The 71,688-nt window shown below is 39.8% G+C and overlaps 4 protein-coding genes, 1 long non-coding RNA gene and 1 other non-coding gene across 6 annotated transcripts in view; 1 reads left to right on the top strand and 5 right to left on the bottom strand.

The window, feature by feature from the left end:
- Position 1, bottom strand: part of LOC121979027 — a 122-nt gene extending 121 nt beyond the window's left edge. Inside the window, exon 1 of the small nucleolar RNA XR_006111309.1 lies at position 1. This exon is cut by the window's left edge and continues 121 nt beyond it. This is a non-coding gene — a small nucleolar RNA (small nucleolar RNA SNORD14).
- LOC121977387 overlaps positions 1 to 190 on the bottom strand; it is a 1,517-nt gene extending 1,327 nt beyond the window's left edge. Inside the window, exon 1 of the long non-coding RNA XR_006110798.1 lies at positions 28 to 190. This is a non-coding gene — a long non-coding RNA (uncharacterized LOC121977387). The remainder of the gene's footprint in view (positions 1 to 27) is intronic.
- Positions 191 to 26,995: 26,805 nt separating this feature from the next.
- LOC121978102 (zinc finger MYM-type protein 1-like) lies at positions 26,996 to 29,405 on the bottom strand. The gene is made up of 3 exons (XM_042530483.1): positions 29,102 to 29,405; positions 27,619 to 28,833; positions 26,996 to 27,510 (listed from the first exon to the last, which is right to left on the bottom strand). The coding sequence occupies exons 1-3, from the start codon at positions 29,403 to 29,405 to the stop codon at positions 26,996 to 26,998; spliced, it is 2,034 nt and encodes a 677-aa protein (XP_042386417.1).
- A 1,462-nt stretch (positions 29,406 to 30,867) lies between these two features.
- LOC121974701 (3-phosphoshikimate 1-carboxyvinyltransferase 2-like) lies at positions 30,868 to 35,180 on the top strand. The gene is made up of 8 exons (XM_042525874.1): positions 30,868 to 31,246; positions 31,569 to 31,813; positions 31,895 to 32,048; positions 33,859 to 34,073; positions 34,163 to 34,280; positions 34,376 to 34,586; positions 34,695 to 34,756; positions 34,833 to 35,180. Exons 1-8 carry the CDS (start codon positions 30,914 to 30,916, stop codon positions 35,049 to 35,051), a joined length of 1,557 nt encoding a protein of 518 aa, XP_042381808.1. The 5' UTR covers positions 30,868 to 30,913; the 3' UTR covers positions 35,052 to 35,180.
- Positions 35,181 to 35,283: 103 nt separating this feature from the next.
- On the bottom strand, positions 35,284 to 36,127 carry LOC121974702. The gene is made up of 2 exons (XM_042525875.1): positions 35,743 to 36,127; positions 35,284 to 35,656 (listed from the first exon to the last, which is right to left on the bottom strand). The coding sequence occupies exons 1-2, from the start codon at positions 35,779 to 35,781 to the stop codon at positions 35,357 to 35,359; spliced, it is 339 nt and encodes a 112-aa protein (XP_042381809.1). The 5' UTR covers positions 35,782 to 36,127; the 3' UTR covers positions 35,284 to 35,356.
- Positions 36,128 to 36,304: 177 nt separating this feature from the next.
- On the bottom strand, positions 36,305 to 38,580 carry LOC121974700 (ACT domain-containing protein ACR8-like). The gene is made up of 6 exons (XM_042525872.1): positions 38,204 to 38,580; positions 38,066 to 38,111; positions 37,787 to 37,969; positions 37,127 to 37,699; positions 36,930 to 37,034; positions 36,305 to 36,838 (listed from the first exon to the last, which is right to left on the bottom strand). Exons 1-6 carry the CDS (start codon positions 38,263 to 38,265, stop codon positions 36,473 to 36,475), a joined length of 1,335 nt encoding a protein of 444 aa, XP_042381806.1. The 5' UTR covers positions 38,266 to 38,580; the 3' UTR covers positions 36,305 to 36,472.
- Between the last annotated feature and the right edge of the window lie 33,108 nt (positions 38,581 to 71,688).

Genomic DNA, 71,688 nt, shown 5'->3' with positions numbered 1-71,688 from the left:
AACTAAAAAAGGGGAAACAAAACAAACATTAAGACATTGACGACAAGCAAAACTCCCGTCGATGGTGCAGCTTATCCAGCAAAGTACTAACAATGAATCCAGCACTACAAGAGAAGAAGGGCATCCAAAGAATGGCTTGCGAAGGTGTTTGTTGTGCCGGCGCACGAAGGAGGAAATTAGGGTTTCATGATTTGATGAAACGATGGAGGATATATCACGTATTTATAGAGAGAATTGGAAGTTTCTTGTACTTGCAGGACCTTTTCCTTGGGCCGTTGAGACAAAGCCCACCCTAAACGCTAAGTACCAATTTGAGACCAAATTATAATTTACTAGAAGATAAATCATGGATAGAGAATATTTCCACATTATCATTTTTTTAAAAAACGAAGTATTCATTAATAAACATTATCCCTTGTATATACATAATAAATAATATACAACTAATAAATAAATAATAAAAAATTAATATAAACAGTTTAATAATAATAATAATAATAATAATAATCCTAATTTTATAGGAATGTTTTCATCAATTATCAGGGTAAATCAGAAAGCGCATACGGCGGCCAGCTCAGAAGTCCAGCATTCTTTGGTTGCGCCTTCCATTTAGAGGAAAAATTTTTATAAATACGTCATACTTAGGATCGAACCACGGATATATAAATAATAATCTAAATATCATACCGCGACATTATATTACCAACAAATAAGGATGGACAACAAAAGGCTGGCCTAAGAACGTGTTGTGCGTAGACTAAAAATGGCATAATCAACTATTGATCATACTGAATTGCTTATGAACAAATCTGTTTATCGATCAGAAATCCATGCTTATAATTACATCACCACAATAATTGCAAGTGCTAAACTCTGCAGTTTGCTAATCAACCCTTCTTTGATGTCCATAAGAAACAAACCCTACATTAGTAATTATCGACTGCGTTTTTGATCACCGTCTCTACTTCGGTCATTGTTGTTGTCGTCGCTCTTGTGCAAAGCCCTCCAAGAAGATGATGTGGATGGGGATGCAGCATGCTATTATCTGAATCTGTTGAGTTTTTCGGGCCGCGAAAACCGCTTTTCGCGTCGCGGAAACCCCGAATCGCCCAAGCCACGGATCTCGTGCAAGGTAAAACCGAACGAAAATACGAGTACGAGTTTGAAAACTTTAATCTACAGTAGATCTACATAAGGATAAACCATTTATACCTTTGTAGCGAAGCCCTTCGCAATCCCGCTTGTCCTTGGTTCGCCGGATCTCAAAAGTGTCAAAGTAGACACTTCTCTATTTGTATCCACACAAGCAAGAGATGGAGAAGAAACCTTAGAGTGTGCTAGCACTCAAGCAAGGTCTCGGCAAGAAGGAGAAGAGGGAGAGAAGAATTGTGAGCAAGAGGAAGAAGATCAAATAAATTAGCCTTGAATGAAAAATAAAACATTCATCTTTACACTCAAAGTGGCCGGCCACATTAAACCTTGTAACCCCCATGGAATATCAAGAGTCACAACTCTTGGTAACTCCCATGAGGTGGCATTTGGTCAAGTCAAACTTGACCAAATGAAGAGGCCTTGATGATGTGGCATTGGTCAAGTCAAAAACATGACTCTTCATCTTCCTACTTAAGTCAAGTCAAACTTGACCACTTCTATCCCTTGGTTGATCTAATCTAACCATTGGTTCAAGCCAATTTTAATTTAATGAATCTCTATTCATTGAATTAAATTAATTAAATGAGTCTAAGTCCAAATTAGACTCACTTAACACATGAACCAACTTGAGTCCAACTCAATTATCCTACTTTGGATTACTCTTAATCCAATTTGGTTCATCATATGAACCTAATCATTTAGGTTCATCAAATGAACCTAGTCTCCATCTGTTTGCCCTTAGTGTGTGACCCTATAGGTTCTTGTAACGTTGGCAATGCCCCTAAACCCATTTAGGAGCATAAGTAATGAGCGGTATCTAGCAACACATCATTACTACCCAAGTTACAAGAATATCGAGATCCGACATCACCTTGTGACTACTAATTGTGACTCCTCACAATATGTGACATTGTCCTTCTATCCTAGACATCTAGATTGATCAATGTGAGGCATAGACCGTGCCATCCTCCAATCAATCTAAATCTTGAACTCCAAGTAGACTCACTCGATCAAATGAGCTCAACATCTAATGTTGACTCATTTGGGCATGGTCATGCGCTTAGTGGTCTCACTCTATCAAGAATAGCGATGTCGCTCCCGTCATATGGGAGGGATAGATTCCTTCTACATCACTCACATCCCTCTGCATAATTCGTTACATACCCAGTAATCGCCTTTATAGTCCACCCAGTTACGGGTGACGTTTGACGAAACTAAAGTACATAACTCCTTATGTAGGGATCCATGGTGACTTCAGGTCTAAGGACTAATAGTCATACTAATAGCCATATGAGAAAGTATATGACACTCATATAACGATCCATGATACTTTCTCATGGCGGGTCATTCAGTATACATTCTCTAATGCATACCCATGTGTCAGCTTGATATCTCTATATCCATGACTTGTGAGATCAAGTCATCGAGCTGACCTACATGCTAGTCTTATTGTATTAACATTGTCCCTGAATGTTAATACTCGACTATGAATGATTTAGAGTAGTGTTCCCTATATCATCTCACTATCGATTCAACTAATCGATTGATATAGGTATGAACGTTCTACTCAAGGACGTTACTATACTTATTGTTGGTGCGGGTAGCACTAACGGTCTAACCCAGGTTTTGATGAATGACAAATAGGTTAAGTTAGTTGTGTTGTTGTCTGACACTTTGATCGAGTGTGCAGGAGAAGTCCAGACAGGTCGACGGGCTGACCAGATGTCTGGCACGAAGTCCAGCTAGGTCGACGGGCTGACCGGATAGCTGGCGAGAAGTCCAAGCGGGTCGACGGACTGACCGGACGCTTGGCGAGAAGTCCAGCTAGGTCGACGGGCTGACCGGATAGCTGGCGAGAAGTCCAAGCGGGTCGACGGGCTGACCGGACGCTTGGCAAGAAGTCCAGACGGGTCGATGGGCTGACCGGACGTCTGGCAGGTAAGTAAGGTAAGTCACTGGAGGGGAGTGACTGCGAGGACGCGTTCCCGGGAAGGGAACATTAGGCGTCGATCCGGCTTAGATCCATTTCGGATATCTAAGTCGAGATCGTGACTAGATTCCGGTCTCGGAAAGACGGAATCTAAGTCATACTCTTGATGCTAATTTTTATTACTTAGCGTATCTGTAAAAATGTGCTAACAAACTGTGCTGCAGGGTTTATTTGCCTCGGACTAACACCGCTTTTGCGGTAGGAATGAGGTCCGGCGCCGAATGGCCCGGGCGCTGAGTCCGGCGCCTGAAGGGATCCAGCGCCCGGAGGCATTTATCCCCAGACGACGCTGACACTTGGAGCATGCCTGGTTGGGAGTGTTACGTCACATTCCAGCGCCGAAGGGATCCAGCGCCCGAAAGATATAAAAGAAGCCCTGTGCAGAGCTTCAAGACATCTTCGAGAACTCGAGTCCAATCACTGCTACTCGCACTCCATCGACGTTCACAAAGCTCCAACGACTCACTCCGGCTCTCTTTTAATTCATTGTTTGTCGGCTAGCTTTGTTTTCTTTCTTTTCATTAGCAATATTTGTACGTAAATTGTAATTATCCGAATTGCTAGTGAATTGCCCAACGAAAGTACTCAAGGAGTACGGGCCTTCGAGTAGGAGTCGTCATAGGCTCCAAACGAAGTAAAAATCAACAGTGTTCATCTCTTTACTTCTTTACTTTTCCGCTGCGTCTTAACTCGAGATTTTCGAATCGATATTCACCCCCCCTCTCTATCGAATCTAACGGTCTTACAAGTGTGGTACCTCGTGCTATTTGGTGCAACCACCAATCAGACAGGGGGTGAAATCATTTTTTTTAACAATTCCAAACTGATATTATTATCTTTTTGGAAGATTTTTTCTCGTTGCATTTAAAATCTAAATTGGTACAACACCAACTTAGAGTTTCTATTTCTCCCGCACTGCTAATCCAAGACGAAGTCTTGGGATTTTTTTCCAGTTAATTTAGTGTGTGCAGGATAAGATGTCTCAACAAGAAGGCTTCAGCACAGTACGTCCTCCCCTATTCAACGGGGATGACTTTTCGTACTGGAAGAGGAGAATGGAGGTCTACATGAAGACAGACTACGACCAATGGATGAGCGTCACAAGGGCTTACAAAATTCCAGTAGACAACTCCGGGAACATAGTAGACCCTGAAGACTGGACAAATGATATAAAGAAAAAGGCATCAATTGAAAACAAAGCCATCAATACTCTACACTGCGGACTAACACGAGAAGAACTGAACCGGGTCGGACCGCATCAAAACGCTAAGGAGCTTTGGGATAAACTAATCGAGCTGCACGAAGGAACAAGCGACGCGAAGGTAACAAAAAGAGATTTGCTGTTAAATAAAATTTTTAATATAAAAATGCAGGAAGGAGAAACGGCAAGCCAAAGTCACCTCGTGCTGATGGCTCGCGAAGCAGAGTCAGAGGAGGAATCGGAAGACGGGTCCGAACCCGAATCGAGCCACGAGTCCGCACTCGTTTCCAAGGTTCCGAAGAGGTATACCTAAACTTAAATCGTAAATTCTTTAGAATTATCTCGTGTTTAAATAAAAAATTAGTTAAATTGGAAAATAAAAATAAATCGCTTCTTGAGGAAAATCAAAACCTCAAGGAACAATTAAAAAATTCGAATCCAACTCAAGATCGAACACTTGAGGAGGAGAATTTATTATTAAAAAATGAAATTAATAAGTTAAAAGAATTGTTGGAAAAATTCACAACAAGATCTAAAAATTTAGATTTAATTCTAAATAACCAAAAGGCATGCTATAATAAAACCGGACTTGGATATAAGTCAAACTCAAACAAAACCTTTAAATCATTATTAACCCAACACAAAGCAACTAAACAAGCTTGGGTCCCGAAAGCATGCTTAACCACGCAAGTAGGACTTAATCAATTCTATATACCTAAAGATAAAATACATTATATAAACTTGAATAAATCAGATCAAAAACTAAAATATAAATCTAAATTAAAATCAAAATTCAAAACTCAACAAAATTTAGATTATCACCAAGTTGATTATAACTATAAAAAGAATCGACACAAACCCAAAATCTAAATTAATGGCCAATAGTTCAGGGGGAGGCTCCAGAATAGCCGGCACCTCCAAAACTAACCTACCCGACAGGGTAACCCTAACCAACCTACCCGAAAAGGGTAACCCCAACCAACCTACCCGACAGGGTAATTAGGACTAGTTAAAGAGGGTTCAAGTTTAACTTGAATCATGGTACTGGTGAAGTTTTTTGATGATAGTACGTTGGGGAAGCTTGGGCATCGCATGTCTAGAAAGATATGGCTTCAATCTGGTGCATTTGGCCAAGTGGAACCGACCGAAGCTACCTTTAAATGGATCATAACTAGTTATACCAAGGTTTAATACTAAGCTCCGTGGATAGGACTATTCGGAAAACCTCGAAAGGTTGGTTATTTCTAATGACGTCCAAGTGACTCACCAAGCTTAGAAGTTTATCCGAAGAATGCCTATTTGTTGAGACCAAAGCTAAACCTGAATCTAACACAAGTTAAACCAAACTCTGTAATTAAATCTTATTCATCTCACAAAATTATAAGATTCCCTGATTGATAATCTAGATCGGGTGAGATGAATAAGGATTAAATTAATTAATTTTCAAACGAATTTCAAATTAAATTAAAATTAAATTTTGAATTTCAAATTCAAATTAAATTAAAATTAAATTTCAAATTTCAAATTAAATTTCAAATTTCAAATTAATTAAAATTACACTAAATTAAAATTAAATTTTTTAAAATCTATTTTAAAAATTAAACTTATTTTTTTAAAAAAAAATTATTTTAAATTTTTTTTTAACTTAAAAATTTATTATTTTAACTTAGAAATTTATTTTAACCTAAAAATTATTTTAACTTAATTATTTTAAAGAAAAAAAAACTTTAAAAAAAAAAAATTCTTTTAAAAATTATTTTAAAACATTTTAAAAATTATTTTAAAAACTCTTTTAAAAAATCATTTTAAAAAACTTGAAAAAATTCTTTTAAAAATTATTTTAAAAACTCTTTTAAAAATCATTTTAAAAACATTAAAAAAAAATTCTTTTAAAAATTATTTTAAAACATTTTAAAAATTATTTTAAAAACTCTTTTAAAAATCATTTTAAAAACTTTAAAAAAAAAAAATTTTCTTTTAAAAATTATTTTAAAACATTTTAAACATTATTTTAAAAACTCTTTTAAAAATCATTTTAAAAAACTTAAAAAAAATTCTTTTAAAAATTATTTTAAAAACTCTTTTAAAAATCATTTTAAAAAACTTTAAAAAAAAAAAATTTCTTTTAAAAATTCTTTTAAAACATTTTAAAAATTATTTTAAAAACTCTTTTAAAAATCATTTTAAAAACTTAAAAAAAAAAAAAATTCTTTTGAAAATTATTTTAAAACATTTTAAAAATTATTTTAAAAACTCTTTTAAAAAATCATTTTAAAAAACTTGAAAAAATTCTTTTAAAAATTATTTTAAAAACTCTTTTAAAAATCATTTTAAAAACTTAAAAAAAAAAAAAAATAAAATAAAATTTCTTAAACCTATCTTTTTTAAAAACTAAGCCGTTTTACTTTTTGATTTGAAAGTTAACTTTTACAAAAATTAGTTTTAAAAATTGCTTTGTTATTGAAAATTGTGAAAATTAGATTTCTTACAAAAATTATTTTACAATCTAAGCTTCTCAAAATCATTTTCCTTGATTTTGAAAATTGAATCTTTTACAAACTTCGTGTTGAAAAATAAATTTCAATTAGTTTTGAAAAATAGATTTTTCAAACTTAGCTTTGAAATTTTGGTTTTGAAAACTTATGTTTGAAAAGCGTTTCAAAGTTGAAACTTGTTTCAAAGCGTTTCAAAGTTGAAATTTAATCTTGAAATTTAGACCTTATACACTTATGTTTGAAAATTAAACTTAAAAGTTTTCAAATCTTTATACTCCCCCCAGTCAACTTGATCTTTTCTTGGATTTAAAAATTGTACTTTTGTCGTTGAATCCTGAACCAAACTCAGTCATTTTTTCAAGATTAAGTGTTATTGTTTTAAGTAACTCTACACTATGATTGTTTACCCTTGTTTTTTTTTATGAATGCCAAAGGGGGAGAAGGGTTAGGTGGTTAAGTTAGCTAAACCAATCTGAAAACACAAACTAACTTTAAAACCACACAAATGCATGTTGTTTCGTACATATGCTTTCACTAACTTAACCAGGTTGTCATTCCATCAAAAAGGGGGAGATTGTTGGTGCGGGTAGCACTAACGGTCTAACCCAGGTTTTGATGAATGACAAATAGGTTAAGTTAGTTGTGTTGTTGTCTGACACTTTGATCGAGTGTGCAGGAGAAGTCCAGACAGGTCGACGGGCTGACCAGATGTCTGGCACGAAGTCCAGCTAGGTCGACGGGCTGACCGGATAGCTGGCGAGAAGTCCAAGCGGGTCGACGGGCTGACCGGACGCTTGGCAAGAAGTCCAGACGGGTCGACGGGCTGACCGGACGTCTGGCAGGTAAGTAAGGTAAGTCACTGGAGGGGAGTGACTGCGAGGACGCGTTCCCGGGAAGGGAACATTAGGCGTCGATCCGGCTTAGATCCATTTCGGATATCTAAGTCGAGATCGTGACTAGATTCCGGTCTCGGAAAGACGGAATCTAAGTCATACTCTTGATGCTAATTTTTATTACTTAGCGTATCTGTAAAAATGTGCTAACAAACTGTGCTGCAGGGTTTATTTGCCTCGGACTAACACTGTTTTGCAGGTAGGGAACAGTGAGGGTCCGGGCGCCCGGAATGGCTCCGGGCGCCCGGAAGTCCGGGCGCCTGGAAGGGATCCAGGCGCCCGGAAGGTATCCCAGGACGACGTTGACACTTGGAGCATGCTGGTTGGGAGTGTTACGTCACATTCTAGGCGCCCAGAAGGGATCCAGGCGCCCGGAGCAGCATATAAAAGAAGCCCCAGGCAGGAGCTTCAAGACATCAGTCTTCTGAGAACTCTGAGTCCAATCACTCTGCTGCTCTGCACTCCAACGACGTTCACAAAGCTCCGACGACTCACTCTGGCTCTCTTTTTAATTCATTGTTTGTCGGTTAGCTTTGTTTTCTTTCTTTTCATTAGCAATATTTGTACGTAAATTGTAATTATCCGAATTGCTAGTGAATTGCCCAACGAAAGTACTCAAGGAGTACGGGCCTTCGAGTAGGAGTCGTCACAGGCTCCGAACGAAGTAAAAATCAACAGTGTTCATCTCTTTACTTCTTTACTTTTCCGCTGCGTCTTAACTCGAGATTTTCGAATCGATATTCACCCCCCCTCTATCGAATCTAACGGTCTTACACTTATTTTATCTGACACTAATACAAATAAGCATAATAACCAAAAACCAATGCCTTTATTAAGAATATGATATACATGAGTCCATACAATCATCAAATGATTGGCTCTAGGGCTCTAACTAACAATCTCCCACTAGCACTAGTGCCAATCAGTATAGGCTCTAAGGCCTAAAGACCTAGTGTGACCATCATGCTTCCTCTGTGCCAAAGCCTTGGTCAAGGGATCTGCGATGTTAGCCTCTGTAGGTACTCTGCAAATCTTCACATCTCCTCTATCGATAATCTCTCGAATGAGATGGAAGCGCCGTAGTATATGCTTGGTCCGCTAGTGTGAGCGAGGTTCCTTCGCCTGTGCTATAGCTCCATTGTTGTCACAATAGAGCTCAATGGGGTCAGCAATGCTGGGAACCACCCCAAGTTCAGTGATGAACTTGCGGATCCAAACTGCCTCCTTTGCTGCCTCTGATGCAGCAATGTACTCGGCTTCTGTTGTAGAATCAGCTACTGTATCCTGCTTCGAACTCTTCCAGCTGACAGCCATTAATGTAAAATACGAACCCCGACTGCGATCTATAGTCATCCTGGTCGGTCTGAAAGCTAGCATCACTGTAACCCTTTACAGCTAGCTCATCATTGCCTCCATATATCAAGAAATATTCTTTAGTCCTTCTTAAGTACTTAAGAATATTCTTGACCGCTATCCAGTGACTTTCACCTGGATCTGACTGGTATCTGCTCGTCATGCTCAAAGCATACGAGACATCAGGTCGAGTACATAGCATGGCATACATGATCGATCCTATGGCTGAGGCATAAGGGATCTGATCCATGCGGTCTCTCTCCTCTCTAGAAGAGGGACCTTGAGTCTTCGAAAGACTCACGCCATGTGACATCGGCAGAAATCCCTTCTTGGAGTTCTGCATGGCAAACCAAAGGAGTACCTTGTCAATATATGTACTCTAACTTAGGCCAAGCAATCTCTTAGATCTATCTCTATAGATCTGTATCCCTAGAATACGAGATGCCTCACCTAAGTCCTTCATTGAGAAGCAACTCCCTAGCCAGGTCTTGATAGACTGAAGCATAGGGATGTCCTTCCCAATGAGCAGTATGTCATCCACATACAATATGAGGAAGACAACTGTGTTTTCTACAACCTTCTTGTAGACACAAGGCTCATCTTCGTTCTTGATGAAACCAAACTGTTTGATCGCATCATCGAATTGAAGATTCCAGCTCCGAGAAGCTTGCTTTAGTCCATAAATGGACCTATGCAGCTTGCATACTCTGCTAGTATGCTGTGGATCTACAAAACCCTCAGGTTGTGTCATGTACACATCCTCGAGTAGGTTTCCATTCAGAAACGCAGTTTTGACATCCATCTGCCATATCTCATAGTCATGGTAGGCTGCAATAGCAAGCATGATCCGAATGGACTTAAACATCGCTACTGGAGAAAAGGTTTCATCATAGTCAATACCATGAATCTGCTTGAAACCTTTAGCTACCAAGCGACCCTTATAGATAAGTCCATCCATGTCAGTCTTTCTCTTAAAGACTCACTTGCACCCAATGGGTTTTACCCCTTCAGGTGGATCAACCAAAGTCCATACTTGGTTGGTGTACATGGATTCCATCTCGGATCTCATGGCTTCTAGCCATTTCTCGGAATCTGGTCTCATCACAGCTTCTTGATAGGTGGTAGGCTCATCCTCTATGAGCACAATGTCATCATGGTCAGACAAGAGAAATGAGTATCTCTCAGGCTGACGACGTACCAGACCTGTGAAGAGGTATGTCTACATGAACCGGTTGTTGTTCCTCAACTCCTTGTGGAACAACATCATCCACAACACTTTGTGGTTCCAGTTCAATTTCCATCGTGGCATTAGTGCTATTGTTCGCATCTTGAATTTCTTCAAGATCGAACGCGCTCCCACTAGTCTTTCTAGAAACAAAGTCCCTTTGCTACAACTACCTTGTGCTGACTGGGAATGTAGAAGTAATATCCCTTAGTTTCCTTGGGATATCCGATGAAATAGCACTTGTCGGATTTGGGTCCTAATTTGTCTGAGACTTGACGTCGTACGTAAGCCTCACAGCCCCAAATCCTCATGAAAGACACCTGGGCATCTCTCCCAGTCCATATCCTATATGGTGTCTTTATCACGGCCTTTGATGGAACTCGGTTGAGTATGAAAGTTGCCGTGTCTAGAGCATATCCCCATAGATATGTCGGAAGATCTGTGTGACTCATCATAGATCATACCATATCTAATAAGGTACGATTCCTCCTTTCGGATACACCATTCCACTGTGGTGTTCCAGGAGGAGTGAGTTGAGATAAAATCCCACACTCAGCTAAGTAGTCACGAAACTCATGGCTTAAGTATTCACCACCTCGATCTGATCGAAGTACCTTAATACTCTTGCCAAGCTGGTTCTGTACTTCATTCTTGAATTCTTTGAACTTTTCAAAGGATTCAGACTTATGTGTCATCAAGTACACATAACCGTATCTACTGAAATCATCAGTAAATGTGATGAAGTACCTATAACCGCCTCTAGCAGCAACATTGAAAGGGCCACATACATCACTATGTATGAGTCCTAACAAATCAGTTGCTCTCTCACTATGCCCACTAAAGGGCGTCTTGGTCATCTTGCCTCGTAGGCATGACTCGCATATCTCATATGATTCTAAATTAAATGAGTCCAGCAAACCATCCTTATGGAGCTGGGATAAGCGTTTGTCATTTATATGACCTAAGCGACAGTGCCAGAGGTATGTTTGGTTCATGTCATTTGACTTGAATTTCTTGGTACTAATGTTATAGATAGGGCTCTCAAGGTCTAGAATATAGAGTCCGTTTATTAGTGGTGCACTACAATAGAACATATCTTTTAAATAAACAGAACAACATTTGTCTTTTATTATAAAAGAGTATCCTTTCTTGTCTAAACAAGAAACTGAAACTATGTTCTTAGTAAGAGCAGGCACATAACAACAATTATCTAAATCTAGTACAAGCCCAGAGGGCAGAGATAGCTGATAAGTTCCTACAGCAACAGCAGCAACCCGTGCTCCATTGCCTACTCGTTTGCCAATGCTCTGCTATTTCTCAGCGCCTGCACATCAGTACAAATGTGAGAAGCACATCCAGTATCTAATACCCATGATGTAGAAATAGATAGATTGACTTCTATAACATATATACCTGAAGTGGAAGTCTCACTTCGCTTCTTCTTCAGATCCTCCAAGTATACCTTGCAGTTCCTCTTCCAGTGCCCGGTCTGACCGCAGTGGAAGCAGGTAGCATCCTTGGCGACCCCTCCTTTAGGCTTCAGTGCCTTGCCTTTGCCCTTGGTTTGGGACTTTCCCTTACCTTTGGGCTTGCCCTTGCCCTTGTGCTTCTGGACCATCAGAATGGGCTTAACCTTCTTAAGGTTAATCTCAGCAGTTCGTAACATACTAAGTAGCTCGGGCAGTGGCTTGTCAATCTCGTTCATGTTATAGTTGAGAACGAATTGACTATAGCTATCTGGCAAGGACTGCAAGATCAAGTCAGTGGCCAGCTCTTGGCCAAGTGGGAACCCCAGTCTTTGTAGGTTCTCTATGTACCCAATCATCTTGAGTACATAAGGACCTACAGGAGACCCGTCTGACATCTTGCACTGAAACAGTGCATTCGAGATCTCAAATCTCTCATGCCTCGCTTGTCCCTGATATAGTTGGCGAAGATGCTCAACCATATCAAAAGCGCCCATCAACTCATGTTGCTTCTGAAGCTCTGAGTTCATGGTCGCGAGCATTAGACAAGACACATCTAATGCGTCGTCTTGATGCTTCTTGTAAGTATCTTTGTCGGCTCGCGGGGCATTGGCAGGAGGAGCCTCCGGAATGGGCTGCTCCAGAACGTACAGCTTACGCTCCTGGGTGAGAACTATTCTCAGGTTCCTGTACCAGTCCAGGAAATTCGCTCCGTTGAGCTTGTCCTTCTCAAGGACAGATCGCAGGGAGAAAGAATTCGTGTTCGACGTCATGGTTATCTACAACAAAAAAATTTGCAGAAATAAATATCATATTCTTTTTAAAAATCATTTAATTAGGCCTTTTAATTAAATGATGCTCCCACTGAATTCTATAATTCTCGTGGGACAAGATCCACATCATATTAACCCTTGAGTTAGCTTTGGCTAATACGCCCAAGGCTTAGTATGATCGGTAGGTAACGATTACCAATTACATCTCTATGCAACTCTTGTTTATAGAATCAATATCCGCATTTATATTAAAACTCGAGTTAGCTTTAGCTAATACGCCCGAGAGTTAATATAGATGTGATATTGACCTATCTTTCCAACTATTGGAAGAATGCCTATAGTTGACTCGATCCAACCGAGTAACTGTGAATACTCAATCTAATTGAGTTTGTATTCACCCATGCGTTGATAGACGGGACCAAGATTGTCCCTCCGTATCCTACCAAGATAATATGTATTTCTCTGCTTTGGCAGATTCAACAATACATGTGATCGAGGTAGTGATAGGTATCACGGCACGGTTAGGCATTAGAGTTGAGTCGATTGAGATCTAATCTAATCGAGAAGGGATGCATCTTGTGCACGACTTAGATCTAATCTAATCGCAAGGGTGCATCATGTGCACGACTTAGATCTAATCTAATCGTTAGGCACTAATTAATTAACTACTTATTAAATATGCATCACATACACAAGCAATTAATTAATCTATTTGTGATTTAGTCATGGCCCTACTACGATCTTCTCAAGCCAATGAGAAGATCGATTGGTCAACCTAGGGTCAACAGCTTCTTCAAGCTACTCCCTTTGACCACCTTGTGTTGCTCGTGCCCGCCTCGGAACTCCGTCTCGTGTGGACCCTCCACCGCTCCAATTTGTACATTACAATTTGAAACTCGAGTTACATTCGAGTCTAAATCTAATTTACAACAAGAAAATAAGAGAAGGCACGACGCGCAGGTCGTGAATATAATACAACACTCGCAAACACATAACGGCACGCAGGCCGTATTAAAAATTACAACACAATCCAATCATATTGGGTTTTTGGGCCATAACTATCACAAAATTAATATATAATTCAAAATTATATATTTTCATAATTTTCTATAATTTTTAAAATAATTTTTACGAGTAAAATTTCCCGGCGGTCCCGTTTAGCGGTTTCGGGCGCAATCGCGGAACGGATCCCCTTGCGGGGCCCAGGGGCAGCGCCCCTACCCGCGATCTAACCATCGCGAGGGTTCGTTTGCGATCCAACAGCGCCTAAACCCGCTGTCCCAAAATGATTTGGGCCGAGACATTGCCGTTTCGGAAAAATCTTCCCGGCGGGTTCGTTTTTAGCGATTTCAGGTGCGATCGTGGAGCAAATCCCCTTGCGGGGTTAGGGACAGTACCCCTACCCACGATCTAACCATCGTGAGTTGATCCTTTGCAATCTAATGGCACCCAAGCCCGCTGTCCCAAACGGATTTGGGGCAAAACGAAGCCGGTTTTGAAAGATCTTTCCGGTAGCCGAAGCCTACAAGTGCCGAGACACTTGTGCTTCGCTTCTACGGAAAAATTACACATAAAATCATAAAAAACTAATTTTTACAGAAAATCACAGAAGGTTTTTATTTTTCATAAAAATAAAAACAAACTCGTACAAGCCTTGCACGTGGCTCTGATACCACTGTTGGGTTTTTCGGGCCGCGAAAACCGCTTTTCGCATCGCGGAAACCCCGAATCGCCCAAGCCACGGATCTCGTGCAAGGTAAAACCGAACGAAAATACGAGTACGAGTTTGAAAACTTTAATCTACAGTAGATCTACATAAGGATAAACCATTTATACCTTTGTAGCGAAGCCCTTCGCAATCCCGCTTGTCCTTGGTTCGCCGGATCTCAAAAGTGTCAAAGTAGACACTTCTCTATTTGTATCCACACAAGCAAGAGATGGAGAAGAAACCTTAGAGTGTGCTAGCACTCAAGCAAGGTCTCGGCAAGAAGGAGAAGAGGGAGAGAAGAATTGTGAGCAAGAGGAAGAAGATCAAATCAATTAGCCTTGAATGAAAAATAAAACATTCATCTTTACACTCAAAGTGGCCGGCCACATTAAACCTTGTAACCCCCATGGAATATCAAGAGTCACAACTCTTGGTAACTCCCATGAGGTGGCATTTGGTCAAGTCAAACTTGACCAAATGAAGAGGCCTTGATGATGTGGCATTGGTCAAGTCAAAAACATGACTCTTCATCTTCCTACTTAAGTCAAGTCAAACTTGACCACTTCTATCCCTTGGTTGATCTAATCTAACCATTAGTTCAAGCCAATTTTAATTTAATGAATCTCTATTCATTGAATTAAATTAATTAAATGAGTCTAAGTCCAAATTAGACTCACTTAACACATGAACCAACTTGAGTCCAACTCAATTATCCTACTTTGGATTACTCTTAATCCAATTTGGTTCATCATATGAACCTAATCATTTAGGTTCATCAAATGAACCTAGTCTCCATCTGTTTGCCCTTAGTGTGTGACCCTATAGGTTCTTGTAACGTTGGCAATGCCCCTAAACCCATTTAGGAGCATAAGTAATGAGCGGTATCTAGCAACACATCATTACTACCCAAGTTACAAGAATATCGAGATCCGACATCACCTTGTGACTACTAATTGTGACTCCTCACAATATGTGACATTGTCCTTCTATCCTAGACATCTAGATTGATCAATGTGAGGCATAGACCGTGTCATCCTCCAATCAATCTAAATCTTGAACTCCAAGTAGACTCACTCGATCAAATGAGCTCAACATCTAATGTTGACTCATTTGGGCATGGCCATGCGCTTAGTGGTCTCACTCTATCAAGAATAGCGATGTCGCTCCCGTCATATGGGAGGGATAGATCCCATCTACATCACTCACATCCCTCTGCATAATTCGTTACATACCCAGTAATCGCCTTTATAGTCCACCCAGTTACGGGTGGCGTTTGACGAAACTAAAGTACATAACTCCTTATGTAGGGATCCATGGTGACTTCAGGTCTAAGGACTAATAGTCATACTAATAGCCACATGAGAAAGTATATGACACTCATATAACGATCCATGATACTTTCTCATGGCGGGTCATTCAGTATACATTCTCTAATGCATACCCATGTGTCAGCTTGATATCTCTATATCCATGACTTGTGAGATCAAGTCATCGAGCTGACCTACATGCTAGTCTTATTGTATTAACATTGTCCCTGAATGTTAATACTCGACTATGAATGATTTAGAGTAGTGTTCCCTATATCATCTCACTATCGATTCAACTAATCGATTGATATAGGTATGAACGTTCTACTCAAGGACGTTACTATACTTATTTTATCTGACACTAATACAAATAAGCATAATAACCAAAAACCAATGCCTTTATTAAGAATATGATATACATGAGTCCATACAATCATCAAATGATTGGCTCTAGGGCTCTAACTAACAGAACCATCAGCAGTGGTTAGAGTAAGTATGAGACCAAATGGTGATTTGATTGTGGCAAAAGGCAAATGAATCTTACATGTAGCCAATGCTGCCATTAGGAAGCACTACTGACACCATTGTCATCCCTCCACCATGTGCTTTTGGATGAAGAAACATTCATAGATTTAATCATTTAAGCTGGTAAAGGGAAAACATTTTAGTGATTGAGATAAGGAACCATTTTAGTCCTTTGTTCCGGTCAAATATTATGGATGATTAAACCATCAGTCAATGAATTCCTGACGCAATTTTTTCTTGAGACCACCAATGACTGGGATCGATGAAAGAGCATGAAATGTACTCCAAAAGAGAGTTAGAGTGGTCGTTTAATGGATCCCGAGGTTACTCGAGCGTTCAAGTTAGAGTTTGTTTACAATGATATGCGAGAAGAAGGAGATGGAGAAGAATGGTAAAACCTAATCTAGGGTTTTGAGAAGTTGGGAATCATTTTTCATTACCTTTATGAGTTCTTATATGGTTCTCCGGAAAGCATCTCCATGTCAGCCAAAATATCATCATTGTGGAAGTCAGTGAGGGGATTAGATTCGATAGCCGTTAATTGTCATCCACTCATCTAACACCATGTGTTCATGGGGGGCATCTAGGAGACTTGATTTGCCAACCTCGTAACCACTCTCCATTTTCAGATGACACATCTAAGAATATTTGTAGTTATTGTCAGTGAACTTGTATAGGGCTTATGCCTATCTTGAGGAGGAAAAAGATGAGATCAATGTGTAGTGACCTTGAGAATAGACAAATTTAGGATTTGAGACTGAGATGCTGCTGGGATTCAATGTAGAGAGAGGGAGTCAGTGAATGAGGCTGAGATAGGGATGATGTCATTGATGACAGCGAGGACTAAGAGAGAGATCGTTGTCGAGACTGAGTAGGAGTCTGTCACCAAGACTGAGAGAGTCAGTTGTTAAGATTGAGAGGGAGTATGTTGCCTAAACTGAAGGAGTTTATTACTGAGACTAAGGGAGTATATCACCGGGACTGAGAGGGAGTCTATTGCTGAGACTAATAGTAACTGACTTGACCTTGTTTTAGTTTTACATCTCTAGAATGGGTGTATTGGGCTTACCAGACTCAACTTGAGTTCCTTCTATAATGAGTTTGATCCTTCATAAGTAGCATTTGTCGCATCTTGACTTTCACTGATTGCTCCACATGACTTTCTGTTGTACAAGACACATAGGATTGTAGAGCTTCACCATATTACAAGTTTTCCCTTCAAGCCTTGTCGAAGGAGTCATCGTTTGACTGACTAGACTATAATGAGTTATCATTTGCCTTCTGTGGTTATCTTTTCATAGCATTGAGCCAAAGCAACTGCATTTTATTGGGTAGCTACCCGAATATTGGTCATTGGAAGAGCAAATCCTCACATTCAATGGACATGATACGCAAGATTGCATATAACGTTAATGAGTGAAGTGAGATATCCATCTCATGTCATAGGAGCATCTGATCGTATTAAATGCAACGACATGTGATGATGTTACTACTAATGCAACACTGATCTGAAAGTGGGGATGCATTGCCGCTTATCTAATTTTTGCATCCGACGGCAACACTTGAACTGTCTTGGAGATTGATGCGCCGCTTCGTAACCTATCACTATTACGCTTTGATGCTGCAAACTGGATCGTGACCCTTCAGCTGAGCGATCTAATGGTGGAGAAGAAATATCGCTATTCAACAGTTAGGTAAATCGATGCGACAACTCAATTGTGTCGTCACCAAGGTATATTAGGTTACTCAAAAAACAATGCCATGTTCATTCGTCTCCTTTTGCCTTCAACATCTCTTTCTTTGGTTCATTCCCCATGTTCAACAATACAGTAAGTTCATCATTCTTCCTCCTTTTGCTTATTGATCATTTATGCCTTCCTTTCATCTTCTTCCTTGCACTCTAATGGCTATTGATGTCCCTTTAGATAAATGGTGCGAGTTCTAGTAAACCATGTATACCAAGGGTGCAGACCAACAACTCTGTTCGAGTCATTATATAATTTTTAAAAAAATTGTTGGTTAGTCCTAGGAAAACATACCGGTTCCACTGTACAAAAATTTTTGTACAAGTGTCGAACCTTTCCTTAAATAACATATTGTGTTCTTTAGAAGTTAAATTAGGAATCGCAGATGGAACTTAACATCATTGATTCCAAATTTAACTTATCTGTTCTTAATGGTTTAGATTTGAATCACAAGCGGAACTTAACACTATTGATTCAAATCTACCTAAGTTATTAATTCCATAAATATTAATTTTCAAAATTAGCTTCCAGGACTGCATGGCGAGGCACATGGCCTTCTTGGATATGGGAGCAACCACCACTGCCTAGGCAAAGCCTTTTAAGGAAAGCTAATATTTATTTCCTTAAATAACTCTAGGTTAACCAAAAAGAACAATCGAATCACAAATTCGAAAAAGAAGAAAACACAAAATCAAAAAATAAATTCGATAAACTAGATCTAATTGCCTCTTGTATTTAGAATTCTTACAAAGAGAAAAACTAACATGATGCGGAAAACAATTGCTAATTATTTATACCTTCTCTTTGTATATTAATGACCTCAAGATCTTCTGCCGTATTCCTCGCCTCGCCTTAGACGTCGTATGGGCGACGATCTTCCAAGATCAACACCACCCAAAAGCCTCCTTCCTCTTCTTGTAAAATCCGGCCACCACCACCACCACAAGGAGAAGAGAGCAAAAGGGAAAAGAGAGAAGAAAGGGAGAGGGTCGGCCACACCAAGGTCTCCAAACAAGAGAATAAGAATTGTTATCACATAAGGTCTCCTCACCCCCTTCTTTTATATTACTTGCCCAAGGCAAATAAGGGAAGAATTTTTACAAAAATTAAAATCTTCTTCTAATTTTTTCTTTTCCCTTTTATTTTTTCTTTTCTTTCCTCTTGATTGAATCAACCACCAAAATTAATTGGATAATGATTTTATTATTTTATTATGGCCGGCCACCTTGCTTGGGCACCAAGCAAGGTTGGTCGACCCCTACAAGAGAAAGAAATAAATAATTTTTATATAAAATTTTACAAGAAAAATTCTTATAAAATTTTACAAGCTCTCTTTCCTAATGTAAGAGTTAAAAAAGGAAAGTTCTAAAAATTAAAACCATGTTTTAAAATTTAAAACTTCTCTTATAAAATTTCCTTTTTTAACATGGTGATAGAAAATTTAAATTTTAAAACTTCTTTTCCTTTTTTTTTCCTTAAACCATGAGGATGGTTAAAAAAGGAAAGTTTTAAAATCTTTTAAACTCTCTATTTAAACATATGACCTAATTCAAATAAGGAAAGTTTTAAAAATTAAAATCTCTCTTTTAAAACTTATAGTTTTCTACAAAGAGAAGATTTTAAAAATTCAAAACAACCCTCCCTTTTTAAATTATTGTGGTCGACCCCTTCATGCTTGGTCACCAAGCAAAGGGACGGCCCCTATAGGAGAGGATGTGGCCGACCCCTTCATGCTTGGTCACCAAGCAAAGGGACGACCCCTATAGGAGAGGATGTGGCCGGCCCTTGCTTGGTCACCAAGCATTATTGGAGAGGCCCACTTCTTGGACACCAAGAAGAGCCTTACATTTGGATGGACTTGAAGCTATAATGAGGCTACGACAAGGACCTAGAGGAGAAATTTGTTTTGGCCTTCCGATGAGCTTGAGTATCCCGTGTTCACCTTGAACACACAACTCAAGTTCATCGATAATAACTCATTCCACTAGAGAGTTATTACCGCACTACCGCACCAATCCCAAATTACATTATAGGCTACTTCTTATCATGAGTGTGTTAGTCTCCCTGTGTTTAAGATTACGAATGTCCACTAATTAAGTAAGTTACTGACAACTCACTTAATTAATATCTAGCTCCAAGAGTAGTATCACTCAACTTTATTGTCATGTCGGACTAGGTCCACCTGCAGGATTTAACATGACAATCCTTATGAGCTCCTCTTGGGGACATTCTCAACCTAGATAACTAGGACACAGATTCTTTCTATAATCAACAACACACACTATAGGTAATATCATTTCCCAACTTATCGGGCATATTGATTTATCGAGTTAAACCTCACCCTTTGATAAATCAAAGAAATAAATATTAAATATATGTGCTTGTTATTATATTAGGATTAAGAGCACACACTTCCATAATAACTAAGGTTTAGTTCTTTTACTAAGTCAGTACAAAAAGAACTTACCTAAATGATCCTACTCAATACACTTAAAGTGTATCAGTGTAATTTATTAGTCAAGATAAACTAATACTTAATTACACTACGACTATTCTGATGGTTTGTTCCTTTCCATCTTAGTCGCGAGCAACTGTTTATAATTTATAGAGAACCGACAACATGATCTTCTGAGTGTGACACTACACTCCATGTTGTCTACTATATAAATTAATTGAACAATTACATTTAATAAATAAATGCAGATATTGACTAATGTGATTCTTTTATTTTAACAAATAAATGTTTACAAAAGCTAGGCTTTTAGTATACACTCTAACAGTCTGCACCCTTGGTATCCTTTTGGATCATAAGATTAGGATTCTGCTACTAGAATATTAATCACATGAGACACCTACAAGATATATTGCTTGTTTCTTTCCAGTTAGCTCGTGGCTTTAGGTTTTCCCTCCATCCCTTTCTTCAAGAATTGGTCAATTATTTCCAACTTTTTTTGTCCCAACTAGTCCTCAATTCCTACCATGTGATATGTAGTGTCATTATCTTTTATATGTATCAGATTCTGCTTAACCCTACCCTCTTTCATTATAATTTTTACCTCAAGTAGATGGACCTTGGGTTTTTTTTTTTTTTTTCATTTCTAGGCTAGTGTAGTTGTGGCGGGAGTGAGTGAATAATGCTCGTGACTTTTTCACATTTTTTTGTAAAATATAATAGAAAACACAGCTGAAATAAGAAAGAGAATAAAGAACAACAACGCTAAGTTTTTAACTTAGTTCGGAGTCTGTAGTGATTGCTACTCCAAGACTTGCACTTGAGAGTGTTTTCGTTAAGAAATCCACTAATTAATTTGAATAAGTACAAGTACAAAATTATAATATTTTAAGAGAAGTAAATTAAAGTATACTGACAACTATAGATTTGAAGATTCGTGCTTTAGGTTGTCGAAACATCGTTATAGCGTCGTTGAGAGGTTTTCGGAATAGCATGCAAGAGTGAAAGTCATTGGAATTAAGGTCCTCAAGGTGTTGGTCAAACCTTCCTTTTATAACCTAGTTCAGATGCCTAGACGGGTCCTTGGGCGCCCCCATCAAGCTGATGTGGTTGCACCTTGATGGAACTCAATCCATTGAACTTTATCCATCTCTGAGTGCCCTGACTTGTCCGGCCGCTTGGAATGTGACATGTGTTAGCGAATCAGTGAGGTCCACCTTAACTGTACCCGAGTGCATGGCTTTGTCCTAGTCCGGGAGCCTGAACCTAGTTCGGGCACCTGGACCCAGTCCGAGCCCCTGGATGTTCAGGCGACTGGACCCAATCCGAGCATCTGGCCTGCCTTTTTCCAGCCTTTGATTTTCTATAACACAAGATTAGCACAACCAACAATAATATGAAAATAAGAGTAATAAAATATTTGAGAGTCTCAGGACTGTCCAATTCCGACTTTCATATTTTTACGAAATCCTAGGTCGAACCGATGCATACTGTTCCCTCGACGGGGAATGCGTTCTCACTTACTCCTCTCAGGAGAGTTTTCCTTTTGCCAGACTGGTCGTCCAGATAGTTTGGACTTTTGCACAACATTCGAGACTTCAAGACTTTCTTCTAGACGTCTGATCCTTAACTCGTCTAGTCTTTCGCCTAATGTTCGTGACTCCTAGGACTTTGACCTAGTGTCCTCGACCTTAGGATTTTTGTTTGACGTCCTCAACCTACCAAGACTTTGGCCAACTCCATGGACCAGGACTTGCTTGCCTAGTCGTAACTAGGACTTTCCACCTGCTTAGTGTCCACTAGGACTTCTTTGCCTGACTTCAACTAGGACTTTTTGTAAGTAGCTCGTGGTAGTTTTGATATAATCAACTAAGTCAAGTTAGGTCCTTTTATGGTTTGATCCTTGTATCTAAGTGTGCAGGAACTTAGAAGCACAAATAATCTAGCAAAAGACAGCTAACGAGAATGATGACACGGGAGAGAGTCAATGGGCTCGGTGCATCCGAGGGATGAGGTGTTCCTGAAGATTACGCTAGCAAATGAGAAGGAAACATACTACGTTTCTGAGGGACAAGAAGCTGAAGCGAAAGATCGCTCGAGAAGGCCGAAAAATGGATTCAGGGTGAGCCCTATTCTGGATGGTAGAAATCACCCAAGCGAATGAAGTCGAAACGAGGAGAAACATGATAGTCAACAAGATGTTGACTATTCGGGGCGCCTGGACCAAGTCCAGGAGTTCAGACGATTCGGGCGCTTAGATCCCCTGAGCGCCCCGGGGGTGCCTCGTCCAGGGGGTCGTATCGACACAATCCGGAAACCTAGACCAGTAAACTTATTTTCAATGAGCTGTTGTAGTCGTGGATAAAGTTTTATCCACACCTAAGCGGCTGGACCCATTCCAAGCACCCGGAACTAACTGACCAGCAGATTATAAATAGAGCTTTGGTCTTCTCTTTTCACAACAACACTTGTAAAGGAATTCTCTTTCTGTTCTACTACTTTATTTGTAAGCTGTCAACGTTGTAAAAGGCTACTATGCCCAAAGGAAATTTTAGTGAGCTTCATTTACTTTGGATTAACACTACTCTTATTACAAACCAAGAAAAAAGATTTGCCTCTTCCTTTATTGTTAATTAGTTTATTATTAAATAAGTGTATTATCTTAATTTGGGTTGAAAAGTGGAGGAAGGTTCATTTTTAATTTCAGGAAAGCCACCCCCTTTTTGTCGGCCGCAAAGGACTAACAAGTGGTATCAGAGCCCAACCGTTTCAAAAGGACTAACCGCCGACTAAAACATAGAAGATGATGGTCGGACCGAGCATCTACCCGCCTAAGTTTTAGAGGGAGTTCACGAACTAGAAAAAGAAGATGGAGGTATTCTTCAAAACTAACTTTGAATTATTATTAATAATGAAGTATGATTTTATAACATCGAAGGATCATCAAAGGAACAACAAAGAAGAACATTAATGGACGAATAAAGAGCAAGGCGACTTCGTGGCAAATGGTAAGGCAGAATTCCATTTGCTGAGCATTTTACCGTCATAAGAAGTCAACCAGATCAGCGCATACGAGTTAGCCAAAGTCTCTAGGAAAAATTCATGGAACTACATGAAGGAACCTTGGAGGTAAAACTCGTGAGACGAGACCTGATTTGGAAGTAGATCAGCAACCTCCAGTTAGAAGAAGGTGAAATCGTCACACACTGATAACTAGAATTTTGATGCATTATTCCTGCCCTTAATTTTCACGTTTTAATCCTTTCAAATGATTAATTGTTGATTCTTATCATGTTTATTGAGTTAGATTCATATTATGAGTTTTGTTATAATTCTTCATATTTTTATAGATTTCTATTTATAATTGTGCACTTTTATTTTCTAGGGATTGAGCTCAAATTGAACCAAATTGAATCTCAAGGCTTGAGTCAAGGAGAAATCCAATCTAAAGAAATTTGAACCATTGGATCAAATATGAAGCAAATTAAATAAAAGATTTAGATCTAATTAATTCTAGTCATTCATCAAGATCTGGTTGATCTGTGTAGATCTTGGATGATCTGAGCCGCTCATCTTGATCTAGCCATCCTGACCAATCAACCAGCTCCAGTTGATCTCAACCGTTCACTCATATTTGATCTCAGCTGCTCCATCAGATCTGGATTGATTAGGAAGCACATTGGATATCTCTTCTCTCGGCTTCTGACGCTGAAAAGGAGGGGGGCACGCCACTTCTTCCTCCTCGGCCATCCACTCCACCAAAGCCGCCGACAGTCCACCTCCACACCACCGCGGGCCAGCCACCTCCTCTCAATCTCAATCTATGTTGCCATCCCTTCTTGGTTCTGATCTCATGCCCACGCACGCCATCCGCCGACGCCATCGATTCACACGGGCGTACATCAACCCCATCTGTATCCCGTCGCCTCATCGTCTTACCGACACGGAAGCTTCCCGACGACGACACCACCATCCACGCCACCTCTCTTGCAGCAGCTCCATCCTATCTCCATCGACAGTTCTGACTTCTTCACACAGATCTGGATGCTTCTTCAAAGGTTGATATGTTGATTTGCGTGGTTGATTGGTTGATCTATTCTCCCATGTTTTAGAGCACATATATGTTATTTTGATTCATGCTCATAAGGTGTTCGACAAAATGCTTCTTCCAATTGTTAGGTTTAAATTTGTGCATTTTATTTTGCTTAATTCTTGCTTGTCTTGTCTCTTTGAATTGCTATATGTTCTGTTCTTTGTTTGGATGTAATTACGTTAGATTAGATTTCTTTAATGCTCTAGATTTCATTCAATGTTTATTTTATGTTACTTTAATTTCCTTGCAATCATAGTTTAAGTTAGACTAGATTTTCATATTTGCATTGTTCTTTTGTTCCTCAGGTTTAATTTCATACTTATTTTGTTATTTCATATCGTAGTTTATAACTCAAACCCAACCCCTCCATTTTCATGTTCAAAATTCAAAGCAATAATCACCTTAACATATCATCCTATCATTACATTCCTTGTAAGACGACCCGAGTCATCCCTATACTACTTTAGTGTAGAGAGGATTCGGTAACTTTAATTATAATTTGATAACCTCCCGTAGTATGACACACGAGAGTCCGTATCACACACCTCCACTCAAGAATCAAAGAACTCATCACTAGACTCATGAATCTTGGAGAAAAGGTAACCAACCGAGATTCGTCAATGTATGCGCTTAATGCTTTTTCTAGGACTCCTGAATGGGCAATTCTAGTAGATACATATTTCATCCCGTGGTACTTGGCATTAAGCTTTTTGTTTGTGAATTTTCCTACAAGTAACATGATGTCTTTCTCGATCAGAGTAGCATTAAATTGTTCATGAAGTTCAAATTTAGAAAATAATTTGTCTAATCTAATTAAATTAGTATATTAAAAATTACAAGGGTCAAATTATAAAAATAGCTATAAATTATATTCCTAGAAAATACTTGATATATTTAATAGGAAGAAAATTATTTTGGATACCAAAATTTGTACTAGATTATTAAATTAATTTCTTATGTATGCTAGAAATTTAAATTGTTTTAATTTATTAACATTCTTAGCAAAATTTAATTCATAGACGTGTTCATATTTTTTTTGTCAAATTTTTTCTATGAAAAATAAAAATATTATCTGTTAATAGAAAAAAATAAATTTTTTTACTGTTATATTATTTTTTTATAAGTTTATTAATGAAAATTAGATTTTTAAAATTAAAATTATTTCAAAAATTAAATTTTCTGTGGATAAAAATTATATTTCATATGCTCAGAAAAATTGACATGATATTTCGAGGTCTAAAAATATTTTTAAATCTTAGATTTTAAAAAATATATATCTCTACTTCAAAATATTTATTTTTATTTTAATAATAAAAGAAAATAATATGTTCATGAAAAATTTTATACTGATCACAAATTTATCTAGACAAAATTTTTTAATATTTTTCAATAACTTAAAATTATTTTTAAATTATTTTTTAGCAATTTGTAGACTTAATTCTTAAAAAGTAATTTCTTTTCAAATTAATTTGGGTAAAAATACACAACTTTGGGATGATTGTGTATGACTCCTAGACAAATTTTCAAAACTTTTTTGTTATTTGTCTTATTTTTCATTATTATGTTTTTTTATACGATGAAAGGGAAAAATAACTAGATGTTAAGTGTTGAGAGAGATTTTAGTACATTTTATTTTATTACACTTAAATGTCATATTTAAGTCTGATGCATATCAAAGAAGTAATTATAAGTACATCAACTTTTGATATGATCAATCGATCTAAGTTAGGTCATGTATTATTTTGATATCTTATATTTAAGTTTGTAAGAATTTAGAAATACAAGAAGTCGAACAGAAGATGCGATGGACAAGAAGGGTGGCATGAGAAATAAGTTGACAGGTTCCGTGCATCCAAGGGATGAAAAACGTAACTGTGAAAAAGTATACTAGTGGGTGAGAAAAAACACGCGTGACGCATCCAAAGGACGAGAAGTCGAGAAGAAAACCTGCTAGAGGAGAAAGATAAAATTAAGTTCGGATAAACTCAACTCTGATCGATCGGAGCATCATCCAAAATAGCACAAGGAAAAGTTAACCTCAAAATAGCACAAGGAAAAGTTAACCATTTAGAGGTTAAATGAGCTCCAAGCCGATTGAAGGCCTCTCTAAGATGATAAAATCGACTAAAAAATTGACTCGACTAAGAATAATATATGGAAAAAATAAAAATAAATACCTAATTTGATAATTTATAAATTAATATATGTAATTTGATAATTTTAAAATCTGACCTCTATATAAAAACGGTTGATTTATTACAGGAGGATTGATTAAAAAGAGATTTAATATTATTTTTAAAAAATTGAAAAAATCCTTTTTTTAGTTAATTGTTAACTGTAGTCTATCTTTCCTAACAGGATATTTCATTAGTTATTTAATTCTTTATGTAATTTATATCCCGCCGGACTAACGCACCGCTTTGATGCGCAGGGCCGTACCTGAGTTTTCGTAGGACTGAGTCGAAGTTTCAAAATTAGGCCCTGCAATCAATTTTTCTTAATCAAAAGTATTCTTTATTAAGACCTACAAAATACAAAGCAAAATATTAATTTGAAATTGTATATACAATATATGTAATTTAGTTAAACAATAATAAATTATAGATATTACCAATACTCACTTAAATATAACACGTCTTGTCGTTTTTGATGCAAAAATATCAATTAAGCATGAGTAATCAAGATATTCCACAATTTTCTTCTCAATTGATAGCATGGCCATCCCGTTCAATCTTTCTTCTGACATAGTTGATCGAAGATAATTTTTGATCAATTTCAACTTCGAGAAACTTCTTTCGGCAGTTACAACTGTAACTAGTATAGTCAACAAAATTCTGTAAGCAATATAAGCATTCGGATAACAGTCATCCACATCTTTGAGATGATTCAACACGTCTATTGCTCTTTTTGCTTCTGTTGGTAAAGAATGCTTCAAAAGAGTTAACTCCATGAATAACGCATGTCCATCAATATCAGAATTGTCATTATGCTTTAAACATTGTTCAAGATTTTCACAAGATCTTAACAAATTATCATCATCAACACACTTTAATTTCTCCAAACTGAATAAAAATCCAAAAGTTTCTTCATATTTTTTAAATTGTTCAAACCGGCTTTGTAGAGAAGAATACCCTTGATTAATCAAAAAGAGAAAGTAGTTAACTCTGAAAGATTCCTCCGCTGATTGTGTTACCTCATTTGTAACAATTTCATCAAACTATTTTTTTCTTCTAATAATACGTTTTTCCTTGAATGAAGCTTCAATTTCCAATTCATTTGCCATTTGTTTAGCTTCATTAACAACCTTTTCAAATCCATGTGCTCTATATTCTTCAAAATTCAACATAAGACCCTTTATATGTTTAATAGCAACATCAATATCTACATCTTCAGCTTGAAGAATCTTGCTTACAATATTTACTGAATGCAACAACTTATACCAAATTACCAAACCAACCAAGAATTCAAAATTTTCAAGATCATGTGTTGCTAAAGACTCAGCCTCACTCTTTCCTGTTGGATCATCACCTATGTCTGCTAAGTCAAGTAAAGCATCCCTTATCTTTGAAATTTGTTCTTTTATCGGTCTCACACTTTCAACGTGACTTTCCCAACGGGTTTGTGACAATGGCTTAAGTGTTAAACCTTCCACGTGATGTTTGAAAATTTTCCATCGCTTGGTAGAAGATGAGAACAATTTATATATCCGTTGTATTACTCCAAAAAATAACATAGCTTGAGGACAACAATTTGCAATATCACATAATGCCAAATTTAGGCTGTGACATCCACAAGGAGTATAGAAAGCTCTAGGGTTAATATCTAATAATCTTCTCTGCACTCCATTATGTTTTCCTTTCATATTTGATCCATTGTCATATCCTTGGCCTCTTATATCATCAAGATTAAGTCCAAGATTTTTCAACACAATTTTTAACTCAGTAAAAAGTCCATATCCTGATGTATCATCTACCTTCAAAAATTCAACCCAATATTCTTCTATAACTGCAGAGCTTGCTGAATCATCCACACAACGTATTACAAGGGACATTTGTTTCTCATGACCTGCATCTGGAGTACAATCTAGTATAACTGCATAATATTTGGCCTTTTTAACTTTTGCAATGATTGATTTTTTCACTTCATGTGCTAGCATCTGTATCAACTCATTTTGGATTTTAGGACCAAGATATGTATAATGAGCTTCCCTTGATTGTATCCGACAAATGTGTTCTTTCATTATTGGATCAAACTCCGCTATCATTTCAATCATTTGCAAAAAGTTGCCATTGTTTTCAGCATAAATTTTCTCATAATCTCCTCGAAATGCCAAGTTGTTTTTTGCCAATCTATGCACAATAGCAATTATCCTCTTTAATAGTTGTCTCCAATGCTCCTTCTCTTTGTTGATTTCTACTTGTATGCTATCATCAATTGTCTTATTTTTTTTCCAACCTTTTCTCCAATTCAATCCAATTAATCATACAATTAATATGTTCCTTACTTGCTTCATGATTTTTCAGACTATGACTCAAGTTATGTCAATCTTTGTACCCTTCATTAGCCAATTGACCAATTTTGTACATGGTACTTTGAGTTTTGAATAATTTGCAACAGAAGCAAAATACTTTGTCGGAAGAAATTGAATACACAAGCCACTTTCTATCTTTTTTTTCGCCATTAGGTAGTAATCTCTTGTAATGTGATGCATCAAAATGCTTACCATTATTGTCTTTAGGAAACAAAACACCATCAACTCTACTTGAACCCCTTTCAACTAAAAAATCCCGAATATTTTGATCAATCTTATCCCAATTTTCTGGATCATCAATATTAAGTGGAAACAAAGTCTCTTGATTTTCAGATTGATTATTAACCACATTCACATCATCTTCATCATTCGATTCATTTACATTGAGGGTTTGAATCAATTCTATATCCAAAGATTGATCAAGTTCTTCAACATGAATGTTGTTTTCATTCTCTTGTTCCACATTCGTTGGATTATCAATTGTTTCTTCTACCATCATTCTCTTGTTACTAGAAAAATATTTATCAATATCTCCTGCTTGACTTTGAATTAATGCTTCTTCCTTTTGCTTTCTCTTTCTTTTCTGATAGTCAGATAGATGTTTGGGATTGGGAGCCATTAATTATATATTTTACCTAAAAAATGTGTAAGAATTATCAAAATATTAAAACTCTTATAGTCTTATGTTGTCCAAATTTTTCTAAGGAATTACATTAACTACAAGAAAAACCCATCTCAAGGGAAGAATTTCCAATTTGATATTTTTGCCTATATTATGCTCCCCTTAGTTAACTGTAACCAAATATACAAGATATAAACAAGATTCCAATTCTTACTAATGATCTTAATTATCAAGACAAAATAAAAAAAAAATCCAGCGGCATTGAAAGATACAAATGGAAGCTTTAATCTTGTGTCTCATACCTTATCGAACCTTAGGTAAAGAGAAATGGAAGCTTTAATCTTTAATCTTGTGCCAGATAAATGGAAGGCTTCAGCAAAATCTGTAAAGAGAAATGGAAGCTCTAGTCCATCATTGGCGAAATCTGATTTATTGTCTTGGCTGAAGCAAAATCCCAGATAGCAAAATCCAAACACAACAAATTCAGCGACAAATTCTAATTTCTGCAATAAGTAAAGAGAAATAGGGTTATAACATTAAAACCCCAGATTGAAACATCATCAAATTCAAACCCACTAGAGAAGATGTGGAGGAGAAGACAGAAGAGACCGCAATAATAAGGGGAGGAGAAGCATCACAGGTGGCTTCGTGGAACAACGGCGAGTCGACGACGCGGAACGACAGCAGCAGTGCGGACCGACGGCGACGACGGGGAAGTGAAAAATCGAGAACATGTGGAAGAAAAAGGGAAAATAGGGTTCAACTTATTATTTTATACTTTTATATAAAGTTTTTAAAATTATAATTAAGTCCTTGTAGCTCGATTATTACAAAGACCCATTATTGTGCTCCAACTATTGTGCCCCCTAAGATGATGGGCCCTGAGACAATTGACTCTTGGGACTGTGCTCAGGTCCGGCCCTGTTGATGCGGTAGGTTGCAAAATGGTGGAACCGCCATGCGGCTCCCTAAGTCTGACCCCACATATATTTAGAAGGGATAAATTATGATTAAATTGGACAGGAGGGATGACTAAGGTCGAATAGAATTTAAAATACAGTAGATTGAGATTTTACGTCTATGTGTAATTGATTATCCTTGATATCTGAATATCCGTTGCAAATGTCTGACACCCTTCCAGGTGATAGCCCGTGGGAGCCGCTTTGATGCGGTAGGTGACTAGATAGATGGAGGTTGGTAATAGGAGGACACGACTATTACACGATTTAGTATACGAATTAGATCCATCGGTGTACAATAGTTCAGGACGAGTTAAGGTAATGAGTCACGAATAGCGGCATCACTTACGCCGCGGCCCGCTGCGTTTATTTCACCACTTGTTCATCTTCTTTCGCCCAAATCTTTGGGCGGAGAGAGAGATCATGGCGCAGGCAACAATGGCGAAGGTATTGGTGGTGAACCCTACGCTGTCGTTGTATCATTCAGGCGGATCTCGCAAGCCGTTGCCCGTTCCTTCTTCCATTTGTGCCAGAGCAATAGCCATGCACGAGCCTCTCCCTTGTTTGAGGGCGGTGAATAGCAGTACTAAGTGGACTCCTCTTCGAGTATCGGCCTCCGTCGCAGTGGCCGCTGAAAAACCGTCGGCAGCATCGGAGATCGTGCTTCAACCGATTAAGGATATTTCTGGAACTGTTAAACTCCCTGGATCGAAGTCTTTGTCGAATCGAATTCTTCTTCTTGCTGCCCTCTCCGAGGTGAGTTGATTGGTTTAGAGGTTGAATCTTCTGTTCGGCTTGGGCACTGCTTCGGCGAGTTTTGGGGAAAAGATAAAATTTTGTTCGTCATCTTAATTGAAATTTATTTTAGTCCGAGTGATTTCTTTTTAGAATTAATTGATTCGTTGCTTCTCTGAATTTCAGCAATGGATAAAATGAGGAAATAGAATTGGATACGAACAATTTCAAGTATTATTTCGTGAATACCAAAATTTGGTCCGTCCGTCGGTCGACTCAATCATTTTTTGCGCGCTCTGCTTTTATCTAACTTGTTTTCTGATCCACTGTCATTTTCAATCAGGGAACAACTGTGGTGGACAACTTGTTGAACAGTGATGACGTTCGTTATATGCTTGCTGCACTGAAAACCCTTGGCGTTTCTGTGGAGGATGATACTGAAACTAAGCGATCAATTGTTGTTGGGTGCGGCGGGCAGTTCCCGGTGAGCGAAGCTTCTAACGAGGAAGTCCAACTCTTCCTGGGAAATGCTGGCACAGCAATGCGGCCATTAACTGCAGCTGTGGCAGCTGTTGGTGGAAATGCAAGGTTTCTAATGCTTTGCTCTAGTTTAAAAGGAAAAAAAAATCTTCATTTTGCTTTATTGTAACACTGCCTCTCTTTGTTTAGTTATGTACTTGATGGGGTTCCTAGAATGAGGGAAAGACCGATAGGAGACTTGGTTGATGGCTTGAAGCAGCTTGGTGCAGATGCTGATTGTTTCATGGGCACCAATTGTCCTCCTGTCCGTGTGAACGCAAAGGGAGGCCTTCCTGGGGGCAAGGTTTGTCGTTCTTTATCACAAACCTTTTTTCCTGCTTCTAGTTTACACTGCCCATTGCATTTTCTCTTATTTGTTTCGCACATTCAGCTACTGGCTGACTAGAATAATTGGGATTTTTTTGACACGATACATGATTTCTCCATGAACCAACAGACATATATTAGTTATTTACCATTTAATTGAGTAAATATTTTGCCTATACTCAATGTTCACAGTGCACTAATGAAATAATGCTATTATGTGATATATAGGAATCCTAAATAGAGCCAGTATATCTAATCTAATCACGGTTTCTGCACATCAAAGTGTTCTTAATTGTTAAGTTAAACTATTACACTAGTTTCTATCTTCAAAAATTTAGTGGGTATGTAGATTTTACTTCCCTAAGTATCTCTTTTTTTGAAATGACAAGAATTTGTGCTTGCCTATGGAAAAGTGGAGAGAAGGGTGAAAGGAAAGCATACGGCATATCTTCTTTCAAAAGGCAATCAATTAAAGAAACAATTCACATATGTACATAAAAAAAATTCTATCTTAGGAGTTTGTCTGAATTAAACACTAGACACCTTTTATGGCTTTTATATCTCAGCATTTTGCTTTGGATTTTTATGTTGTTTACATAGAATTACAATTGTTGATGTGTGGTATATTCTTACAGTAATTCTCTCCAAATTAGTACAGTAACTTTGATATGCTCAATTGCATTGGAATTAAGGTTGATCAATTGGCCTAACCATTGGTTATATACTCTTAACATCTGTTGAAATTGGGCGAAATAATCTTAACACCATGATAACATGCCAGAACTATGCATCACATTGTCTGATGGAGACTGATATACAATATGCATGACATTTCATCTGCAGTCCAACTAAATCATAATCTCTCCTATATTGAACCTCATTTATCTATTGCACAGAACAAAAAGACATGAAATCCAACTAGTTCTCATGCAATGTCATTAATCAACAATATTTTGCTCCATGAATTCTGTAACAATGTAAGATATCAAGGTAAGAATGTGTTATACTTATCTTCCTGTTTGTGAGACTCTTCAGCTTTATGTGTTAACTACAGATATCTTTTCTGCTTTTTAATCATGTAGTATATTTTAATTAGAATGCTATACAAACTACATGAGCATGTGGGTCAGTGGAACAATAAGAAATACTTCTTTTCAATCTGGTGACTGGGTCAGTGAAACAATAAGATTTCTTGATGCGTAAGCTCTTACAATGATTTTTTCTTTATGGAACAATGTGCTGATCAAGTCAATCCTATTTCTTATCATAAACTTCAATCTGATATTTTTTTATTAACTAATCTGTAATAGGGTGAATTTAGTGGACAAAGCTGTTTCCAGGTCCCATTATCACCACATAATTTTTGTCAGTTTGTTCTCATGCTTGACTATATTATTATGACAGTATATTTACAGTGCATAGAGTTCCGTGGAGAGTTAAGATTCATGCAGCTGATCCCATGTAGTGAGGATTAATACAATTTGATGATGATTGGGAAGACATAATTACATTGTGTGACAATGGATCAATTTAGGAAACTGACTTAACAGCTGCAGTGCGTAAATCATTGTGTAATCCATCACTTATTATTGTGACATCCATGAAAAAGAATGCATATACTAAACCAATATCTGGACAATTAATTGGGTTGTATATGTTTTCGGTTCTTCAACAATGAACATGCAAGCTAAGCTATATGCTTCTACATTTCACATTTCGTTTTCTGTTGTCTTTTTCTGATACTGATTTATTTATGGTGCCTTCTATTCCTTCATCATTTTCTTTAGGTGAAACTCTCCGGATCCATTAGCAGTCAGTATTTGTCTGCTTTGCTCATGGCAGCTCCCTTAGCACGAGGAGATGTTGAGATCGAGATCATTGATAAGCTCATTTCCATTCCGTATGTAGAAATGACTTTGAAATTGATGGAACGCTTTGGAGTGAAGGTGGTGCATTCTGATAATTGGGAGAGATTCTTCATCAAGGGTGCTCAGAAGTACAAGTAAGTTTGAAATTTTTATATCAATTACATTGACTTCACTAAACTAATTGATGAAAATGTTACCGTCATTTGGGTCTTGCCTATGGTAGGTCTCCTGGAAACGCATATGTAGAAGGTGATGCATCAAGTGCTAGTTATTTCTTAGCAGGTGCCGCGGTCACAGGTGGCACCGTCACTGTAGAAGGTTGTGGAACATCCAGTTTACAGGTGCCTTAAGGTTCAGAGTATATTTATATCCTCTAGCATCTAGAAGCCATGTTGTTTCTCTTTTCACTTAGCTTTCATTTTTTCCTTAAACGTAGGGCGATGTTAAGTTTGCCGAAGTTCTTGAAAAAATGGGAGCAAAAGTTTCATGGACAGATAATAGTGTAACCGTTACTGGTCCACCACGGGATTCTTCGAAGAAGAAACATTTGCATGGCATTGATGTCGACATGAACAAGATGCCTGATGTAGCAATGACCCTTGCTGTTGTTGCCCTATTTGCGGATGGACCTACATCCATAAGAGATGGTTAGTCTCAGATATTGCGCTACTCAGCTGATACACAATGGAGGCTTGCTTAAATTTGTTGTTATTATCTAATCTCACTGAACTAAATTTTTCCTTCTAAATTATCAGTGGCTTCATGGAGAGTAAAGGAAACTGAGAGGATGATAGCCATCTGTACAGAACTTCGAAAGGTTTATTGATGTTAGTTTTTCTTCTTGCTCAGATACCTTGTGTCTTTTCTAAAAAATCATTCTTTACATGTATCAGCTGGGAGCAACAGTGAAAGAAGGTCCTGATTACTGCATCATTACTCCCCCAGAAAAGTTGAATGTCACTTCTGTCGATACTTACGACGACCACAGGATGGCGATGGCGTTCTCTATAGCAGCCTGCGGTGATGTTCCTGTAACTATCAATGACCCAGGTTGCACGCGCAAGACCTTCCCTGACTTTTTCGATGTCCTGCAAAGATTTACAAAGCACTAAGCTGAACCTCCTGGACAGAGGTGAGGATTTTCAGTATCTGCCGATGAACCAATAGTTCTGGCTAAGAATAATTGAATGAACATATGTTCGAATGATTGTTCGTAGAAAATGCGTTGGTATTTCTGCTCACGACCTGATATCTGTTATCATGATTGGTTTTATGAGAACTCAGGAATTTACTGATCAGAATCAATAGCATCGATATGATGTAACCACAGCCCTTATCTTTTTCCATTGAACCAACTTCCCCTTCCCAACCCATCCAGCCCTGCCGCGCGATTGAGGGTTGAAAACAGAGGTTTAATTTACAGAGCATGAAAGAACAGAACATGAACAAAGGCTGCCTGCAACCCTGCGGCCATGACGTGGAACAAATAAAGAAACCATCTTCCACTCCCACTTGCACAGTGGATGAGGTTGATACAGGCAGCAAATTGAGCAGCACGCAGCGGTGCCCTAGCATTTCTTGAGACACAAGTTATACAAGCTTCACTTTTCCCACTGTAACGCTCTGCTTTGGCTGCTACCGAGACCCATGTTAAGGCATCTCCGCCACTGTAGATTCCTAATTCCTCCCGAGAAAGATCGCTGATAAGATATGGTTCCTGGAAAGTCATCTGCATTAACAATTAGATCATAACAAGCAAAAAAGAATAAATTAATCAAAAGTATACAGAGTTTGGGAGGCCACCAGCTCAGCTGAGACTGGAAGCGACGTGCCGGCGTGCATCGCGGCGGGTCGAGCGCTGTCTTTTTCGTCGGTCGTCTGTCAAATGCAGACGTCGCGTTTCATGCGTTGGGAGCAGCAGAGGAACCAGCAACGTGGTGACAAATGGAAGAGAAGAAAGAAGAAGAGCTTGTCCCTTCTGCATGCTTTTAGTCGGCGATCGATCAGTGGGCACCGGCGGATAGCAAAGTTCATCGAGCATTGTGACGGTCAATTCCATTCACATGCTCCACCATAGATCTAATGAACAAAGGAGGGTAGATCTGATGTCAAGAAGTCCCAACCACATTGTTCTTTTCCAACTTGAGTTTGTTGATTCCGTCTCTTTTGAATATTAATTTAAATGCGCAATTAGGCAGGCAACCTACTTCCTTGATGTGATCTCCACTATTAACAGGAATATTTAGGTGAGCAGAAAGAATCATAATGTCAAATTTCGGGTGAGAGATTCTCCACAAGATGTGAGAACAACAAATTTAGGAACAAGTTCTTTAAGTCAAATGCCAATATGCTAAATACCAATTACTTATGTACAAAGAATGTCAAATCCTCGGTTAAACAATAAACTCGCAGAAAACCAATCACAATCCACCACCCTCAGCTCTGCTTTACCTACTATGTGCAGATCAATTCAAGTAATGGATTCAATATACAGAGTAGACACGCACACACAAAAAAATGGCCAGCAATAGAGCTACGAAAAGGATTTGATCAATCCTAAATTATACAAATTCCTCCAGAATAGATTGCCCAAGTAGAACAGCCCGATGCCGACGCCACCCAAACCCTGCGCCCCCTCACGTTCCTCTTGGCGGTGGAACTGCGGCCGTTGCTCCTCGACTATGAGGCAATCGGGTATTAACCTTTGCCGCACGTCGTCGATGACCCCTGGTCCCGCAGGTTGCCCGGCGGCGTCCGTCACGTAGATCACGCACGAAATCATATCTCCCTTGGATGACACATCCGCTCTTGTGACCAGCAAACCGTTCTCTCGAAGTGTTCGAGTTACTTCAGAGAGGAGCCCTGGGCGATCCTCCATGTAGAGTTCTAGCCTTTGCCCCTGTTCAGTTCCCTCTAGCTTTAGTTAATGAACAAGGAAGGAATCAAATTAAAGTTTTTTTATGTAGTTTTTTCCCCCCCTTTTTGGTCACCTTTATTGATCTCCTCTCGATGGCTGCTTGCAAGCATTGAACCATTCTTTGCCTCTCTGCTTCGGAGCTGATTGGGCTACCATCTTTGTGCCGTATGTAGAATTCCTGAATTGATTCCACGAATATAATTAGATGAAGTAGCGAGAAAGATGAAAACTTTTTTTGGTCGATTAATGATAATTTGGTAAAGTTGAGACCTGATGAGCAATGTGGCCATCTATGTCGATGGTGCCATGGAACACGACGTATTCCATATCTGTGAGAGTGCACACCACGTCGAAAAGGAGCTTCGGGCGATCGAGACACTGCACGGTAACGACGGAGTACCCTTTTTCGATCCAGTTTTGGACAGAGATGGATGGTGATGAAGAAGACAGTGTGGTGCGCTCGTAGTCACGGTCAGCGAACATCATTTGGTGAAGGCGGCGATCGGGATGGGCGATGGTAGCAGCCGAGATGACAATCCTGGCGCCGTAGACGCCGCCGTCTCCCTTCAGGACATGGAGGAGGCGGGATTCCATATGACGGATTCTGGGGGAGTCGTAGTCGATACAGTCGCCGGAGAGCTCATCGTGGATGGAAATAAGGCACGCGATCCGACCGTTGTGGGTCCACACCTTCGCGTCGACTACGCCGCATCCAAGGTCGGTGAGCACCGCGAATACCTCTGAGAGGAGGCCCGGCCGGTCGGCGCCGGTGAGCTCGAGGGCGGTAAAGCCCTCGCCGCTGGCAATGGGTCGCAAGTGGTGGTCCTCCTCCGTCTCCAAAGACTGCATTTTTAACAGCAGATTAGGAAATGCCAACACAATGGCCAAGTTTTAGGCCGGAGCGGTAGAAGAAACAAGGAGGATCAAGACCTGCTCGAGGTAAGAGATGACGCTGTCGTCGGTGAGCTTGCGGCCGAACTGGTCGGTGACGTGGAAGACGTCCATGAACCAGCGGCCGTCAGAGGAGATGTAGGCCTTCTCGATGGAGAGGTTGAGGTCGGTAAGGACCTGCACGGCTTCGAGGAGGATGCCATGCTTCCTAGCGCTGTCAACCTACGATTCCATGCCCGGCGGCCGGCGTGAGACCAAGAAGAGATCTAGGAGAGAGGAACCTACCAATTGTTTTTTTTTTAAATCTTTTTCACTTACCTTCACGAGAGTCGCGGTGGGGCAAACGGCATTGTCGATCGCAACCCTGCAACACAGAGCGCGGAAGAAGAGGAGTCAATACAGGGCAAGGAAAGAAACACATTTTTGCAGAAGAAAGCAGAGATCCATTTGAATCACCTGGGAGTGTCCATCCGGATAAGGAGCTTCTCGTACTCATTCAAACACGCCGGCCAAGCCATATGTTCTTCTTCCTCTCCGGTATACCTCTGCTCAGTTCAAGGAAGCAGAACCCAAGATCCTCTGCTCCTTTCCTCAGCCTTTGCGCTTTAAATCTCCCCTGCGTTCCTATCTGCGCAGCTGCTTCGAAATCCCCGCGGCGATGGCGACAACGACAACGAATATAGCGGCGGAAACGACTCCGAGGATCTTGCTCTCGTCTCCTCTCAAACAATGAGATATTTTTTGTTGCGGTATCACTTAGGAAGGATCGCCCGTAACCTCTGCGTCGGAACAAAACAAAGACACGGCGGTGGAGGCACGGCCAGCCGCAGCGGTGCGGCATTTTTAAAGAGGGACGCGGGCAGCTGGAGGTACGGTGTCACGCGCCGTGGGGCCCGCGACGACGGGCGCCAGCTACTGGCCTGGAGGGAAGGGGCAGCTCCTACCCGCCGCCCGAGCCGAGTCAAAACCCGCCTGACCGAAGCGTGCCGGGCAGTGGGTCCCGCTGGGACACGTCGGCGAGATCTTTGCTTCGCTTTTGGTCGAAGACTACATGGGTCGTGGTCGGAGGTGGCGCTCGTCTGCCGATGCCGGAAGGAATGTGTACGGCCTGCAACGTGCTTCCATGTCCACTCTGGCCCCTTTCACGTGGGGACCCATTTACGGCTCCACTTATATGTTCATACACATTATATGGGACTGAATGGATTACCTCTTGCGATAAAAAGGCGAAATTATTCGTTCTCAGCGTCCTTGTCACATCAGATTTAAGGTCATCATGAGAGAGCTAAATCACAATATCCTGAACAAATATGTGACAGGTGGATGAGTTACACAAAGACTGAGGATTTACACCCCATTACCCTGAGTTTTGATCCCGCGACCTCATGTGACAAACATCCCATCATATACCAACTCGGATGACATGTGGGGTCAAGAGTGGATTACCTCGTGATCGATGTTTAGGACGATGGTTCGATTATTTATCATGTGGATTGTCTCAGAGTCGTTAAGATGACGGTTAAGAGTTTCAATTTTTTTTTTTTTTCTAATAGAGTGAGAAACTAATTAATTTTTTTTAATAATGTCACTATATGAATTTGATTTTTTTTAATGTGTTTATCAATTTTCCTATAAAGTTATTAATTATTTTAAATATTTATATACTTTTCTAAGTCCGGTTATTAATGGAATATCTTTACGTAATTTTGTACCGGTGTTTACGCAAATCTTATTTTCAGTGATGAAGCAGAGGAGTCATCCTAAATTGTTGGTCCATGCCTGCTTCTTAAATTGAATTTTCATTGTTAACGATGGCACTCTAATTCGTTATTTCTAATAATTTGACTTTTCATTGTTAACGATGGCACTATAAATAAATTATTTTTTAAAAAATGTTGATAGATAAATTAATACCCAAATCATACTAAATTTGTTAGGACATGTAGATAGTTAAAAGGGCGGTAAATAACTTCATTCATTTTTTTCGATGATGATTTATAGTGGATACTGGAAGTGAATATTTTCACAATACTAACACTTTTGATTTTATTTGGTATCCACTTTTTTGAGGTGGCTAATCTAATGGTTCATTCATCAGTCACAAATACGTTATGAAAACCTCTTTCCATGAGACGGAGAAGTCTCATATAAGCTTAAGCACAGAAAAAAATATAAACAAGAAATGCAAACTAAGTTACGAAGAAATCGAAAACGACTTTACAACATAAACCTCGATTTGCTTGTTCTTTTCTTACTTTGATTAGTCTCTTAATGTTTGGAAAGTACAACAACACTTATTACCCAAAACTCAAGAACTGGTGTAAACTTTTATTGTTCAAAATACCTACAAAAATCCTTTTCTAAGATTCTTTAACGCCTCTTAATCGATTAGGTTTACCCTAATCGTTTGTCATGTAGGATATGCCCATTCAAACATACAAAATAGTTCTTTTTAAAACATTGATCTAATCGATTGGTGAGTCATACCAATCAATTCGACAGCTTCTAATCGATTGTCCCAATCGATTTAGAAGTTTTCTAATCATGAGAGAAAGTAGTTTAATCGATTGCTTAATTGATTCTCAAATTCTCTTCTCTCTCGTGAAAAAGACTCCAATTGATTAGTTTAATCAATTAGAGAAAACTTAATCGATTGCCTTAATTGATTCATAGCATTGTTGTGCTTTCATGAAAATAGGCTGATCGATTAACTCAATCGACTGAACTTCAGCCTAATTGATTGACTAATTGATTCTCAACCTCACTACAACCTTGCGAAAATCTCCTAATTGATTGCTCTAATCCAATTGATTATGTGATTACCCTAATTGATTGTCCAACTCTAGCTCACTTGATCTGAGTCTAGGATTTCTTTATCCAACATTTGGTCTACGACCAGTTGGGACTTCTCATTGCCTACCATTCGATCAACCTTGACTTTTTAGGACTTCTTCACCAATTGTCCGGTTCTCTATGACCTACTTGGAATTTCCCTTGCCAACTCCCATTAGACTTTCAATCACCAAATGTCCAGTCAACCTTTGACCTACTTGGACTTTCTCTTTGCCAACTTCCTGTTGAACTTCCGATCACAAGTGTGGTTCTCCTTGATCCACTTGAGTTTTCCTCTTTCCTAACCTTCAATTAGGACTAGTCACTCAGTAGACTTCCATCCTGCCTAACTTCATTTAGGACTTTTCCTTGTCTAATCGTAATCAGGGCTTTCCTTTTCCAACGTGCGATCCTCTTTGATCCACTTAGAATTTCTTTTGCTTAATCTCAGTTAAGACTAATCATTCGGTAGATTTCCACCTTGCTTAACTTCAGTTAGGTTTTCCCTTGCCTAACTTCAGTTAGACTTTCCCTTGCTTAACCATAGTTAAGACTTTCTTTTGCCAACTTGCGATCCTCCTTGACCAACTTGGACTTTCCTTTACTTAACTCCAATTAGGACTAGTTACTCAATATACTTTCACCTTACTTAATCTCAATTAGAACTTTTCATTACCTAACCTCCAGTTAGAACTTTCTTGAATAAGTAGTTAGTTCTTCCTTAACCTACTTGATTTTTCTTTCGTATATTATGAAATTTAAGTTTTCAGTCTACACGAGCTTTGTCAATTTGATCACACCAACAAAATTCGCATGACCTATACAAAATGTTAAAATGGTAAAGAGAGACAATCATATCTAAGGAAATTGTTTTGATTCAAAACAATAAAGAAATTGAAAACTAAAATTCAGAAAGTAGGAGGATTAAGAGGATGGAGGGAAGCTCGTGAATTTCTCTCCTCTTCAACAATTTTGTGAACTTTTAATTTCTCACTGATAGAAAATAATATAATACCGGTTAACATATAGTGTTTTTTAAAAATAAATAAACAAATTCAAAAAATATAAATACAAGGGCTTTAGAGGATGAGTCAGATAAGTTTGGATCAGGTCAAACAAGAATATTAAAAAAAATCTCAATTCAAATCAGATCTAATCCGAATTCAATCTACAATTTTTAAATATGAATTTAGATAATCCAATCAATCTGAATAATCATTTTATAATTTTTTACTTTATCTTAATATTTTATTATTATTATTATATTAAAATTTTATTTTAGAAATTAAGATTATATATATATATATATAATCTTAATTTCTAAAATAAAATTTTAATTTAATTCTAAAATGTTGGTTGCTACTCGGAAAATCTAATGGTTCCACTATACAAAAATTTTGTACAAAGGTCTGAACCTTTTCCTAGCTACCATGTGTTCTTTTAAATTAAACTCGGATCGCCTGCGGAACTTAACACGTTTGATCACAAGTTTAATTTATTTGTTCTTTTAGGTTTAGACTCGGATCTCCTGCGGAACTTAACACGTTCGATCCAAATCACCTAGGTTATTAATTTCATTAAATATTAGTTTCCAAAATTGGCTTCCAGTATTGACGTGGCGAGGCACATGACCTTTTTGGATATAGGAACAACCACCACCGACTAGACAAAGTCTTTTAAGGAAAGTTAATATTTAATTTCCTTAAATAACTTTAGGTCAACCTAAAAGAACAATCAAATCACAAGGAAAAGAAAAAACAAAAGAACACAACATCGAAAACAAATTCGAAATACTAAAATCGTATGCCTCTTGTATTTGGTATTTTTACAAAGAAATAAAACTAGCATGATGCGGAAATTAAATACTAGTATACCTTTTCTTTTGCAAGCAAAAACATCTAGGTCTTCTACCGTATTCCTCTTCTAACTTCGGACGTTATGTGGGCAACGATCTTCCGAGATGAGAAACCACCAAAGCACCTTCTTCTCCTCCTTGCAAGGTTCGGCCACAACAAGAGCACCTCCAAGGATGAAGAGATTCAACCACCACCAATACTCCAAGGGATACTAGAAAAGAGGCTTCTTTTCTCTCCTTCTTCTCCTTCTTAGATCCGGCCACCAAAGCTATCTCCACCATGAGAAGGTTTCGGCCACACAAAGGAGAGGAGAGGAAAGAAGGGGCCGGCCACACCCAAGGATAAAAGAGAGAAAAAATAGAAATAGAGTTGTTCGCAATGAAGCCTTCTCTACCCCCTCTTTAATAATCCTTGGTCTTGGCAAATAAGAAAAATTTAATAAAAACTTCCTTAATTCTTTTGCCATTGAAAAGGAAAATTTATTTAATTAAAAATAATTTTTCTTTTCAATTTACAATGGCCGGCCACACCATAAAATTTCCAAGCAAATAAAATTTTAAACACAAATTAAAATTTCCTTATTTGCTTCCGGAAATTTATAAAAAATTTCTCCAATAATTTTTCCCTTCATGATTGGTTAATAAAAAGGAAATTTTATAAATTAAAATCTTAACATGTGGATAAAAGGAAAATTATCTCTAAAAATTAAAATCTCTTTTAATCTACAAATAAGGAAAGATATTAAATCTTTTCTTAATCGTTTGTAGAAACTAATAAAAGAGAATTTTAAATTTTTAAAATTTCTTTTAAATAATAAGCATGATTAATAGGAAAGTTTTTACCAAAATTAAAACCAACCTTTTAATCTACAAATAAGGAAAGAGATTTAGCTCTTCTCTTAATCTTTTGTAGAATCTTATAAAAGGAAAGATTTAAAATTTTAAACTCTCTTTTAAATCATGTTATCCACATAAGAAAAATTTAAAAAAATAAAAATCCTTTTATTTTAATTTGGGCCGGCCACACCAAGCTTGAACCCAAGCTAGGGCCGGCCACCTTGAAGCTCCCATGAACCAAACTTTGGCCGGCCCTTGCTTGGTCTCCAAGCTAGCTTGGCCGACCCCTATGGGATGGGTAAGAAGGTGGGTATAGTACTCTATAATTAAGAGGCTACGATAGGGACCGAGAGGAGGAATTGGTTTTGGTCTCCCGATAAAATTAAGCATCCCGTGTTCACCCCGAACACACAACTTAATTTTATCAATAATAATTCATTCCACTAGAGAACTATTATTGAACTACCGCACCAATCCCAAATTATATTTTGAGCTCCTTCTTATTATGAGTGTGTTAGTCTCCCTGTGTTTAAGATGTCGAATGTCCACTAATTAAGTGAGTTACTGACAACTCATTTAATCAATATCTTAGTCCAAGAGTAGTACCACTCAACCTTATCGTCATGTCGGACTAAGTCCACCTGCAGGGTTTAACATGACAATACTTATGAGCTCCTCTTGGGGACATTCCCAACCTAGATTACTAGGACACAGTTTCCTTCTATAATCAACAACACACACTATAAGTGATATCATTTCCCAACTTATCGGGCTTATTGATTTATCGAACTAAATCTCACCCATTGATAAATTAAAAAAATAAATATCAAATATATGTGCTTGTTATTATATTAGAATTAAGAGCACACACTTCCATAATAACTGAGGTCTTTGTTCCTTTATAAAGTCAGTATAAAAGAAACAACCTCAAATGGTCCTACTCAATACACACTAAGTGTACTAGTGTAATTATATAGTTAAGATAAACTAATACCTAATTACACTACGACCTTCCAATGGTTTGTTCCTTTCCATCTTGGTCGTGAGCTACTGTTTATAATTTATAAGTAACCGATAACATGATCTTCTGTGTGTGACACCACACACTATGTTATCTACAATATAAATTAATTGAACAATTACATTTATCATAAATGTAGACATTTGACCAATGTGTTTCTTATTTCTAGATAAATGTTTATATCAAAAGCTAGGCTTTTAGTATACATCCTAACAATCTCCCACTTATACTAAAAGACTAAGCTGTTATATCTGCTGTCATACATCTGATTCCCAACTCTTCAACATGCCCATCAAAAGCTCTTGCCTTAAAGGCCTTAGTGAAAAGATCTATAGGTCATCATCTAATGTAATCTAGGCAGCAACAACTTCTCCTCGTTTATACGATTTCTCATATTGGGTGGTACTTGTGCTCTATTGTGTTTACTTGCCTTATAGACTTATGGTTTCTTCGAGTTTGCTACTGCACCAATATTATTACAATAAATTGTAATAATCTTTGGACAAACCAGAAATCATATCTAAGTCTATCTTGAGGTTATTGAGTTATTCAGCTTTTATGGCTACCTCAGAGGCTTGCCATATACTGAACTTCTATGGTAAAGTCTAGAAAAATACCTATGCTTATCACTCTTCCATAGTTATGACTTTACCTCCTAAAGTAAACACAAAAACCCCGAGGTTGACTTACTATTGTCCCTATCCGATTGGAAGTCAAAATCCGTGCAACCCACAGGGATCAAATTAATTGCCTTGTAAGCTAGCATATAATCTCTAGTGCCTCTAAGGTACTTCAATATATGCTTTACTACAGTCCAATGTCCTTGTCCAGGGTTACTTTGATATCTGCTAACTATGCCCTTGGCAAAACAGATTTCTGATCTCGTGCATAGCATACATTAGGCTTCCAACAGCCGAAGCATAAAGAACCGCCTTCATTTCCTCTATCTCCTTTGATGTCTACAGAGACATTTCTTTAGATAAAGTTACTCCATGCTAAAAATGTAAGAAACCTTTCTTGGAGTGTTGCATGCTTAAAACGAGCAAGGATTTTTTCGATATATGAAGCTTGAGATAAGTAAAATATTCTTTTCTTGTGATCCCTTATTACTTTGATCCCAAGAATATATACATTCTCCCAAGTCCTTTATATCAAATTGTTTAGACAACCATACCCTTACTTCTGACAACATTTTGATATTGTTTCCAACTATCAAAAATGTAATCTATGTATAGTACAAGAAATACCACCACGTTTCCATCACACCTTTTGTATACACAAGACTTATCTGGTTACTAAATAAATCCATAGGTCTGGATAACTTTGATAAACCGGATGTTTCAAGACCTTTGAAGCTTTGTCTCAGTCCATAGACTGATTGAGCTTGCACACAAGATGCTCTTAGCCCTTTGCAATGAACCCTTCTGGTTGCTTTATATGGATGCTTTCTTCAAGACTTCCATTAAGGAATGCTGTCTTGACATCCACTTGCCAAATAGATAAAAGAATCCAGATAGATTTAAGCATGACTACCAATGAAAAAGTTTCCTTTTTCATCAAGCCTTGCTTTGAAAGTTTCTACCTTCCTGTCTATCCCTCTTTTCCTATTATAGACCTTTTTATACCCAAAGGCTTTTACACCATTTGGTGGTTCTACAAGCTTCCAAATTTTATTAGAATACATATATTCTAATTTTGTTATTCATTACTCTTTGCCAAGATGCTGCATCTTTATCTTGGAGTGCTTCGTCATATGTCCGGAGATCAGGTTCATGTCCTCCAGGGATCGAGTCCAAAAACTCTCCCAAAACATGAATCTTTTTATGTTGCCTAACAACACTCCCACTACGACGAGGCACTTTCTGCAATTGTGTATCATTTGTGATACGTGTTGCAGTTTCTTGTGATATTTCATCTTGTACAGTTGGTACTAGGTTAGACATGTCCTTTATTATTTCCTTAAGAACAAATTTACTTATGGGCACGTGATTTATTACATAGTCCTTTTCTAAAAATCGGTCATTGATGCTAACAATGACCTTCTGATTTTTAAGACTATAATCCTACTTTCATTTCTCTAGGATAACCCACAAACAAGTGAATTCCTGTCCAACTTATCATTATCTCTCTTCATCATATGTGCTGGACTACCCGAATCTAAATATGCTTCAAAATAGGCTTACGCTTATTCAGCAATTCTATATGAGTAGAGAGTTCTGACTTTGGAAGGTACTATATTCACTTCCGTTTCCAGAGTATATCCTTAAAATGAATTTGGTAATAACTCATCATCAATCTACTTATTTCCATAAGAGTCTTATACCTTCCTTTTTCTACATCATTCTGTTGGGGTGTACCAGGTGCAGTTAGTTGGGATTGAATCCCTACTTCTGATAAGTGACTCCTAAATTCTCCCAAGAGGTACTTGCCACTACGATCTCACCGTAGTATCTTGATACTTTTACTTTGACATTTCTCCGCATCAGCCTTGTACTCTTTAACTAATCAAAGCACTTAGTCTTGCGACACATTAAGTAAATGTATTTGTATCTTGAATAGTTGTCTATAAAATAGATGAAATATTCGATACTACCTCTTGTCTGGATAGTCATAGGATCACACAAATCAGAATGAAACAATTCCAACATATCTTTGGCTCCATACCCCTTAGACTTAAAAGCTTCTTGGTTATTTTTCCTTCCAAGTAAGACTCACAGGTTTGAAAGATTTCCACTACCAATGAACCCAAAAGTTCATCAGCTACCAATGAATCCTACTCAAGTTAATATAACCTAGCCTTAGATGCCAAAGATATAATTGGTTCATTTCCGAAGGTTGCTTTCTCTTAAAGTTAGAAGATGTGTTATAATTTCTATTTATTGCATCGTGGGAGTTATTGGATTATAAATTGTCAACCAACATACCAGAATAGATAACTTCTCTATTTTTCTTGATAACAGCTTTGTTATCAAAATAGACACAATATCTATTCTATAATAGTTTAGAAACTGAAATCAGGTTCTTTCTAAACTTAGTACGTAAAGACAATTTCTAATAATCCATATTTTATTCCTATTAAAGGATAAACATTTCCCACTGCAACAGCTGCCACTTTTACAGCAGTGCCCATGTGGACGGTGTTTTTATTTTCATTTAGTTGTCGGGTTTCCTGGAACCCTGCAATGAATTGCGAACATGATTAATGACATCTGTATCTACACTCCAGGTTCTGGTAGATAACACCACTAAACATGTTTCAACTAATGAATACACCTATATTGTTCTTTAGTTCTAACAAGACAGACTACCTTAATGTCCAAGTCCTATTTCCAATTTTTACAATCGGGACTACTAAGTCTTTTCTATAGTATAACAGCTAGGGAATTGACAAACATTTTAAATCCTAAGAATCACAAAAATATTTGGTCAAGATCAATTCCTTAAAATCCCCATGAATTTTGTATGCCACGATAGTGTGGACGTATACAAAATCAAAGAAGAGATTTTATCCATTAATTTTATTATCTCGTCAACTTTACTTTATGACGAATAAAATTAATAGTTGATCTTTTTTTGATCAAATATTTGGTCAAAACTTTTGAATTTAAAATAACATTGATTCCTTAAACAATATTATTTAAATTCACCAACACCTCAAACACCTTGAATTTTGCATGCCACGATAGTGTGGACGTATACAAAATTTAAACATTTGTAAGAGGAGGGTTTTACCCATTAATTATCTTGTCAATAAATCTTTATGACAAAATAAAATTACCTCAAATACCGTTGAATTTTGTATGCCACGATAGTATGGACGTATACAAAATCAAACATTTATAAGAGGAATTTTTAATTTTATTATCTTGTCAACCTATTTATTTGACAAATTAATAGTTGGTTTTCTTCGGTCACACAAATAATAGCAGTGACTCCGATGGGGAGGATACTATTAGACATGCCTAAGTGTATACCATTATTTGACACTAAGTCCATTAATAAGATTGTGCCCCTTCCGATGGGGAAGATCACACGCTCTTAATTAACTTCCTATAGTCATCCAAAATGGAAGTTTAATCTAGTGATCCGCAAACAAGCTCATCCGATATGGAGGAAGGCACTCAGAGCCAACGCGCAAGCTTGTTGCATCACTTATAGACCAGTAATGGAGACCGTGAAATTTATTTAAAAATAAATCCCTCTCCCACTTAGTTATTTAAAGTGAGGAATTTTGACTATGCTAGTCTACTAAACATGCATACTAACAAGCACACAGTCTCAGCGTAAAAAGCAATAAACAGAAAAACTAATTTTCAACTATTATGACTTTTATCTATTGCTGTCCTCCATGTGTCGCCAACCCTAGCTGCTGCCATCTTTGGCCACCGCCACCGGATCTAGTTGTCGCATCCATCTTGCTCCTTGTTCCGCTGCGCCTCTGGTCCTCAAAAGGTTCCACGCCTTGCAAGATTCGATCTGCGACATAAATAGAATTTTACATTTTCGATCCTATATTCCTCGAAGGAATGTACATGTAAACTAGATTGAACATAAAATAAAATTTACATCCATCGATCCTATATTCCATAAAAGGAATGTACATGTAACTAGATCAAAAATAAAATCCTAATAAAACTAAATACAGCTCCTGCTGTATTTTATAATACAATCATGCACACACAATAAATGCCCTTGACATGTCCAAGGGTCCAATCACACACATAATAACTATAAGCCATAATAGTTGGATCCTGCATCCACAAAGTTAGCACATCCTACTATTATCCTGCCTAAATTATGTATGACATGTGCATAATTAAACTAATACCAAATACACAGAGGCAAAACTCTAGCTCTGATACCAATTGTTGGTTGCTACTCGGAAAACCTAATGGTTTCACTGTACAAAAAATTTGTACAAAGGTCTGAACCTTTTCCTAGCTACCATGTGTTCTTTTAAATTAAACTCGGATCGCCTGCGGAACTTAACACGTTTGATCCTAAATTTAATTTATTTATTCTTTTAGGTTTAGACTCGGATCTCCTGCAGAACTTAACACGTTCGATCCAAATCACCTAGGTTATTAATTTCATTAAATATTAGTTTCCAAAATTGGCTCCCAGTACTGACGTGGCGAGGCACATGGCCTTTTAAGGAACAACCACCACCGACTAGATAAAGCCTTTTAAGGAAAGTTAATATTTAATTTCCTTAAATAACTTTAGGTCAACCTAAAAGAACAATCAAATCACAAGGAAAAGAAAAAACAAAAGAACACAACATCGAAAATAAATTCGAAATACTAGAATCGTATGCCTCTTGTATTTGGTATTTTTACAAAGAAATAAAACTAGTATGATGCGGAAATTAAATACTAGTATACCTTTTCTTTTGCAAGCAAAAACCTCTAGGTCTTCTACCGTATTCCTCTTCTAACCTCGGACGTTGTGTGGGCAACGATCTTCCGAGATGAGAAACCACCAAAGCACCTTCTTCTCCTCCTTGCAAGGTTCGGCCACAACAAGAGCACCTCCAAGGATGAAGAGATTCAACCACCACCAATGCTCCAAGGGATACTAGAAAAGAGACTTCTTTTCTCTCATTCTTCTCCTTCTTAGATCCGGCCACCAAAGCTATCTCCACCATGAGAAGGTTTCGGCCACACAAAGGAGAGGAGAGGAAAGAAGGGGCCGGCCACACCCAAGGAGAAAAGAGAGGAAAAATAGAAATAGAGTTGTTCGCAATGAAGCCTTCTCTACCCCCTCTTTTATAATCCTTGGTCTTGGCAAATAAGGAAAATTTAATAAAAACTTCCTTAATTCTTTTGCCATTGAAAAGGAAAATTTATTTAATTAAAATCAATTTTTCTTTTCAATTTACAATGGTCGGCCACACCATAAAATTTCCAAGCAAATAAAATTTTAAACACAAATTAAAATTTCCTTATTTGCTTCCGAAAATTTATAAAATATTTCTCCAATAATTTTTCCCTTCATGATTGGTTAATAAAAAGGAAATTTTATAAATTAAAATGTTTCTTTTAACATGTGGATAAAAAGAAAATTATCTCTAAAAATTAAAATATCTTTTAATCTACAAATAAGGAAAGATATTAAATCTTTTCTTAATCTTTTGTAGAAACTAATAAAAGAGAATTTTTAATTTTTAAACTTTCTTTTAAATAATAAGCATGATTAATAGGAAAGTTTTTACCAAAATTAAAATCAACCTTTTAATCTACAAATAAGGAAAGAGATTTAGCTCTTCTCTTAATCTTTTGTAGAATCTTATAAAAGGAAAGATTTAAATTTTTAAACTCTCTTTTAAATCATGTTATCCACATAAGAAAAATTTAAAAAATAAAAATTCTTTTATTTTAATTTGGGCTGGCCACACCAAGCTTGAACCCAAGCTAGGGCCGGCCACCTTGAAGCTCCCATGAACCAAACTTTGGCCGGCCCTTGCTTGGTCTCCAAGCTAGCTTGGCCGACCCCTATGGGATGGGTAAGAATGTGGGTATAGGTGGGTATAGTACTCTATAATTAAAAGGCTACGATAGGGACCGAGAGGATGAATTGGTTTTGGTCTCCCGATAAAATTAAGCATCCCGTGTTCGCCCCGAACACACAACTTAATTTTATCAATAATAATTCATTCCACTAGAGAACTATTATTGAACTACCGCACCAATCCCAAATTATATTTTAGGCTCCTTATTATTGAACTCCCTGTGTTTAAGATGTCGAATGTCCACTAATTAAGTGAGTTACTGACAACTCATTTAATCAATATCTTAGTCCAAGAGTAGTACCACTCAACCTTATCGTCATGTCGGACTAAGTCCACCTGCAGGGTTTAACATGACAATCCTTATGAGCTCCTCTTGGGGACATTCTCAACCTAGATTACTAGGACACAGTTTCCTTCTATAATCAACAACACACACTATAAGTGATATCATTTCCCAACTTATCGGGCTTATTGATTTATCGAACTAAATCTCACTCATTGATAAATTAAAGAAATAAATATCAAATATATGTGCTTGTTATTATATTAGGATTAAGAACACACACTTCCATAATAACTGAGGTCTTTGTTCTTTTATAAAGTCAGTATAAAAGAAACGAACTCAAATGGTCCTACTCAATACACACTAAGTGTACTAGTGTAATTATATAGGTAAGATAAACTAATACCTAATTACACTACGACCTTCCAATGGTTTGTTCCTTTCCATCTTGGTCGTGAGCTACTGTTTATAATTTATAAGGAACCGATAACATGATCTTCTGTGTGTGACACCACACACTATGTTATCTACAATATAAATTAATTGAACAATTACATTTATCATAAATGTAGACATTTGACCAATGTGATTCTTATTTCTAGATAAATGTTTATACCAAAAGTTAAACTTTTAGTATACATCCTAATATAAAAACTCTTAAATCTTAAATTAGGATGAACACGGGTCAATTCGAATTCAATCTAAACTTAAACCAATCTAAAAACTTCTAATCCAAATCTATTCTAAATTTAAAAACCCTCGATCCTAATTTTTAGACCGACCCGAATCGGATTGAGGGTTGGATCTCTATAAAGATGTCGAATCTAATGAAATGTTTATCCACCAATCGTGCCACAAAAGCTCGAATGGGTCCCAAACCCAGCTCCTCCAAACATGGAAGTTGGAGGGAAGATGGGAGGACCATTTCCCTCCGAACCAAATGGAGCTGTCTTCCACATAAAAGAGAAGAACAAAATAAAAGATCAAGCAGAGGTGAGCCATCCAACAGCTTTTCTAGGCATGTAAGAGTTGTTATGTTTTTCTTTTAAGATACAGAGTATTACAGATTCGGATGGATTGATGGTTGAATTAACCAGTGATCAATTGGCTTAGTCGGACTAAATTTGAATTCGGTTCCCGTTTAATCTTTCTAATTCCCTTTTAAAAGCACAGGAGACACCAAGGACAACTAATTATCTTCCTCGCTCGAATAGCTAGCCATGTCTCTCCTTGTTTTAGCTTTAATTTGGTGGGTGCTGCCTGTGACATTAAAGCATGTCAAGGATGGTGTAGTTGCAGTCGCCTTGTAAATAAAGCTGCTACAAAAACAAATTAAACTTAGCATATATATCTTCAGTAGTGAAAAATACATCTGATCGTGAGCATAAACAGTGGAAGTAGATCGAACTCATTGGCTAGAAAAGTTAGATGGTGCACGCGGCTAATTAATTGTGTTCATGCGTTTTGCCTCCTGCTTCAAGAATTCCATGAATGCAACCACATGAAGTGCCAGAGATATCTATAATATTCAGTGCTACTTCTTGGATACTTACTGAACTAGGTCTATATATGTATATACACATAGGATAGGATAGGATGGTGCAGTAAGAGTACCGAAAGCATGATCTCATTAATGCCTGCAGGCAAATGAGCAAAAGCAGCGGCATTCATTAACGTTCGAAGCTCTGTTTGGACGAAGGCGCTGGAAATTCAATGATGCTGCTGCCAAATATCAATCGTCTGTCTCTTAGAGCTGTACTGAATTAGTGACTTCCTGAGTGTCGATGGGTCACAATGGTGGGCAAAAATCTGGTAGGTAGTTGGAACTTCATCGATAGGAATCGATCGGAAGCTATTCTTCGTGATCTGGGTCCAACGATATATATTTTATACGTGCGTGCTTGCCGACCTTTTTCTTTTTCACTGCCGGCCACTCTCTGCGTTTCAGAGATCTTGCTCCGGTGGAAAATCTCAAACTTGTTGGCCGGACCTAATTAAGACCTCGGGTCCATTACAGGTGGATCGATCGGATACATATAATTACCATTCTAAGTGAAACGCTGGCTTATTTATTAAGCAGTCTGGACAGTTCATCCACTTTGAACTAAGACAGACATGAACAGCTCGTTGTCCCACCTATCCAGTTGTCTGATTAAACTTTACAGATTGACTGCTAAAAGGAAATACAGTATCAACTATTGAACTTGCATGCATGAGTTATTATATATATCTTTTACATTTGATATAGGCCCGGATAACAGCCCACATGAACGACACTCCCTCCACACTTATGGGTTAACAATACGAACGTCCCAAACTATATATCCAGCTGAAACTCTTTCGCCGTGGGCATGGAGCCGAGAATTGAATGATGCAGTGCCGGAGAGTTAATTTTCCATTGAAATGATTGGAATTTATTTCTCTGGAGGAGTGAATTTTTTTCTGGGCAAAGAAGACTGATTTCTAATTAATGTTTTGAATTTAATCCCAACAATAACTTCAAGAATTTAGTTTGTCACTGTGTTTTGCTCGCAGATAATTCCCCGAGTATAATGTCAGCATATATGATGTGGTGGAGGTTATTGAAAACGTTGATTAGCATACGAATAAAAAAAATAATTTTCTATAGCCTGTTGATCAATCTATAGTATATCAGGAGATAGACAACCTAGTTGATGTTTGGAAATAAATGACGCAGTAGAAATTTTTTTTTAATCAAAAACTATTTCAGAAACAATTAAATAAATGTTTAGATAAACTCAAACTCTAACCTTGTTAATGGAAAAATACCCCTAAACCCTAAATAAAAATAATAATAATTGATCCGGTGGTAAAAACCCGGGACCCTCTAACAAGGGGTCAACGCCACGTGGAGGTCAAATGCCCAAGTAGCCCGCCGGAGAAGGGTGAGCCGACCGGACTTGGAAGAAATGGATAAGACCGATCGGCCGACCAAGGGACATTCGGTAATAAAAGGCGCCCCGACCGGGTAGGGGTTCCGACGCTCTGTCGAAACAGTAGTTAAGAGCCGAGCGGAAGAATCAGGAGAAAATGACACTGCTAACAGTCTCTACATAGCGCCTACTGGAAATTTCCCTAGCACACCAATGTCAACGGCAGGCCGGACGCGAGGTGAGTGTAAATGACTCAGTAGAAAATTTTTTTTAATCAAAAACTATTTCAGAAACAATTAAATAAATGTTTAATAAACTCAAACTCTAACCTTGTTAATGGAAAAATACCCCTAAACCCTAAATAAAAATAATAATAATAAAGGATTATATGGGGTAGATAGAAAGTCATGTGGACGAAGGGATTTTTGGTGTTTTCCACAACCTTTTTTTTTTCTTTAAGGTTGGGAGGAGCTGAAAGGAGGAGAGGGGATCCCTTAGGACATGTCGCCAGGATTTCTTCCCTGACGAACCTCGTCGCCTCCATCGTAGATCTTCTTTGTCTTCGATGCTACTATTCTCTCCGTCTCCACTGGAACCCTAACTCTTCATCTCAAGTCGTTGCTACCATCTCCACTTCTCCACCACAAGCTAGGCCTCGCTCCTCTCATACATTGCCATCATAGTCCTTCCACCTCTTCAATGGACCCACCTCCTCCCACCTCATAGTGATTCTATCAACATAGAGGACAATTCAGCCTTAATTATCTTCCTCTGGGTCTTGGTGACTTAATTTATCAACACCAGCGACACCTCACTGGTGGCTCCCACGGATAGAGGTTCTTTATTCATCTACCCCCAATGATCTCCGAGGAGTAATGCATGTTAGTAGATTTGTTGACTAGTGGTTTGACCATCTACAGTATTTTAGATGGAATAAATTAACATCATCTGTGAAAAATACTGATCCAAAATGCTATAATGGTTAACACTAGAAGGACTGCTGATAATCATGCACTCTAGTAGAGAAAAAAATTCATAACGGAGCAGTAGTTATAACCCAAGAGAACGTCAATGAAATGGTGTCCAAGGCATTGCAAGCTTTCCTGCATCAATACTCATTCCTACAACCACCATTAGCAAAAGGTATTCCTCCTTTAGCCGGTGCACCCCCTCCTATGGGTAAGAGGGCTTTACTTCTCATATAGGTCCTGCCAGTCATTGTCTCAATCAATCAGGATGTTGTACTCCTTGGTGAAGATTCACATGAATCACAAGCGGGTCAATCTAATTATTATTCTCTCTCTCAACTTCGTGGACGTTTGGGAGTCATGAAATCGAGCTATTCTCTCCCTTAAAGGGATCAAGTTATTCTCTCCTTCAATGGGATCAAGTCTTAATATTATTCTCTCTCTGACTCCGCAAATGCCTAGGAGTATTATGATCGACTTATTCTCTCCCTTAGGGGATTGAGTCTTATTATATTTTCTTCCTAACTCTACGGATGCATGGGAGTTGTGGGATCAGGTTATTCTCCCCCTTAGTGGGATCAAGTTATTCTATCCCTTAGCGAGATCGAGTCTTATTATTATTCTTTCTCTGACCCCACGGACATTGGGATGTCATGGGATCGAGCTATTCTCTCCCTCAGCGGATCAAGTTATTCTCTCCCTCAGCGTGATCGAGTTTTATTATTATTCTCTCTCCGACTCTGCGAACGCCTAGAAGTCATGGGATCGACTTATTCTCTCCCTCAAGGGATTTAGTCATATCATATTCTCTCTCTGATTTCGCGGATATTTGAGAGTCATGGGATCGAGCTATTCTATCACTTAGCAGGATCGAGCTATTATCTCCATCAGCAGGTGTCACACCCTGGGAGAGTCTCTGCCAGAAGAAATTTCGGCAGCATATCCCCTGTACGGGTGACAATCTGAAACTTTCTACATCTATCCAAATACCTCGGCCAACACGGCTGGAACAATATATATAAAAATAAGCAATCACCATGTAGTTTAATAGTAAAACTAAACAAATGCAACGATAAGAAAACCAAGTCAAAAATCCTACTCATCTACACCCATAAAGCTCAAAACCGATATCCTACTCCACTACACCCATAAAATACAAATCACAATGATCTCACTTCTTCTGCCATCCAAGCAGGGATGTAGCAAAAACATATCCAACAAAACTCATCGACAATAAAGATAACACAATATCCAAGTGTCAAAACTAGAACAAGTCTAAAAAATACAATAAGAAAACCAAAAGATAAAACACATCCTTGCGCTCTGCAGGAGACTAGCGACTGTAACTCCTCCGGACAGCCTCAACCTGAAAATAGTAAATATCCACGGGGTGAATCAACTCCTCAGCGGGTAATATTGACATGCATAGTAAGAAAATAACAACTAGCACTAATCATGCGTACAGTCTCCTGATATAAGAATGATAAATGCAACTGAAATAAACAGGAGAAAACTGTACTAACCAGCTCATGGTGTATGGATAATCAACCGAGAGGAATAGGAATCCTGTATGCATGTCAAACAAATGCATCCATCCAATATGCAACATACAAGTGCAACAAACACAAGCAATAAATGCATCAATGCGTATGATGGAAATGTCATATCCTGGTCACCCCTACTCTCCAGTCAGCCGCCTCACACACGATGGTGAGACCGAGTGGGTAGGGATGTGACAACCGTGCACTCTGTTATCACTGCTCCTGATGAGTGACCGAGTGGAGGGATGCACTCTGTCATCACTGCTCCTGGTGTGTGCAGATCTATGTAACTGACGATGTGCTCAACAATAATGGAGCCGACTATCGCACAGCATGCAATCATGCGAGATGGTGCATGACACTAAGCATGACAATATCTGAAACCTATCCATCTCTACATAATGTGTACCATAGGAAAATGAATCGAATCAGAGGTCTAGGTACACAGATCAGATGAGGTATAAAAACCTAGGTCCTGAACATAATAAAAATATGGTTATGTCACTACCTTTATAAGCATGTATAATCAAGTAGGTACTAACATGAAGTGCATAACAAATAAACAAAATAAGCATGTAACAGATATCGGGTAGTGACCAACCGATGCAGATAAGAAACATAATCATTACTATTTGTTAAAAACATTACTATGCATATCAAATGACATATCTAAAAAGATAAGTCAAAGTACCCACCTTCAATAAGAGGATCGTATCCGATCCAAATCCGACGTCGAGATACTCGTCTCAAGTCAAAGTCCTGTGTCAAACATACCGATTTAGCTAATTCCGATATGTATCCAGTAGCTAAATCAAATTCCTAACTAAATCTAATTCATTAATCAATTAGGGTTAACTTCATTAACCCTAATCGTTCCACCTTCTAATTAGGACTTACTATAACATAATCCATCACAGATTCAACACAAAAACTCACCTAAATCTATACTTACCCACTGCTAGAGGAGGTTGCTGCCGGATCCAGTGGCTACAGTAAGGTGGAATTGTTGATCAACAACACAATTATCCCTTGTATCTTTGATTTCCCTGCTGGAATAGTGCTGTTGGCCAGGATTCAGGCCGAAAACCCCAAATGTTGCTGTCGAAATACTTCACAGTAGAGCCTTCCTCTTTGATGCATTCCGGATGTTGCTGTGATGCAGGAAGAAAGACTCAGCACCAGGAAACTAAGGCATGGGAAGTAGATGGAAGAGGATCAATTGGCAGCCAGTGGTGACTACGACCAGATCAACTAGGATCGGCAAGGGCAGATCGCCGATGGTGGATCGTCGGCTAGGGTTCTGCTCAGCGAGGTATGTGGGTAGCCGACGCGTCAATCGACTCCTGGTGAGACCGACCGGGATGATTAGGGCAGAGGGGGGTTGGCGCCAGCGTCAACGCTGAGGCAGAGGAAAGTCCCGGCCTTCTCTGGCGAAGGTCAGTGCGACAAGTCCTCTACCGGCGTCGAGTACAAAAGCTAGGACTCGCCGGTGATGTCGGCAGTGCTGCGCAGAAGCCGATCTGGGGCACGATGGCAGCGTCGGCGCACATATCAGAAGGGGGGAAGAAGTAGAGGAGTCGGGTGAGAAGAAGAACCCGTCTTCACCTTGGTCGATGGCTTATGTACCGAAGAAGAAGAAGAAACTGTGCGGCGTCGGTTAGGAAGAGAAGTGGTTAGGGCAAGGGAGGAGATGGCGACTTGGCACGAGGAGGAGGCGTCGGGCACGCAGGTGGTTTGGCGGGGGAGAAAGAAAAAAAAGAATAAAGGAGTCGACTGCAACTTTTAGCAGTCGACTGCACCAGTCGACTGCTAAAAGTTGCAGTCGACTGGCTGGAAACAGAAGCATTCTGTTCGCTCGACCAGTAGCGACCAGTCGACTGGTAGTTCTTGCAGTCGACTGATACCAGTCTGAAATTGTCTTCAGCACTGAATTTTGACCAAGTCAACTCATACAAGTGTATGAAATCCATGGGGGATAAACACACGAGTTTAGGGTCAATTGGAATGACAAGTTTTCAACAATTGGGATATTGTTGGAGAACTTTTTGGATGTTAGGCAAAGGGGGAGAAGTAAGGTTTAGTTGGGAAAACCTAGTGCCTTTGCGAAGGGGGAGCCTCGGGATAGGTCCTTAAAAAGCCTTATGTGGAAAATCCTATCTCAATGGGAGCTTAGGTGTAGGGGGAGCCTTGGGATAGGTTCTTAAAAAGCCCTGTGCATTGTTTCGGCGGTTGCCAAGTGTGTAGCTTTGGCAACGTAAGTCCATTCGGCGTTGTAAGTCCAAGTGTGTAGCCTTGGCATCGTAAGTCCATTCGGCGTTGTAAGTCCAAGTGTGTAGCCTTGGCATCGTAAGTCCATTCGGCGTTGTAAGTCCAAGTGTGTAGCCTTGGCAACGTAAGTCCATTCGGCGGTGTAAGTCCAAGTGTGTAACCTTGGCAACGTAAGTCCATTTGTTTTAGCATGTTTATTTGCTATATGTTTTCCCTAACTTAAACGTATTGCCAAACACCAAAAAGGGGGAGATTGTTGGAGCAATCCCAATGGTCCGCGGGACCATGTGTTTTGGTGTTTGGGCAAAGGGTTTAAGTTAGGTTCACCCTTGTATTTGATATGTGTATTTGAGTTGTGCAGGTTTGCAGGATACACATATGACTCAGGTTGATGGCTTCGGGTCCGGTGAAGGATGGAGCATCCGAGGGACCGTGGACAAGGCGAGGACAAGGGCCTAGGGAAGCGACTTCGAGGCATACGCGAAGGATGGCATTGGGGACGAGCCGCGGGCTTGAATGCATCCGAGGGACGAGAGCCAAAGGAAGTAGGCTTGAAGGTAAAATGTCAAAGCTGCAAAGGAAGCATCAAGTGAGTCATAAGGGTGAGGGTACGAGTGCACGAGAGATTGTACTCGGAGTAAAATCCTAGTTTTTAGGGTTTTACCAGCAAGATCAGAAGCGCCATCTTGTAGCAAGACCGTAGCGCCATCAGTAGCAAGATCGTGATCGCATGTTTTAGCCGATCGTGCCGATCGCGCCGATCGTATCGTGTGGAATCGAGCCGTTGGGATGTAACGAATTTCCAGAGGGGCCGATCGCATGTTTTAGCAATGATCGGTAGGCGGGTTTTCCAACCCGTGGCCTATAAAACCAAAGCTTGGGAGCTTGGTTTGAGTTGACGAAATAGAGGTGGTTAATCTCTATTAGTAGTCTACCTGTGCCCTAGCGTCAAAGGAGCTCTTGTGAGGGTTGTGGTGAGGTTTCTCCACCCACAAGGAGGTTTGAGCTAGCCGGAAGTTTTCCGGGGAGTAATCCACCGAAGGATCGGGATCGTCCACCTTACGGACAGCCGTGGAGTAGGAGCCCTAATCTCCGAACCACGTTAAACAACGTGTTAGCTTGGTTTGCATTTCTTATTCTTGTCTTAAGCTTTCTTTGTATTCATATTTGTAGTTAGTATTAGATTTCCGCCGCGCATACTAACAATAGTGTAGAAAGCGAGTATTGGGGGTGCCGTCTATCCAACCCCCCTTCAAGCCGGTCATCCGATTCCCAACAAGTGGTATCAGAGCGAGGACGCTCTCCATTGGACTAACCGCCAAGGAAGCACAAGATGGCCGGGTTTATTGTCCCTCCAAAATTTGAAGGAGGAAGCCTTGGGGACATCACGTATTGGATGATGAGGATGGAGACCTTCTTCAATACGGATTGGGACATAATGATGGTGGTCAAAGAGCCATTCAAAGTCCCAAAGGACAAGAAAGGAAAGAAGCTCCGAACACGACATTGGACGGAAGAGCAAACCTCACGATCGGAGGCAAATTCAAAGGTAATATCAATATTGATTGAAAGTTTGCCTTCTAACGTGATAAGTCGTGTAGGTGAATACAAGAACGCCCATGAATTATGGAGCAAAGTGAAGAAATTTCCATGGGAGGAATTCATGCCTACACAAGAAGAAAGAAGATCCGAAGAAAGTGATGAAGTGGTCCAAGAGGAGAAGAAGGACCAATCGGATGTGGAGCCCAAGGAGATGGGCTTAGTAGCTCAAGAAGAGGAGGTGGAGCAAATAGAAGTTGAGCCATGCTCAACATCCGAGGAGGAGAAGGAAGATGAAGCATCATCAACATCCTCAAGGGTTGAAGAAGAATCCAAGACGGATGAAGAAGAGGTCTTGGAGATCAACCTAGCAAGCACCTCCACCGAAGTCAAGTCAAAGGACCATATCATTTGTTTCGGTTGCCATGAGAAAGGACACTACAAGAGTAGATGTCCTTTGGGTAAGAAAAAGGTAAATCCTAAACCCAATCAAGTTATTTTAAACACTAATGTGGGTTGTAGGAATGAAGAAGCCCAAAGGAGGAGGATGCGCATTGTGTGCTTCACATGTGGAATGAAGGGTCACTTCCACACCAAATGCCCCAAGAAGGGGGAAATCAAGAAGCTTGCGCATCTAAAGAAGTGGGAGAAGAAGAAGAAGAGCTCAAATCAAGGGGGAGCTTCAAGGGTAAGGGAGGTATACCCTAATTTGAAATGCAATTCAAATTTTCATTCCTCCATGCATGCTAGGAATAATTCTCATAATTTACCCATGCAAAATTTTGGATTTAAATATCATGATAGGAATAGGGTAATTGTAGATCATAACCCTAGGAGACCAATTCATGATAAACCTAGAAATGGTAGACCTAAGGAGACCCAAGGCATTAATCCCAAGAAGGGGAGACATATGCCTAGAAAGGGTAGGTCTAGGAATGTCCAAGGTGGACATGTTGACTCTAGGTTTAGGAACCTAGAAAGGGAGAACCAAGCTTTGAAGGCAAAGCTTGATGGTTTGGAACAATTCCTTAAGAGATTCACTATTGGATCTAAGGGATTAAACATGGTGTTGGGTAGTCAAAAACCCAACAATGATAGATCGGGTTTGGGATACCGATCTAGTCTCTCCATGGCCAAGGAGAGATCATATGCAAAGGTGGCACATGATAAGGGCAAGGGAGAGTCATCCAAGGCCAATAAAAAGAAATATGCTAGGGTTGCATATGATTATGGCAAGGATGATATGTCCAAGGTCAAGAAGATAAGGAGATCTTCTAAGGGACATCATTGTGGTTTGGTCATAATAGATGAGTCACCAAGGGAGGTGGCTAAGGTTAAGAGCTCTAGGGGGAGCTCAAAGAGTCAATTTGGGACCCATGGCCAATGGATCTCAGGTGGATTTTACTTGGGAGTCTAGAGGAGTCATGGAGTGTGCTAAATGGTTTGGAGACGGACTTGAGTCTCAAACCTAGGGTTTTGGCATAATTGAGTTATATTTCATGCTTGAGAATATAACATTGGGGTCATATAGCATGATAATTGGTTTTAGATGTATAGATGTCATATAAACCAATGCTAGGGATGCATTGTGGGTTAGTATGGGCAAATACATCAAGAGGAAGCCAAAACTAGGACTTTAGGTCAAGGTTCAATTGAACTTTTTAGCTAGTTTTGAGTTTTGTGTCAATCTTGGGATTGGTGATAGATACATTTTTGAATGTATTTTTCCCAAGTAGAAATGGGTAAAACAGACCTCTCCACAAAATTTGGGAATTTTTGGAGGTCTGTGGAATTTCTGGTGCATTTCTGAAATTGGGTCAGAAATGCTGAAAAAGGCTGAAAAACTGTGCCAGTCGACTGCAACTTTTAGCAGTCGACTGCACCAGTCGACTGCTAAAAGTTGCAGTCGACTGGCTGGAAACAGAAGCATTCTGTTCGCTCGACCAGTAGCGACCAGTCGACTGGTAGTTCTTGCAGTCGACTGATACCAGTCTGAAATTGTCTTCAGCACTGAATTTTGACCAAGTCAACTCATACAAGTGTATGAAATCCATGGGGGATAAACACACGAGTTTAGGGTCAATTGGAATGACAAGTTTTCAACAATTGGGATATTGTTGGAGAACTTTTTGGATGTTAGGCAAAGGGGGAGAAGTAAGGTTTAGTTGGGAAAACCTAGTGCCTTTGCGAAGGGGGAGCCTCGGGATAGGTCCTTAAAAAGCCTTATGTGGAAAATCCTATCTCAATGGGAGCTTAGGTGTAGGGGGAGCCTTGGGATAGGTTCTTAAAAAGCCCTGTGCATTGTTTCGGCGGTTGCCAAGTGTGTAGCTTTGGCAACGTAAGTCCATTCGGCGTTGTAAGTCCAAGTGTGTAGCCTTGGCATCGTAAGTCCATTCGGCGTTGTAAGTCCAAGTGTGTAGCCTTGGCATCGTAAGTCCATTCGGCGTTGTAAGTCCAAGTGTGTAGCCTTGGCAACGTAAGTCCATTCGGCGGTGTAAGTCCAAGTGTGTAACCTTGGCAACGTAAGTCCATTTGTTTTAGCATGTTTATTTGCTATATGTTTTCCCTAACTTAAACGTATTGCCAAACACCAAAAAGGGGGAGATTGTTGGAGCAATCCCAATGGTCCGCGGGACCATGTGTTTTGGTGTTTGGGCAAAGGGTTTAAGTTAGGTTCACCCTTGTATTTGATATGTGTATTTGAGTTGTGCAGGTTTGCAGGATACACATATGACTCAGGTTGATGGCTTCGGGTCCGGTGAAGGATGGAGCATCCGAGGGACCGTGGACAAGGCAGCGAGGACAAGGGCCTAGGGAAGCGACTTCGAGGCATACGCGAAGGATGGCATTGGGGACGAGCCGCGGGCTTGAATGCATCCGAGGGACGAGAGCCAAAGGAAGTAGGCTTGAAGGTAAAATGTCAAAGCTGCAAAGGAAGCATCAAGTGAGTCATAAGGGTGAGGGTACGAGTGCACGAGAGATTGTACTCGGAGTAAAATCCTAGTTTTTAGGGTTTTACTGTAGCAGTACTGTAGCGCTACTGTAGCAGTACTGTAGCGCTACTGTAGCAGTACTGTAGCAGTCGACTGGTGCAGTCGACTGGGGCAGTCGACTGGCAGCGAACAGAATGTGTGGAATCGAGCCGTTGGGATGTAACGGTCGAATTTCCACAGAGGGCAGTCGACTGCATGTTTTAGCAGTCGACTGGTAGGCGGGGTTTTCCAACCCGTGGCCTATAAAACCAAAGCTTGGGAGCTTGGTTTGAGTTGACGAAATAGAGGTGGTTAATCTCTATTAGTAGTCTACCTGTGCCCTAGCGTCAAAGGAGCTCTTGTGAGGGTTGTGGTGAGGTTTCTCCACCCACAAGGAGGTTTGAGCTAGCCGGAAGTTTTCCGGGGAGTAATCCACCGAAGGATCGGGATCGTCCACCTTACGGACAGCCGTGGAGTAGGAGCCCTAATCTCCGAACCACGTTAAACAACGTGTTAGCTTGGTTTGCATTTCTTATTCTTGTCTTAAGCTTTCTTTGTATTCATATTTGTAGTTAGTATTAGATTTCCGCCGCGCATACTAACAATAGTGTAGAAAGCGAGTATTGGGGGTGCCGTCTATCCAACCCCCCTTCAAGCCGGTCATCCGATTCCCAACAATTCTCTCCCTCAATGGGATCAAGTCTTAATATTATTCTCTCTTTGACTCCGCAAATTCCTAGGAGTAGTAGGATCGACTTATTCTCTCCCTTAGGGGATTGAGTCTTATCATATTTTCTTCCTAATTTTACGAACGCACAGGAGTCGTGGGATCAAGTATTCTCCCCCTTAGTGGGATCAAGTTATTCTCGCCCTCAGCGGGATCAAGTCTTATTATTATTCTCTCTCTGACTCCATGGGTGCTAGGAAGTCGTGGGATCGAGCTATTCTCTCCCTCAGCGGAGATCAAGTTATTCTCTCCCTTGGCGTGATCAAGTTTTATTATTATTTTCTCTCCGACTCTGCGAACACCTAGGAGTCATGGGATTGACTTATTCTCTCCCTCAAGGGATTGAGTCATAGCATATTCTCTCCATGATTCCGCATATGCTTGGGAGTCATGGGATCGAGCTGTTCTATCACTTAGCAGGATCGAGCTATTATCTCCCTCAACAAGATCAAGTCTTATTATTATTCTCTTCTCGATTTCATGGATGCTTTGCTATACCTTAGTTGGATCAAGCTATTTTCTCCTTCAGTAGGATTGAGTCTTATTGTATTCTCTCTTCAACTATATGGATCCTTGGGAGTCGTGGGATTAAGCAATTCTCTCCCTCAGCAGAATCGAGTTAGTCTCTCTCTGTGAGATTGAGTCTTATTATTATTCTTTCCCTGACTCTACGGACACTTGAGAGTCATCGGATCGACTTATTCTCTCTCAGGGGATTGAGTCTTATCATATTTTCTCCCTGACTTTGTAGAGGCTTGCGAGTCATGGGATCTAGCTATTTTCTCCCTCAACAGGATCGAGTCTTATTATTATTGTCTCCCTGACTTCATGGATGCTTGGAAGTCGTGGGATTGAGCTATTCTCTCCCTTAGCATGATCGAGCTATTCTCTCCCTTAGCAGGATCAAGTCTTATCATATTCTCTCTTCGTCTCCGCAGATGCTTGGGTGTCATGGTATCGACTTATTCTCTCCCTTAGGGGATTAAATCTTATCATATTCTCTCCTCGACTCTGTGGATATTCGGGAGTTGAGATTGAGTTATTCTTTCAACAGGATCAAGTTATTCTCTCAACGAGATTGTGTGATTCTCCCCCTTAGTGAGATCATTATTCTCTATCTCAATGGGATAGAGTTTTCTCATATCCTCTCGCTGACTTCGCGGGCATTCGGGAGTCGAGAGATCAAGTTATTCTCTCAGCAAAATCGGGACATTCTCTCTTTATCGAGATCAAGCTATTATCTCTTTCAGCGGGACCTATATTACTCTTCTTTCTCCGACTCCATGAATACTTGGAAGCCAAAGGTTAATAGGTCAGACAGTGATCAAAGCAGGGACGCTTCGACACGATATTGTCGTTCGGCCTATGCTGGAATGAGCATGCGGAAGTCTCTGGGATTAGCTACACTGACGATCGGGAAAGAGGGGAGTTATACTTAGATAAATTTTATAAAACTTTAAGTGGTGTACAGTCCCAATTGAGCCGAACGGCAATGCATTGCTTAAGCGCTTTCAAGATTCAACAAAGTGAAGAGACTTCAAACGGTGAGTCGCCATAGACACTTGCAAAGTCTGATTGAAAGATCAAACATTGAACGCCAATGCATTCATTTGAACTTAGAAAATTTGTTACATATAGAGAAATATGGAAAGCAACCCGAGGAGACAAAAAGGAAGGCTACTCGAGATAGTCGAGCACGTTGTCGGGGAGCGACTCATTCAGCTTCTCCCTATTGATAATATTTTTTGTCACCGCGGAAGGGAGATAGTCGTTGTCCTTCAGATGGTCGATAGTCTCGTCAATTCTAAAGTTGAAGAGGTGGATCACTCGGTCAGTAAATCGATCATTGAAGGCATCTGAGCGGAGAAAATGCTGCTTTAGTACTTCAAATCGACCGGGCTCTGCCTCTTGATAAATTTAGAGGGTCGATCGGGATGCATCCAACTCCGCTTTCAAAGACTCCAGCCGAGCATCCTTGGCGGTGAGCTGAGCCTTCACCACAGCTTGCTCTACCGATCGACTCTCCCGCTTTGCTCCCAGTACGGCTGCGACCTCCTTCAGGTTCTGAACCAGGACACGAGGCTCCTTGTTCTTGATCTTCAAGTCCTAAAGGACTCGTAACTTCCTGGTGTTAGCCGAATGGATCTTTGACTCAAAGAGTTGGCCTGTTTATTGAGCCTCACCAGTTGCGAACCCTGATCAGCGTTCTTGCTCCTTTCCTCCTCAAGCAGATCGGAGCTTCGCTGTAGATTGGCTTTTAGCTGAGCCGCCTGGGTCGTCAACTATTCAAGTTGAGCATGGGAGGTTTCGGATACGCCGCCTGGGGAGCGAAGCTGCTGGACTTCGTACTTCAAAAACGTCAGCCTTTGGTACATGGCCAGACTCTCGACCCAGTACTGGAAGGGTGAGGAGATTATAAGAGCCGAGCAGGCTAAAAATAGATGAATATAAAGGCAGTCTACATACCCCAATGGACATCTGGGTATGGCTGTTTGCGAGTTACCTCGGAGAGATGACCACCGCACGAGCTCTAGCATAGACCCATATTTGTACTAGCGGCCCTTGAATACAGATTTAGTGCTCGGGAGTGTGGGACACGATGTCGCCCGAACTACGCCATTTATTGGTGGGAAGGTGAATGATGGCCGTTATCTACCTCTGGTCGCTCAGACTTGAGGGATCAGAAGTCGCTCTCCTTATAAACTTTGACGCAAGGGACTGGCAAATGATGGACACTTGGGTTGTCGGCGAAGCTGATGGTGGCATGAAGGTGACCGATAGTGCACAGATGGTCCCAGATGATAGACTGGATAGAGAAGGTGTCTGGTCAGATGATAATGAATGGTGGAGGGCTCCTACTCCTTGCTCGGGTGGAATAGGTGTGGATGTTTCACCCCGCTCGGAGGAAAGAGGTGAACTAGCTTGGGCCGGGGTTTGCAGGGTGGATGAGGCGGAGCGGGAGGAGGCCTCCCTAAGATGCCTCTTGCTGCATGACAAGGGTTCGCCAGAGGTGGTCGACTCCAAAACCACCATGATCGGCAACATCGAGGGCCTTTCATGAGGGAGGTTGCCTGAAGCAGCCGCAACTCTACTAACTGCTGTTTGACTGCCTCCTGCCTCGCTGGCCAACGCAGGAGCCTCGCCCGCCTTGTTGAGCAGGCTTCAGAAGGGGTGACTGGCTGCAAGCTAAGGCTCTCCAACTTGGCCATAGCCGTTGCGTTGATCTCCGTGTCCGCGAGCCTGCTTTTGTCGGCTAAACGTGCCCTCAACATAATGTGGACTGCAAAAAAGGGAGGAAAAATCAGTTAGATTCAAAGATGAGAAGAAGAAAGGGCATACCTAGGCTGGACAATAGGCGTGTTTGGATCGGGCTCAAGCCGAACAAATACAAGATTCCCTCCAATAGCAGCTTGTGGATAATACTTCTACCGACTAAACTGGACACGGCTTGGAGATAGTCCGATCGACTTCTATATCTCTTGAGAAATGGAGTCGTCATCACTTCCATCTACCACCTGATTGGGAAGTCGGGCCGCTCAAGAAAACGAACAAAGAAATAATGCTCCCTCCAATGCTTATTGGAGGACAACATTTTGTCGAAGAAGACTGAGCCCACTCGAGCTTGGAACAAGAAGGTACTCGGTTCGGACAATTTAGGGTAGTAGAAATAATGAAAAAGATGAGGTGTCAAGGGAAGATCGTGTAGGCAGAAGAGAATTGCCACCCGCACAACAACATAAAAGAGTTCGACACTAATTGGTGTAGGGAAATATGGAAATATTTACAGACGGCGGAAAAAAAAAAGGATGAACGGGAAACTAAAGGCCTGCACTAAACTAGTCCTTAAAGATAACTTGATAAGAAGAGGGAAATTGATAAAATGCTTAGCAAATAGAACTATACTTTGCCATTTGCCAAGAAGTCGGCTTGCTCCTTTTTGGTCCAGTGGTATTTTTCTTTGCCTTCGGGTGCTATAAAACTAAATTCCATTACAATAACAACCAACAATCAAGCATTTTTCCACTAGGTGGGGTCGGTTAGTCCTCCTAACTTTGGTGGGTGGATGCTTGATCCAACTATCTCGTGTGCTTCATTCGGCAGTTAGTTATCCTGAACAGTCGAGTGGGAACTATAAATCCTAGTGTTCACCAATAGTCGAGCGGTGTCTATAAACCCTAGTCTTCACCAACAGTCGAGCGACGACTATAAACTCATGTTTTCGTCAAAAGTCGAGTGACGACTATAAACCCATGTCTTCGTCAAAACTCGATCGAAGACTATAAACCCATGTCTTCATCAACAGTCAAGCGGTGACTATAAATCTATGTCTTCGTCAATAGTTGAGCAGCGACTATAAACTCATGTCTACGCATTAACAACTGAGCGACGGCTATGAACTCAAGTCTCTGACAAATAGCAGTCAAACAACGACTCTAAAACTGAGTCAATGATGAAGAAGGCCGAGTGACTTCCTATAGCTATAAAGTAAAGTTAATAGGTCAGGCAGTGATTAAAGCAGGGACGCTTCAACACGATATTGTCGTTCGGCCTATGTTAGAATGAGCATGCGGAAGTCTCTAGAATTAGCTATTCTGACGATCGGGAAAGTGGGGAGTTATACTTAGATAAATTTCATAAAACTTTAAGTGGTGTACAGTCCCAATTGAGCCGAACGACAATACATTGCTTAAGCGCTTTCAAGATTCAACAAAGTGAAGAGACTTCGAACGACGAGTCGCCAACAGACACTTGCAAAGTATGATTGAAAGATGAAACATTGAATGACGATGCATTCATTTGAACTTAGAAAATTTATTACATATAGAGAAATATGGAAAGCAACCCAAGGAGACAAAAAGGAAGGCTACTCGAGATAGTCGAGTACATTGTCAGGGAGCGACTCATTCAACTTCTCCATATTGATAATATTTTTTTGTCACCGCGGAAGGGAGATAATCGTTGTCCTTCAGATGGTCGATAGTCTCGTCAATTCTAAAGTTGAAGAGGTGGAGCACTTGGTCAGTAAATCAGTCATTGAAGGCATCTGAGCGGAGAAAATCCCGCTTTAGTACTTCAAATCGATCGGGCTCTGCCTCTTGATAAATTTAGAGGGTCGATCGGGATGCATCCAACTTCGCTGTCAAAGACTCCAGCTGAGCATCCTTGGCGGTGAGCTGAGCCTTCACCACAGCTTGCTCTACCGATCGACTCTCCCGCTTTGCTCCCAGTACGGCTACGGCCTCCTTCAGGTTCTGAACCAGGACACGAGCCTCCTTGTTCTTGATCTTCAAGTCCTAAAGGACTTGGAGCTTCCTGGTGTTTGCCGAATGGATCTTTGACTCAAAGAGCTGGCCTGTTTATTGAGCTTCACCAGTTGCGAACCCTGATCAGCGTTCTTGCTCCTTTCCTCAAGCAGATCGGAGCTTCGCTGTAGATTGGCTTTTAGCTGAGCCGCCTGGGTCGTCAACTATTCAAGTTGAGCATGGGAGGCTTCGGATACGCCACCTGGGGAGAGAAGCTGCTGGACTTCGTACTTCAAAAACGTCAGCCTTTGGTACATGGCCAGACTCTCGACCCAGTACTAGAAGGGCGAGGAGATTATAAGAGCCGAGTAGGCTAAAAATAGATGAATATAAAGGCAGACTACATACCCCAATGGACATCTGGGTATGGCTATTCGCGGGCTCCCTCGGAGAGATGACCACTGCACGGGCTCTAGCATCGACCCATATTTGTACTAGCGACCCTTGAATCCAGATTTGGTGCTCGGGAGTGTGGGACACGATGTCGCCCGAACTACGCCATTTATTGGTGGGCAGGTGAATGATGGTCGTTATGTACCTCTGGTCGCTCGGACTAGAGGGATCAGAAGTCGCTCTCCTTGTAAACTTTGACGCAAGGGACGGGCAAATGATGGATACTTGGGTTGTTACCGAAGCTGATGGTGGCATGAAGGTGACCGACAGCGCACAGATGGTCCCAGACGATAGACCGGATAGAGAAGGCGTCCGGTCAGATGATAATGAATGGTGGAGAGCTCCTGCTCCTTGCTCGGGTGGAATAGGTGTGGATGTTTCACCCCACTCGGAGGAAAGGGGTGAACTAGCTCGGGCCGGGGTTTGCAGGGCGGATGTGGCGGAGCTGGAGGAGGCCTCCCTGAGATGCCTCTTGTTGCATGACAAGGGTTCGCCAGAGGTGGTCGACTCCAAAACCACCATGATCGGCAACATCAAGGGCCTTTCAGGAGGGAGGTTGCCTGAAGCAGCCGTAGCTCTACTAACCGCTGTCTGACTGCTTCCTGCCTCGCTGGCCGACGCAGGAGTCTCGCCTGCCTCGTTGAGCAAGTCTTCAGAAGGGGTGACTGGTTGCCAGCTAAGGCTCTCCAACTTGTCCATAGCCGCTGCGTTAATCTCTGTGTCCGCGAGCCTGCTTTTGCCGGCTAGGCATGCCCTTAACATAATACGGACTGCAAAAAAGGGAGGAAAAATCAGTTAGATTCAAAGATGAGGAGAAGAAAGGGCATACCTAAGCTGGACAATAGGCGTGTTTGGATCGGGCTCACGCCGAACAAATACAGGATGCCCTCCAATAGCAGCTTGTGGATGTGATACTTCTACCGGCTAAACTGGACACTGCTTGGAGATAGTCCGATCGACTTCTATATATCTTGAGAAACGGAGCCGTCATCACTTCCATCTACCACCCGATTGGGAAGTCGAGCCACTAAAGAAAACGAACAAAGAAATAATGCTCCCTCCAATGCTTATTGGAGGACAAGATTTTGTCGAAGAAGACCGAGCCCACTCGAGCTTGGAACAAGAAGGTACCCGACTCGGACAATTTAGGGTAGTAGAAATAATGAAAGAGAAGAGGTGTCAAGGGAAGGCCGTGCAGGCAGAAGAGAATTGTCACCCGCACAACAACATTAAAGAGTTCGACACTAATTAGTGTAGGGAAATATGGAAATATTTACAGACAGCGAAAAAAAAAGGATGAACGGGAAACCAAAAGCCTGCACTAAACTAGTCCTTAAAGATAACTTGATAAGAAGAGGGAAATTGGTATGTGAATTTCATCTTTTCTATGTTGTCCCCGTCAAACCTAGACTCAGTGGAAGTATACCAGAGTCTAGGGATGGACACCGAAGGCTATGAGGAACCAGCCATCGAAAGTGAGGAAATTGGGAAGAATCAACGAATGGATTCGATGAAGGAAAAGAAGGAGGAGCTTACTAAGAATGGTTGTCGGAGAAGAAGAGGAGAAGAAACATTGTAGACGCCACTCGAAGATGAAAACGTTGGGAATGAAGACAACGACAAAACGAAGTAATGTTTATAAATCTCACAGCCAATCGCCCAAAGCCGTTCGATCAAGGGTTGCGAAAAATTAGGAAAAAATTCGATCGTAGAATTTGAAAAGATGCCTGCCACATCACTAGCGGTTGCCCGCCTGTCATATCGAGTTTGCGACGGCAGAAAGTGGGATACGTGTCGACATGTTATAACGGGGCATTAATGAGGTTTAATTAAAAGCATGACGGCGTGTTCGGCCATAATGTCAAAGATTTGCATGGTCTTTTAGAAATTAAGATGATGTCAGCCCTTATCGTTGGGCACCCAGCCAAAAAAGTCTAGTGAAATGGAAAAATTCACTAAGTATTAGCATCAATCATCCTGATCGGCACAGATATTCG

The sequence above is a fragment of the Zingiber officinale genome, chromosome 4B (genome assembly GCF_018446385.1).
Source record: "Zingiber officinale cultivar Zhangliang chromosome 4B, Zo_v1.1, whole genome shotgun sequence".
In the NCBI taxonomy this organism is placed as follows: domain Eukaryota; kingdom Viridiplantae; phylum Streptophyta; class Magnoliopsida; order Zingiberales; family Zingiberaceae; genus Zingiber; species Zingiber officinale.
Note: the sequence above shows the minus strand (reverse complement) of the source record. Positions and strands in the feature narration are given on the sequence as shown.

Bases quoted from the DNA above. Each gene is read 5' to 3' on its own strand.
- LOC121978102 (XM_042530483.1), bottom strand. From the start codon at position 29,405: ATGGTAGAAGAAACAATTGATAATCCAACGAATGTGGAACAAGAGAAT. The intron at 28,834-29,101 runs GTAAGCATTTTG...ATTGGAGAAAAG, and splicing joins GTTTCCTAAAGACAATAATG to GTTGGAAAAAAAATAAGACA. The intron at 27,511-27,618 runs GTATTATTAGAA...TGATTAATCAAG, and splicing joins AGCTTCATTCAAGGAAAAAC to GGTATTCTTCTCTACAAAGC.
- LOC121974701 (XM_042525874.1), top strand. From the start codon at position 30,914: ATGGCGCAGGCAACAATGGCGAAGGTATTGGTGGTGAACCCTACGCTG. The intron at 31,814-31,894 runs GTTTCTAATGCT...CTCTTTGTTTAG, and splicing joins GCTGTTGGTGGAAATGCAAG to TTATGTACTTGATGGGGTTC. The intron at 34,281-34,375 runs GTGCCTTAAGGT...CCTTAAACGTAG, and splicing joins GTGGAACATCCAGTTTACAG to GGCGATGTTAAGTTTGCCGA.
- LOC121974702 (XM_042525875.1), bottom strand. From the start codon at position 35,781: ATGCACGCCGGCACGTCGCTTCCAGTCTCAGCTGAGCTG. The intron at 35,657-35,742 runs GTGGCCTCCCAA...ATGACTTTCCAG, and splicing joins TTCCAGTCTCAGCTGAGCTG to GAACCATATCTTATCAGCGA.
- LOC121974700 (XM_042525872.1), bottom strand. From the start codon at position 38,265: ATGGCTTGGCCGGCGTGTTTGAATGAGTACGAGAAGCTCCTTATCCGG. The intron at 37,700-37,786 runs GTCTTGATCCTC...TTAAAAATGCAG, and splicing joins TCATCTCTTACCTCGAGCAG to TCTTTGGAGACGGAGGAGGA. The intron at 37,035-37,126 runs GTCTCAACTTTA...GAATCAATTCAG, and splicing joins ATGGCCACATTGCTCATCAG to GAATTCTACATACGGCACAA.